General features: G+C 43.2%; 1 protein-coding gene across 1 annotated transcript; it reads right to left on the bottom strand.

The window, feature by feature from the left end:
• Positions 27,930-68,683, bottom strand: RB1CC1 (RB1 inducible coiled-coil 1). Its single transcript, XM_018058514.1, has 24 exons — positions 68,346-68,683; positions 58,717-58,831; positions 57,686-57,806; positions 56,626-56,752; positions 56,299-56,469; positions 53,802-54,004; positions 52,256-52,682; positions 49,006-49,176; positions 46,198-46,382; positions 45,848-46,034; positions 45,685-45,766; positions 45,502-45,563; positions 44,195-44,298; positions 43,674-43,800; positions 41,685-43,585; positions 37,030-37,195; positions 36,375-36,483; positions 36,065-36,293; positions 35,449-35,503; positions 34,537-34,584; positions 33,307-33,365; positions 31,582-31,718; positions 29,634-29,704; positions 27,930-28,902 (listed from the first exon to the last, which is right to left on the bottom strand). Exons 3-24 carry the CDS (start codon positions 57,754-57,756, stop codon positions 28,825-28,827), a joined length of 4,770 nt encoding a protein of 1,589 aa, XP_017914003.1. The 5' UTR covers positions 57,757-57,806; positions 58,717-58,831; positions 68,346-68,683; the 3' UTR covers positions 27,930-28,824.

Genomic DNA, 72,089 nt, shown 5'->3' with positions numbered 1-72,089 from the left:
TTGGTGATGACATCCAACCATCTCATCCTCTGTCCTCCCCTTCTCCTCCCTCCTTATCTCTACACAAAATATCAGGAAAGTAAGACAAAGAATCCATAGCCTGTGATAAATGTGACAGCCAATCTCATTTACCATCACAGAGTCAGAATGGGCAGACAGGTAACACCAGGCTTTTTGTCCGTCTGCTGACTGGCAAGTACTCCATATTTCTTATTATCTTTGGAACAAAAAACAACTTACAGCCTAGCACATAGCACAGCAACAAAATAAAGGAAAGACGTACAGGTCTAGGGATATTGGAAAATCGCTTTCTCTCTGTGATTTCTCTCAGGTCTCTTCTCTCTAAATATCTCACCCATACATACCTTTATTTTTATTATTATTAATTTTTTGTTGCACTCACTCTCTGTTGCTCCACACAAGCCTTCTGTAAGGGCTACTCTTCCTTGCAGTGTGCGGGCTTCTCAATGCTGTGGCTTCCTAGTTGCAGAGCGCAGGTTCTTTGTGTGCGGGCTTCAGTAGCTGTGGCTCCCGGGCTCTGGAGCGCAGGCTCAGTAGCTGCGGCACACAGGCTTTGTTGCTCTGCAGCATGTGGGATCTTCCCGGACCAGAAATCGAACCATGTCCCCTGCATTGCAAGGTGGATTCTTAACCCCTGGACCCCCATGGAAGTCCCCATACATACCTTTAAAATCAAGGCAAGGCCAGAAGAGAATTATCCTGTATATTGGTACCACGTGATTCTCCTGGGTGACATAGGCTTCCTGACTGCCTGCAAATGGTCTCCATCGAAGGAGGCAACAGAGTGGACCTCACAAGATGCTGCTCTGAGGACATACAAACACATGTGACCGTGCTGTCCTAAGTAGCCACCACTCTGAACACATGGGGCTCTTTAAAGACATTACTAAATGACGCCAGAATTATGAAAAGCTTAATTTGTGTGCCTCCTCTCACAAGTGTTTAGTCTGAGGCACCTTTATGTCACTTTTATGATTCTGAATCAGCTAAGTGGCATACTTAAATAAAGTGGGAGGACAAAGACAGTACTTATAATTCTCTAGCAAGGGCATCATCATGAGCTCTGTTCATACTTTTGAGCTGAGATACATAGATACAAAGACACAGAAACCAATTGCGATGCTCTTAGGCGAACCTTAGAAGCATTACAAACTCTGAAAGTGTTTATGTCCTGTGCTGGGTGCACATAAACCATCCAAGTGATTGAGAATAATTCAAACCAAGTAAAAGGTTGGAATTTGAAAGCATTTAATAAACTTTTATAACGTGCAATGTCACACAGAGCAAAATGAATTATAAGACAGCGCTCTGATCTTGAAGGAGAAGCAACATAGTATCTGTTAGACTGGATTGAAGCAATAAACATTAGTCACAGGTCATGCATGGTACCAGCAGGGAGTAGCTGCAGTTAACTCAAGTAAAACTTCCTTGGTGGAACAGTGGATAAGACTCCACCTGCCAATGTGGGAACACAGGTCTGATCCCTGATCTAGGAAGATCCCACATACCTCAGAGCAGCTAAGCCCCACGGGCCGCAACTACTGAGCCTGTTTCTAGGGCCCAGGAGTGACCACTACCGCGCCTACACACTGTAGGCTCAGTCCACACACTGTAGGCTCAGCCCACATGCCCTAGGGCCCATAATCTGCAATTAGAGTAGCCTGCACACTGCAGCAAAGAGCAGCCCCCACGTGCCACAACTAGAGAAACCCCATGCAGCAACAAAGATCCAGTGTGACCAAAAATAAAATAAATAAAAAAAATTTTTTTAACTGTTAAGAGCTTAAATAAAAAGAAGAAGAAGTAGACTATAAGATAGAGTCTAACATGGCATTTCTAGGAAATGGGCTCCCCAGGGAATCTACCTGGATGCATATCCCAGCTCTACACTTCATAGGCGTGTGACTTTTAGGGTACCTCACTCTCCCCAAGCCTCTGGTCCCTCCCTGCATATCAGGAATAACCCACTTACACACTCACCCACCCACAGTTAAGCTCGACTTAATTTTAGTCTCCTTTAAAATAAATACAAATATAGAAATCCCAGGATGGCCAGAGGCCAGCTGCTATGCAATCCTGTAGTTCAGCAAGAACAATTTTCAGTTCTCTGCTGGCGATGTGAACAATGTTTTCATTTCTTTGGATGAGACTAATCTCCTTTTGAGGAAGTGGCCATAGCAGGCTCTTGCCTGCAAATAGTGTCTGCTGGGCTTCCCAGGTGGCTCAGACAGTAAAGAATCTGCCTGCAATGTGGGAAACCCAGGTTCAATCCCTGGGCCTGGAAGATCCCCTGGAGAAGGAAATGGCAACCCACTCCAGTATTCTTGCCTGGGAAATCCCATGGACGGGAAGCCTGGTGGGCTACAGTCAATGGGGTCACAAAAGGTTGGACCCAACTGAGTGACTGACACTTTAGAGAAGGGAGAGATTGGTTCCTCTCCTTAAGATTCCTCAACTAACTCTCAAACCTGTTTGTTAGGAATGCCACTGACATGTGAGGCTGACGGCTGTCTTGGGCACACTGGACCTGGGAGCCCCTCTTCAGACCCCGTGTAAAGCTTCCTCTGTGCGTGTCACTTCTGTGTGGACCAGCTACCACCACCCTCTCAGCCAGTGACAAGCTAAATTCAGTTCAGTCAGTTCAGTTCAGTCGCTCAGTAATGTCCGACTCTTTTCGACCCCATGAATCGCAGCACGCCAGGCCTTCCTGTCCATCACCAACTCCCGGAGTTCACTCAGACTCATGTCCATCGAGTCAGTAATGCCATCCAGCCATCTCATCCTCTGTCGTCCCCTTCTCCTCCTGCCCCCAATCCTTACCAGCATCAGAGTCTTTTCCAATAAGTCAACTCTTCGCATGAGGTGGCCAAAGTATTGGAGTTTCAGCTTTAGCATCAGTCCTTCCAAAGAACACCAAGATCTCCTTCAGAATGGACTGGTTGGATCTCCTTGCAGTCCAAGGGACTCTCAAGAGTCTTCTCCAACACCACAGTTCAAAAGCATCAATTCTTTGGTGCTCAGCTTTCTTCACAGTCCAACTCTCACATCCGTACACGACCACTGGAAAAACCATAGCCTTGAGTTAGACAGACCTTTGTTGGCAAAGTAATGTCTCTGCTTTTGAATATGCTATCTAGGTTGGTCATAACTTTTCTTCCAAGGAGTAAGCGTCTTTTAATTTCATGGCTGCAATCACCAGCTGCAGTGATTTTGGAGCCCAAAAAAATAAAGTCTGACACTGTTTCCACTATTTCCCCATCTATTTCCCATGAAGTGATGGGACCAGACGCCATGATCTTCGTTTTCTGAATGCTGCACTTTAAGCCAACTTTTTCACTCTCCTCTTTCACTTTCATCAAGAGGCTTTTGAGTTCTTCTTCACTTTCTGCCATAAGGGTGGTGTCATCTGCATATCTGAGGTTATTGATATTTCTCCTGGAAATCTTGATTCCAGCTTGTGCTTCTTCCAGCCCAGCGTTTCTCATGATGTACTCTGCATAGAAGTTAAATAAGCAGGCAAGCTAAATTAGTCCCTTCCAATTCTCCTCCTGGGACCTCACGTTGCACTGAAACAGGCGAGCAGTCAGCTGTCTTGCATATATTATCTCTTAAACCATGTCTTCAATTTTTCCAGCCTGAAGACGGGGCATTTACTTTTCACTCCGCTGGTTACTCGGAACGGAGCTCAATACATATTTGGGGGTGGGCTGATTGGAGCAAGTGAGAGAGATCAACAGGATTCCTCCCAGCCTGTTTCTGTGCAGGACGAGGTTAGAATGGGCAGCTTATTCACCATTAGGTGGCAGTGGTGACTTAATTTCTGGACAGATGATTAGACCAGAAAGGCAATAAATTGCCAAAAATGCCTGATTTCACTTTTCATCCCTTTATTGTGTTTTCCTTCAGCCTCCAAGGCCCTCCCCAGCTCTCTGAGCTTTCTCTGCCGCTTTCACAACAGTTTTAGTTGAAGGAGCTCCCTCAGCTAGAATTCTCTGTCTCCATTCTTCCAACTGTGGGGTTTCTCCGAAATCACACCCATCAGGGCTTCCCTGGTGGCTGAGATGGTAAAGAACCTGCCTGCAATGCGGGAGACTGGGTTCTGTCCCTGGGTTGGGAACAACCCCTGGAGAAGGGAATGGCAACCCACTCCAGTATTCTTGCCTGGGAAATCCCGTGGACAGAGGAGCCTGGTGGGCTACAGTCCATAGACTCACAAAGAGTCAAACACAGCTGAGCAACTAACACGTCACACTTTCACATTTATAGAGGCCATAAACTGGAAGAGTTCTCTGAAATCAAGATACAGGGGAGCAATTTTATTTCAACCAAAAGAATTCATATAAATTCTCTTTGTTATTACAAGTCATAAACAAACTCATTGATTGTCATCGTTAGCAATGAAGGAGATTCATTCTTATTACTTGAGCCTCCTGAAGAAAATACTACCCTCTATTTAAATTAAAATGCTTAAAAATGACAAGAACAATGGGGGAAATGACTTTCACTGCCTCAAAGGACTATCAATTTACTTGCTGTTTCTAGTTTTATTTCGCAGCAGAAAGAATACCTATTTACCTTAAAAAAACTAAAAAATATTATTTGTGGTATATAGATAGAAATATTATTTATGGCTTTAAATAAACCATTCATGGGATGGTTTATCTCTTATGAATGGACTCAGTGCCACCAGTTAAATTAATGAATGTTTTCTGAGTGAGGTTGATGGTTGGGCTGAGAACACGGTTAAGGGGAAAATCTCCAGCCCTCCGGGGATGCTGTGCTCGTTAAACCTACTGTAAAAGTTTGTTTAAAGTTCCATCTTCTATCTTCTTAAGCAGTCTTAACTATAAAACCAATCCAAACCCTTTAAGGAAAAAAGGGACCTTATGTATCTGCTAACCTCCATGTAAATCTCACGAGGGTGATTAATATGATTACTTAAACCCAACTGTCCCAAAAGGGGGTTTTTGACAGTTTTATGAGGGAATTAGTTACTCTCTATTTTACGGCCGGTCTTGTCCTCCCAGCTGCTCGGTGTCTTTCTGGGGTGTCTGCGGGCTGGTCCTTCCCTCCCAGCCCGGGGCCAGAAGCTGAGCTGCAAGTCCCCCACAGAGGACATCTTCACCCCAGCCTCGTCTCCTTCACAGGTAAATCCCATGGTCATGCCATGGACATCTCACCTGAGAAGAACGTCCTTCTCTGCTCTGCTTCTCATCTGCAATTCTCTGGGGAGATTAAATATGTATGGAGTGAGGATAGTGTTCCTGTCCCTTGAGCCATGTCATTGCTGAGCAGCCTTATTCCTTCCATCGCCCTGGACAGGTGTTCCTGCATCTCTCGCCCGGAAACCTCAGCACTGAGGGTTGAGACATTCATTCCTCCGATCTGTTCAGACATCACTTTCAGAGTAAAGATTTACACACTTTCAGCTCTGTCCTGAGTGGCAGTAACTTTTTGCCTCTCTGGAGCAATGCAAACATCAGGTGGATAGCCCTAGGAAATTCATACACTACTAACCTGAAGCATTGTTTCAGGTTTTCATAACGATGGCTATGGCAGCCTCTGATAGCTTATGATTTTATACAACTCTATGGATGCTTTTGAACTGTGGTGTTTGAGAAGACTCTTGAGAGTGCCTTGGACTACAAGGAGATCAGACCAGTCAATCCTAAAGGAAATCAACCCTGAATATTCACTGGAGGGACTGTTGCTGAAGCTGAAGCTCCAATTCTTTGGCACCCTGATGTAAAAAGCGGACTCACTGGAAAAGATCCTGATGCTGGGAAAGATTGGACAGGAGGAGAAGGGGGCGACAGAGGATGAGATGGTTTGATGGCATCACCGACTCCATGGACATGAATTTGTGCAAATTTCAGGAGATAGTGAAGGACGGAGGAGACTTGCCTGCTGCAGTCCATGAGGTCACAAAGAGTTGGAAATGACTGAGCCACTAAACAACAAAGTTGATGATTAATAATAGGCTTGAATTTTAGAACACTGGAGGCACACAAATGTTTGAATTCATGCTTTGTATCCAAATCACAATGGAAAAACTCATATGCCATTCAAAGAAATCATCTATTAAATTTTGACTTTCCGAGGAAGTTGCCTGCTAATGAAGAGAATAGATTTTAAGTCATTCACTGCAGGAAGAACTCCGTCAAATATCTATTGCACGAATAAAATCTGAAGAGTTGAAAAAATTACATGTTTGTATTAGATTTTTCATACATTATTCCTCAGCTCAAAGAGATTTGAATTTAGATGTAGGATAAAGAGACTCGCTGCACTCTGCATGTAAATAGTAGCCAAATTCAAAGAAACAAGGTTAATTTCATATGCTGTTTTGGTGCCCTAATTATTAAAGCAATTGCCACCTTTGTAACCGGTACTCATCGATATCAAGCAGACGAGAGAAAACAACATCGTAAATTTGGTTACCCATCATGGAAACACCACACTCACTTTGGCAAGATGGTGATTGTTGTTTTCAGTGGGACCATCCCTGACAATTCTGAGATTGTGCCTAGTCTCACCTTCTGCCACTAGGAAACACGTCCAGGCATATTTTACAGAAGCAGATGGTCAGTAATAATATTCGTTTCCTAAGTGTGTCACTCAAAATCTAAATGTCCTTTCACTTATCTGCGTCCTTATTGTACTATTAGAGGAGTTTAGACTGCTCAGTTAGGAGTAGGGTTAGGGTTTGGGTGTGAAATCACCATCACTGAAGGCACCTCTCAGTCACGGGATATTGTTTCCATCACTAATACCTGAGCTTCTTATTTTTTCTGACATCGGCAGCAATTTGTGTTGAGGCCTCTTTGTACCTCCAGATTAACATACCTCAGAATGTTAATAATGTTAATAAGGCCTTTTTTTGTAAGTTTATCCTCAGGCTTTTAGGAGAAATTAGAATTTATAAAAAAAAAAAACGCCAGTCTTAGAAGAACTGAATATAATCTTGTATGAAAATATCATTCAACTGTGATGTCATCCTTGTACACTAGATGTCTAGCCATTATTTCTACTATCAGTACAACCAAGCCCATGCGCTACAGCTACAGAAGCCCACGCACCCTGGGACTTGTGCTCCAAAACAAGAAAGCACCCCACTCACTGAAACTACAGAAAAGCCCTCGCAGCAACAGAGACCCAGCACAGCCAGAAATAAATAGTGAATAAAAATAATAAATAAAATTACTTTAAAAAATAACTTTAGTCTTAAACATATGGTAATTTAAAAATTGCTCATGAACAACACAGGACATGTAGAAAACAGTTGTTCCTTGGATGCGTTCAGTGTTAGCCTTGCATACACACAGCCTGCTTTGGCCACAGAAGGTAAGCACAGGCATCTGTGATGTTTAAACTCAGGGACCCCTTTCTGGAGGTGTGGCCCATAGCCACAGTGAGCTGGACCATAGGAAAAGTGAAAGAAAGTGAAGTCACTCAGTTGCGTCTGACTCTTTTGAGACCCCATAGACTGTAGCCCACCAGGCTCCTCCATCCATGGAATTCTCCAGGCAAGAATACTGGAGTGGGTTGCCATTTCTTCTCCAGGGGAGCTTCCCAACCCAGGGATCGAATCCAGGTCTCCTGCATTGCAGGCAGACGCTTTACCATCTGAGCCACCAGGGAAGTCCTGGACCATAGGGGCAGGCTGCAAACCACCTCTGCCTTCCAGGCCTCCTTCCTCAGGGAGGTGGCAGCCAGTGAGTGCACCGAGACAAGCTGACTTTGGAAGAAGACACCAAGGACTAAATTTCCAAGGACAGAGCAAACAGGGCAGCCTGGGCGGAGTCACCCAGGACATTTACTACAGTGCCTGACACCCGGGAAAGTCAGTCACAGGGGCTCAGCACACAGGCCTGTAATGGCTGTTCCTGTAAGTTCAGAACATTGGCTGCTTCAAAAAGGATAGTTTCCCAAAACTCCTCAAGGGCTCTGCCCAAACAACTGGTCCTGGACAGATTAATCCAAGTCTGAGAAGGGAATTCCCTGACAGTCCTGTGGTTGGGATGCCATGCTTTCACTCATGGGAAGTGGGTTCGATTCCTGATTGGGAAACTAAGATTCCTCGTGCCATATGATGTGGCCAAAAAAAAAAGAAAAGAAAAGAAAGAAATCCAAGTTTGACAAGATTGACCCAATACTGCTGAATTTATTAAGGTAGTTGATTATACTTTTTTTAATATAAAGAAGGCTGAGCACCAAAGAATTGATGCTTTTGAACTGTGGTGTTGGAGAAGACTCTTGAGAGTCCCTCGGATAGCAAGGAGATCAAACCAGTCAATCCTAAAGAAAAATCTACCCTAAATATATTCATTGGAAGGACTGATGCTGAAGTTCCAATACTTTGGCTACTTGATGCAAAGAGCTGACTCATTGTAAAAGACCCTGACGCTGGGAAAGATTGAGGACAGGAGGAGAAAGGGGTGACAAATGATGAGATGATTGGATGGCATCACCGACTCAATGGACATGAGTTTGAGCAAACTCTGGAAAATAGTAAAGGACAGGGAAGCCTAGTGGGCTGCAGCCCATGAGGTTACAAAGGGTCAGACATGACTGAGTGACTGAATAACAATAGTTACACTTTTTGCTCTCCAAATTCAGGCTCAGAGCCCTGAGAGTTCCCACAAGCATCCGTACGTGATATGACTAGCATGTTCATGAAGTAGGTAGCTCTAAAACACTAAACGGAAACACACAGCATAGAAGGAGGAAACAAGAAAAAAAATGGTAGGTGAAGGGCAGGCTTGGATCCATCTATAACAAAGAATGATCATCAAAGGTTTCAAAGTCACAAACAGAAATAAAACTAAACATTGTGATAGAACAATTTCAATGCTTCTGAAAAGCTGAATTATCTTGGAAGACAAATTAAAATCCACCAAGACGTGGATGGAATTAAACTATTAAGTAGGTAGAATTAAACTATTAAGGCAACTGGTAGAGGCCGTCTATGGGATCGCACAGAGTCGGACACGACTGAAGCGACTTAGCAGCAGCAGCAGCAGAGGAAACAATCTGTAATTTAGGCCACAGAGAACATTTTTGGGCTTCCCAGGTGGCACTAGTGATAAAGTGGTAAACAGCCTGCTTGCCAGTGCAGGCACATAATGAGATGTGGGTTCAATCCCTGACTTGGGAAGCTCCCCTGGAGAAGGGAATGGCTACCCACTCCAGTATTCTTGCCTCAAAAATCCCACGGAGAGAGAAGCCTGGCGGGCTATTGTGCAAAGGGCTGTAAAGAGCTGGACATGAATGAAGCAGCTTAGCACACACACGGACAGTTTTAGTTTCACCCTTCTCATTTGATAGCCTCTTTGCAAAACTTAAAAAATAAAACAGGTTCCAGTTTGTTTAGAAAATTTCTTGGCATCTGTTGTAGTAATTGAGCTCAGTCATGTGATGATCTCAGAAACTTTCTTATTAATTTGTAATTGTTTTAAATTGTATAAAGCAGTAAGCCTTCATCATAGTTGTAGAAATAATATTTCTTTGTGAGCTGTTGGCCATTTTATTTTGGTTATTCCAGTCACTGAAGAGACTTTTTCATTAGCACAGACAAGTTTATCTTTTTCTCTTCCTTTTATAATTTCTTTTTTGTAAGACTAGAAAGTCTCCCCCTTCCGGGTGGTGACAAACATTTAACTGTATCACTGAGCTTGTATTTAAATGGCATTAACATTTTCTATTGGAGAAGGAAATGGCAACCCACTCCAGTATTCTTGCCTGGAGAATCCCGTGGACAGAGGAGCCTGATGGGCTGCTGTCCATAGGGTCACCCAGAGTCGGACACGACTGAAGCAACTGAACATGTATGCATGCCCTGGAGGAGGAAACGGCAACCACTCCAGTGTTCTTGCCTGGAGAATCCCAGGGACAGAGGAGCCCGGTGGGCTGCCGTCTATGGGGTCACACAGAGTCGGACATGACTGAAGTGACTTAGCAGCAGCACATTTTCTATCCTCAGTTGATCTAGATGTTATTTTGGGTGAGAAACTAGGTTGATTTTTTTTTTTCAAGCAAGGTAGCTGTCTCCTCTGACTACATGTATAAAGTGTGTTGGTTTGGCTAAACTGGCCTAGTTCCTCTGATGCTTTAGAAAGATCTGGGATTTCACTTGTCCCTGGGGTGCGTTGCAGGCTTGGGTGATGGGTTTAGCTGAGGGCAGGGAGAGATGCTGGAGGTCTTGTCCAGGGTTAAGGCAGGAGATGCCAGTGAGGGGCATTTTGTGGGCTTCCACCGGTGCTACCAGGCACCCAGACAGTGACCAAGGAGGCCCCTCAATGCGGGGAGGGAGCTGCTTTAAAAACACAAATTAAATCACCCAACTTCTTCTCCTTTCTCCATCATCAAAGATATGGATCTGCCATTCTCTTTCATGCACACACCTCCTAGGCTACACACTATATCATTTAATTTAAGTTTCAAAATTGGACAGGTCATCTGTCCTGAGCCCAGTTTTTCTGGCATATTGTTAACCACGGGCTGCACACGCTTTAAAGTGCCAGCAATAAGAAAGCAGAGCCTTCCCATTTTCTTGCTTTGAGTTCCCCTCTTCAAGCATGTTTCGGAGAAGGCAATGGCACCCCACTCCAGTACTCTTGCCTGGGAAATCCCATGGATGGAGGAGCCTGGTAGGCTACAGTCCATGGGGTCGCTAAGAGTCAGACATGACTGAGCAACTTCCCTTTCACTTTTCACTTTCATGCACTGGAGAAGGAAATGGCAATCCACTCCAGTGTTCTTGCCTGGAGAATCTCAGGGACAGAGGAGCCTGGGACACGACTGAAGCGACTTAGCAGCAGCAGCTTCAAGCATGTTTATCTTGTAAGAAGACAGGGACCAAGAGTTCTGTTGCCTAAAACTGCATCAGACTTCATACCAAAGGCCAACAGGCACATGAAAAGATGTTCTACGTCGCTAATAAATAGCAAAATGTGAATCAAAACTACAATGAAGTATCAGTTTGCTCCAGTCAGAACGGCCATCATCCAGAAGTCTAAAGACAGCAAATGATGCAGAGGGTGTAGGATAAAGGGAACCCTTCTACACTGTAGGTGGGAATGTAAACGCATGGGAAGGTAAACCAACGTAGGTGGTACAACCACAGTGGAGTATGGAGGCTCCTTAAAAACTAAAAATACAGTTACCACAGGAGCCAGCAATCCCACTGCAGGTCATATATCCAGAGATACATGGTCATCCCGTCCCTTTTAAATAAAGCAGTGTGTATATTTTAATTTGGTCATACTTGAACTTCATTTAAATGGAATCATTCATATGTAATCTTTTATATCTGTCATTTTAATTCATTGCTATTTCTATGATATTTCTTTATGTTATGTGTACCAACAGCTCATTCTTTTAAGATGCTACGTAATATTCTACTGTGGGCTTCCTGGGTAATTCAGCTGATAAAGAATCTGCCTGCAATGCAGGAGACCCTGGTTCAATTTCTGGGTCAGGAAGTTCCCCTGGAGAAGGGATAGGCTACCCACTGCAGTATTCTTGAGCTTCCCTGGGGCTCAGACAGTAAAGAATCCACTTGCAATGAGAGAGACCTGGGTTCAGTCTCCAGGTTGAGAAAATCCCCTGGAGGAGGGCATGGCAACCCACTCCAGTAATGATGCCTGGAGAATCCCCTGGGACAGAGGACCCTGGCGGGCACATACCACTGTGTGAATATACCATGATTGATTTATTCATTTCTTATTGAAAAATGGATAAATGTTTAAAAATGTCAAATGGAAAAAACATTTTGATTGTTTCCAGGTTTTATCTATTTACATTATTTTGTGCATCTTTGAATAAACATACACACTCATTATTCTTGGATAAATCCTAAGAGTGAGATTGGGCTTCCCTGGTGGCTCAGACAGTAGTATCAGCCTGCCATTGCAGGAGACCCAGGTTCGATCCCTCAGTTGCGAAGATCCCAGAAGTAGGAAATGGCAACCCACTTCAGTATTCTTGCCTGGGAAATCCCATGGACAGAGGAGCCTGGTGGGCTACAGTCCATGGGGTTTCAGAGATAGACATGACTGAGCAACTAACACACACAAGGGTGAGATTTCCATGCCAGTAAGGAAGAGTGTACTTTCAAAGGATCCTGCCGTGTTTTCAAACCCCTTCCCCACTTCTTCCCCCAACAAGGTTGTTGCTGTTGTTCAGTTGTGACCCCACGGACTGAAGCATACCAGGACTCCTTGTTCTTTACTCCTGGAGCTTGCTCAGACTCTTATCCATTGAGTTGGTGATGCCCTCCAACCATCTTATCCTCTGTCGTCCCCTTCTCCTCCTGCCTTTAATCCTTCCCAGCATCAGGGTCTTTTCCAATGAGTTGGCTCTTCTTTTCAAATCAGGTGGCCAAAGTATTGGAGCTTCAGCTTCAGCATCAGTCCTTCCGGTGAATATTCAGGACTGATTTCCTTTAGGACTGACTGGTTTGATTTCCTTGAAGTCCAAGGGACTCTCAAGAGTCTTCTTCAACACCCTCCACAGTTCAAAAAGCACCAATTCTTCAGCGCTCAGCTTTCTTTATGGTCCAACTCTCACACTGATACATGACTACTGGAAAAAACAGAGATTAGATTAGATGAATATTTGTCCACAAAGTAATGTCTCTGCTTTTTAATGTGCTGTCTAGGTGGGTCATAACTTTTCTTTCAAGGAGCAAGCATCTTTTAATCTCATGGCTGCAGTCACCATTTGCAGTGATTTTGGAGCCCAAGAAAATAAATTATCTCACTGTTTCCATTGTTTCCCCATCTGTTTGCCATGAAGTGATGGGACCGGCTGCCACGATCTTTGTTGTTTGAATGTTGAGTTTTGCTTTCACTTTCATCAAGATCTTTAGTTCCTGCCATAAGAGTGGTATCATCTGTGTATCTGAGGTTATCGATATTTCTCTTGGCAGTCTTGATCCCAGCTTGTGCTTCATCCAGCCCAACATTTCACATGATGCACTCTGCATAGAAATTAAATAAGCAGGGTGACAATATACAGCTTTGACATACTCCTTTCCCAATTTGGAACCAGTTCATTGTTCCATGTCCAGTTCTAACTGTTGCTTCTTGACCTGCACACAAGTTTCTCAGGAGGCAGGTAAGGTGGTCTGGTATTCCCATCTCTTGAAGAATTTTCCACAGTTTATTGTGATCCACACAGTCAAAGGCTTGGCGTAATCAATAAAGCAGAAGTAGATGTTTTTCTGGAGCTCTCTTGCTTTTTTCTACGATCCAACGGATGCTGGCAATTTGATCTCTGGTTCCTCTGCCTTTTCTAAATCCAGCTTGAACATCTGGAAGTTCACGATTCATGTGTTGCTGAAGCCTAGCTTGGAGAATTTTGAGCGTTATTTTGCTAGCGTGTGAGATGAGTGCGATTGTGCAGTAGTTTGAACATTTTTTGGCATTGCTTTTCTTGGGATTGGAATGAAAACTGACCTTTGTGAGTCCTGTGGCCACTGCTGTTTCCCAGATTTGCTGGCATATTGAGTGCAGCACTTTAACAGCATCATCTTTTAGGATTTGAAACAGCTCAGGTGGAATTCCATCACCTCCACTAGCTTTGTTCATAGTGATGCTTACTAAGGCCCACTTGACTTTGGATTCCAGGATGTCTGGCGTTAGTGAGTGATCACACCATCGTGGTTATCTGGGTCATTAAGATTTTTTTTATATAGCTCTTCTGTGTATTCTTGCTACCTCTTCTTAATATCTTCTGCTTCTGTTAGGCTCATACCGTTTCTGTCCTTTACTGTGCCCATCTTTGCATGAAACGTTCCCTTGGTATCTCTAATTTTCTTGAAGAGATCACTAGTCTTCCCCATTCTATTGTTTTCCATCTATTTCTTGCCTTACTGGCAAGATGGTGGAGTAGAAGGTTATGCACTCATCTTCTCCTGTGAGAACTCCAAAATTACAACTTGCTGCTAAACAACCATCAACAGGATAATGTTGGATCCCACCAAAAAAAGATACCTGACATCCAAGGCCAAAGGAGAAGCCCCAGCAAGACAGTAGAAGGGGCAAAATCACATTTAGAATCAAACCCCAGACCCACCAGAGATGCTTGGAAGACTCAAACAAAACCTTGTGCACACCAGGACACAGAGATCACACAGAGACTGAGTCAGACCTGTGTTTGAGTCTCCTGTGGAGGTACAGATCAGCAGTGGCCTGCCGCAGGGGCAGGGGCTCTGGGTGAAGCTATCTGGCCACAGAGCCTGTGACATAAGCCCTCTTGGAGGTTGCCATTAACCCCACCATAGAGCTGCCAAGCAGATGACCCACAAACTGCAGAACAATTATACTAAAGAAATTCTTGCACTGTTAAGAAAGTTCTAGGACCCATAACAAATTTCCCAACCTGGCAAAAGGACTGTGAACTCCAAGAGAATTTGACTTTGGAGACCAATGGGATTTGATTACAGAACTTATATAGGACTGGGGAAACAGACTCTTGAAGGGCACAAATGAAAACTTGTGAGCACCAGGACCCAGGAGAAAGGAGCAGTGACCCCAAAAGAGACTGACCCAAACTTGCCTGTGAATGTCCAGGAGCCTGCAGTGAAGCCGTGGGTTGGAGGTGGCCTGCTGCTGGGTCAGGAGCACCGAGTGTGGCAGTGCATGCAGGGGACCTTTTGAAGGAGGCCACCATTATTTTCATTACCTCCACCGTAGTTTGGTCTCAGATCAAACAACAGGGAGGGAATAGGCTCCACCCATCAACAGAAAATTGGACTAAAGATTTACTGAGCATGGCCCCGCCCATCAAAACAAGACCTGGGTTCCCCCACAGTCAGTCTCTCCCATCAGGAAGCTTCCATAAGCCTCTTATCCTTCTCCATCAGAGGGCAGATAGACTGAAAACCACAATCACAGAAAACTAACCAATCTGATCATATGGACCACAGGCTTGTCTAACTCAGTGAAACTATGAGCCATGCTGTGTAAGGCCACCCAAGACAGACGGGTCATGGTGGAGAGTTCTGAAAAAACATGGAGAAGGGAATGGCAAACCACTTCAGTATTCTTGCCTTGAGAACCCCATGAACAGTATGAAAAGGCAAAAAGATATGACACTGAAAGGTGAACTCCCCCAGCCAGTAGATGCCCAATATGCTACTGGAGAAAAGTGGACAAATAAGTCCAGAAAGAATGAAGAGGTGGAGCCAAAGTGAAAACAGTGCCCAGTTGTGGATGTGACGGGTGATGGAAGTAAAGTCCGATGTTGTAAATAGCAATATTGTATAGGAACCCAGAATGTTAAGTCCATGAATCAAGGTAAACTAGAAGTGGTCAAACAAGAGACGGCAAGAGTGAACATTGACATTTTAGGAATCAGTGAACTAAAATGGACTGGAATGGGTGAATTTAATTCAGATGACCATTATATCTACTACTGTGGGCAAGCATACCTTAAAAGAAATGGAGTAGCCCTCATAGTCAAAAAAGAGTCTGAAATGCAATCTTGGTACAATCTTAAAAATGACAGAATGATCTCTGTTCATTTCCAAGGCAAACCATTCAATATCACAGTAATCCAAGTCTATGCCCCAACCAGTAACACTGAAGAAGCTGAAGTTGAACAGTTCTATGAAGACCTACAAGACCTTCTAGAACTAACACCCCCCTCCAAAGATGTCCTTTTCATTAAAGGGGGCTGGAATGCAAAAGTAGGAAGTCAAGAGATACAGTAACAGGCAACTTTGGCCTTGGAGTACAAAATGAAGCAGGGCAAAGACTAACAGAGTTTTGCCTAGAGAAATGCACTGGTTATAGCAAATACCCTCTTCCAACAACACAAAAGAAGAGTCTACACATGGACATCACCAGATGGTCAATACTGAAATCAGATTGATTATATTCTTTGCAGCCAAAGATGGAGAAGCGGTAACTGCAGTCATGAAATTAAAAGAATGCTTGCTACTTGGAAGAAAAGCTGACAAACCTAGACAGCATATTAAAAAGCAGAGACATTACTTTGTCAACAAAGGTCTGTCTAGTCAAGGCTATGGCTTTTCCACTGGTCATGTATGGACATGAGAGTTGGACCATAAAGGAAGCTGAGCGCTGAAGAATCGATGCTTTTGAACTGTGGTGTTGAAGACTCTTGAGAGTCCCTTGGACTGCAAGGAGATCAAACCAATCAGTCCTGAATATTCATCGGAAGGAGTGATGCTGAAGCTCAGCCGCAATACTTTGGCCACCTGACCCAAAGAACTGACTCACTGGAAAACACCCTGATGCTGGGAAAGACTGAAGGCAGGAGGAGAAGGGGATGACAGAGGATGAGATGGTTGGATGGCATCACCGACTACTATGGACATGAGTTTGAGCAAGCTCCGGGAGTTGGTGATGGACAGGGAAGCCTGGGGTGCTGCAGTCCATGGGGTTGCAACGAGTAGGACACAACTGAGCGACTGAACTGAACTGAACTGATTTCTTTGCATTGATCACTGAAGAAGGTTTTCTATTCCCTGGAACTCTGCATTCAGATGGGTATATCTTTCCTTTTCTCCTTTGCCTTTCACTTCTCTTTTCTCAGCTATTTGTAAGGCCTCCTCAGACAACCATTTTGCCTTTTTGTATTTCTTTTTCTTGGGGATGGTTTTGATCACCGCCTCCTGTACAGTGTTAGGAATCTCCGTCCATAGTTCTTGAGACACTCTATCAGATCTAATCCCTTGAATCTATTTGTCCCTTCCACTGTGTAATCATAAGGGATTTGATTTAGGTCATACCTGAATGGTCCAGTAGTTTTCCCTACTTTCTTCAATTTAAGTCTGAATTTTGCAATAAGGAGTTAATGATCTGAGCCAGGGTATGAGTTCCAATTGTCCCACTTCTTTGTCAACACTTCTTAGTCTTTTGAATTTAAGCCAGTGGAATGGGTGTGCAGTGGCACTTCATTGTGGTTTTGGCTTGCATTTTCCTGATGGTTAATGATTTAAGCACTTTATTAGTCAATTATTGGCCACTGGTTATCCTCTTATGATGATCCCATCTAGTCTTTTGTTAATTTTTACATCAGTTTGTCTTTTTTTTAATTGCTCTGTAGTTCTTTATATAATCTAGATATGAGTCTTTTGTTGGATGTAGGTATTGTAAATACCTTCTTCCAGTCTGTGACTTGCCTTTTACTCTAATTAAGAGTTTTGTTTGTTTGTTTTTTCATGAACAGTAGTTCTTAGTTTCAATGAAATCCAATGTCTATTAATTGGTTTTTTCAGTCCCTCCCCAGAGGAGAAAATAGGATATTTTTCTATGGTGTTTTTCCTAAAAGTTTTATTGTTTTGCCTTTTACATTTAATTTTATGACCCATTTCAAATATTTTTTTTTATGCTTCAAATAGATTTTGTGCATCATCTGCATTCAAGGTCACGATGCATGCAGGATCTTTTGTTAAGAAGACCACTCACAACTGTAAGAAGGAACTTACAGTCACCTGGGGGATGGGATAGTTAGGGAGTTTGGGGTGGATATGTACACACTGTTGTATTTAAAATGAATAACCAATAAAGACTGTACAGCATAGGGAACTCTGCTCAATGTTATGTGGCCGACCGGATGGGAGGGGAATTTGGGAAAGAATGGATGCATGTATATGTGTGGCTGAGTCCCTTTGCTGTGTACCTGAAACTATCACAACATTGTTAATCAGCTATAATCCAATACGAAATAAACAGCTTAAAAAAGAAGACCGTCCTTTCCGCACTGAACAGCAACGGTGCCTTTGTTGTAAATCAGGTGACTGTATACATGTGAGTCTATTTCTGGACTCTGTTTCTTTTCCACTTTATCCTCTGAGCAGAAACCAGGACTGAATTTGTGAGGCCAGAGACAGGCATTTCCCAAGATGCTATTTTTAGAGAAGACACGAATGCTTTTGCTTTGGTAGAATTCTTTGGATTCTTTTCCCCAACTTACTTTCCATCTCTTTATAAGGACAAAGGAGTGAGCTCCAGGCCAGGCACTGGCAGGAATTTTTTATTATGAATTTTATTACGTTTACTTTTTCTAACTGAAAAAAAAACTAACAATATAAAGTTTAATATGTCCCTTAACCCAATATCCAGAAAGCAAAGTGAAATTACATGAATGCCTGTGGAACTTGTATTTTGCATTATTCATAATTCATTTTCTATATTCCTGAAAGTGGTAGATCAGTCGGTAAAGAATTTGCCTGCAATGCAGGAGACCTGGGTTCCATCCCTGGGTTGGGAAGATCCCCTGGAGAAGGAAATGGTAACCCACTCCAGTATTCTAGCCTGGAGAATCCCATGGACAGAGGGGCCTGGAGGGCTACAGTCCATGGGGTTGCAGAGTCAGACATGACACACTAACCCTTTCACTAGAAATGCTGTAAAAATGTCTTGAAACCTCAGAGAGAAAACAGCTAGTGCTATAACCTGGGATTTAAACCTTTCCTGTTTTTTTACGAGTAAAAATATCACTACATCAGTTTATCTTTAATTTTGGCATTTAATATAGTGTTATAGACAGTCGTGCTATCTCTGTTTGCAAATTATCTTTTAATTAGAAAAACACACTTTAAGCTCTTGCTTGTGAATGGCAACATTAGCTACAAGAAATATTTGTATGTATTTTGGTTGTAACATATATATTTTGTGAAATATCTGTAAATATTTGTAAGAAATAAAATTCCATGTACTCTTTGTAAAATGACAACTTAAAAAAAAATTGCATGAGGTAAGTATTGCTCACAATTTCTCTGATGCACCCAGTGGAACTAGTTTATCAAGTTCAATTTTCGACAAGTTCTGGGTCACTTACACTTCATATCTTGTGAAAATGTCTTAAGTCCATCTAAGAATGTGCCAAGTTCCAGAGTAGGTTCAGCAGCATGTGCAGCTTTAATGGTGAAATGAGGGATTTCTTTTTTCCTCCTCTCGCTGCAATTAATTGAGACTCCCTGTAGCAGGAGTTCATGATCTGAGCCACAGTCAGCTCCTGGTCTTGTTTTTGTTGACTGTATAGAACTTCTCCATTTTTTGCTGCAGAGAAGATAATCAAACTGATTTCGGTGTTGACCATCTGGTCATGTCCATGTGTAGAGTCTTCTCTTGTGTTGTTGGAAAAGGGTGTTTGCTATGACCAGTGCATTTTCTTGGCAAAACTCTATTAGTCTTTGCCCTGCTTCATTCCGCATTCCAAGGCCAAATTTGCCTGTTACTCCGGGTGTTTCTTGACTTCCTACTTTTGCATTCCAGTCCCCTATAATGAAAAGGACATCTTTTTTGGGTGTTAGTTCTAAAAGGTCTTGTAGGTCTTCATAGAACCGTTCAACTTCAGCTTCTTCAGCGTTACTGGTTGGGGCATAGACTTGGATTACTGTGATACTGAATGGTTTGCCTTGGAAACGAACAGAGATCATTCTGTCGTTTTTGAGATTGCATCCAAGTACTGCATTTCGGACTCTTTTGTTGAGGTGATGGAATTCCAGTAGAGCTATTTCAAATCCTGAAAGATGATGCTGTGAAAGTGCTGCACTCAATATGCCAGCAAATTTGGAAAACTCAGCAGTGGCCACAGGACTGGAAAAGGTCAGTTTTCATTCCAATCCCAAAGAAAGGCAATGCCAAAGAATGCTCAAACTACCACACAGTTGCACTCATCTCACACGCTAGTAAAGTAATGCTCAAAATTCTCCAAGCCAGGCTTCACCAATACGTGAACCGTGAACTTCCTGATGTTCAAGCTGGTTTTAGAAAAGGCAGAGGAACCAGAGATCAAATTGCCAACATCTGCTGGATCATGGGAAAAGCAAGAGAGTTCCAGAACAACATCTATTTCTGCTTTATTGACTATGCCAAAGCCTTTGACTGTGTGGATCACAATGAACTGTGGAAAATTCTGAAAGAGATGGGAATACCAGACCACCTAACCTGCCTCTTGAGAAATCTGTATGCAGGCCAGGAAGCAACAGTTAGAACTGGACATGGAACAACAGACTGGTTTCAAATAGGAAAAGGAGTACGTCAAGGCTGTATATTGTCACCCTGCTTATTTAACTTCTATGCAGAGTACATCATGAGAAATGCTGGACTGGAAGAAACACAAGCTGGAATCAAGATTGCCGGGAGAAATATCAATAACCTCAGATATGCAGATGACACCACCCTTATGGCAGAAAGTGAAGAGGAACTAAAAAGCCTCTTGATGAAAGTGAAAGAGGAGAGTGAAAAAGTTGGCTCAACATTCAGAAAACGAAGATCATGGCATCCAGTCCCATCACTTCATGGGAAATAGATGGGGAAACAGTGTCAGACTTGATTTTTTGGGGCTCCAAAATCACTGCAGATGGTGAAATTAAAAGACGCTTACTCCTTGGAAGAAAAGTTATGACCAACCTAGATAGCATATGCAAAAGCAGAGACATTACTTTGCCGACTAAGGTCTGTCTAGTCAAGGCTATGGATTTTCCAGTAGTCATGTATGGCTGTGAGAGTTGGACTGTGAAGAAGGCTGAGCGCCGAAGAATTGATGCTTTTGAACTGTGGTGTTGGAGAAGACTCTTGAGAGTCCCTTGGACTGCAAGGAGATTCAACCAGTCCATTCTAAAGGAGATCAACCCGGGGATTTCTTTGGAGGGAATGATGCTAAAGCTGAAACTCCAGTACTTTGGCCACCTCATGCGAAGAGTTGACTCACTGGAGAAGACTTTGATGCTGGGAGGGATTGGAGGCAGGAGAAGGGGACGACCGAGGATGAAATGGCTGGATGGCATCACTGACTCGATGGATGTGACTAAGTGAACTCCGGGAGTTGGTGATGGACAGGGAGGCCTGGCGTGCTGCGATTCATGGGGTCGCAAAGAGTCGGACACGACTGAGCGACTGAACTGAACTGTAGCAGGACACTTCTTCCTGTTACAAGAGGCTCACTAAGCAGGAAACTGACAATCCCTACGCTCGCACATGGTCTGCCTGCACTGCCTCTTATACAGATCAAAATCCAGAATTCAAAATATGGCTTTTACTGAATGTCTATCTCTTTCACGGGATAGTCAAAAAGTCTAACCATTGTAAATCAACGACCATCTGTATACTCTGTCACTACAAATCAGCATGGGTTTTGCTTTATACCAGAACCACACACACTCTCTGCCTTTATTTATGAACATGGAAGAACTGTGACTATGGATTTTTTTTTTTTTTTTTTTTTTTTGCCATACATCCAGGCTTTCAAGATTTTAGTTCCCCAGCCAAGGATTGAACCCACACTCTTGGCAGTGAAAGCATGGAGTCCTAACCACTGGACCACCAGGGACTTCCCTTAGGAAAAAGCTTTGTGAGAAGTTATTTAGAAGACAGAGCAGCACGGACACACCTGTATTAAACAGAAGGAAAGTGATAGTTCAAGTAATAAGAAGGCAGCATTTATGCTTGAAAGTCGAGAAACTTTTTCGACATTTGTTATATCCCCAAGTCTCTGCTCATTGTGGGTGTGCTCAGTAGTGTGTGACTCTGCGACTCATGGACTTTCCCACCAGGCTCCTCTGATCATGGGATTTCCCAGGCAAGAGTACTGCGGTGAGTTGCCATTTCCTTCTCCAGGGGATCTTCCTGACCCAGGGATTGAACACGCATCTCTTGCACTTCCTGCTTGGCAAGCAGATTCTTTACTATTGCACCACATAGGAAGCCCCACTCTATTCACTAGGAATTATCATTTCATTCATGTTGTGAAGTCTCAGCTATTTCAGCTAATACTTTGATCACTGATGACAGTAAACGGCCTCTTAGTTTTTCAAGAAATCAAAACTTTGTAGTTTGAAAGCCTTCTGCTGTTACAAGGAGTGTGCAGCGTCTTGTGTTATAATGGGTCAATGTAGAAATGCTTTGTGGAATATCAAGTACTACAGTTAGAAGGTGACCTCTAATGTTATTACATAATGATACTTATTCATAAGGCATCTCAAAATATTTTTAAATTATGCACAATTGCTTTTAGTTCTAATTGGTAACAAGAAGAGTGATCTGTCTGGTAAGATTTTGAGTGTAAATGGCCACTGTCACAGAAGACAATGGTTCATTGCTTTTCCATGCTCCCATGTATTCCTCCACGCTACAAGCTAAATCTGAGGGATACTCATGAAAACGTTATTATTTTCTAAAAAAGGATCTAATTAAGTGTACAGTGGCATGAAAATAAAGGGGAAAGTATGCACTTTTGCTGACCATGAATTGTCATTGCTAAGTTGTATCTTAACTCTTTGCAACCACATGGGCTGCAGCACGACAGGCTTCCCTGTCCTTCACCATCTCCCACAGTTTGCTCAAACTCATGTCCATTGAGTCAGTAATACCATCCAGTCATCTCATCCTCTGTCACCCTTTTCTCCTGCCTTCAATCTTTCCCAGCATCAGGGTCTTTTCCAATGAGTCGGCTCGTCGCATCAAGTGGCCAAAGTATCACAGCTTCAGTTTCAGAAGAGTCCTTCCAGTGAATATTCAGGGTTGATTTCCTTTAGGATTGACTGGTTTAGATAGATCATGTACAACTTGTTTTAAAAGTGGTACCTATTAATACATAGGTGGTGACATCTCCATACTTCCCAAACAGTGAGAAAGAAGAGAGAAGCCTGGAGCTTAAAATTTTGACTGAAATTGCCGAAAACTCAGGCATCGTATAAGCTTGTGAGATTAGGCTTTCCAGTTCATAAGAGTTCACTTTAAGAACTCATTCTTTAGGAAACCAAACTCATGGAAGATGTCTGGACTGGTTAAGGAGACACCTACTGGCCAAACAGAATTCCAAAGAGATTACAAATGACAGCCAAATTAATTACTCACTATAGCCAGTGCAGGAGTTAGTTGGGGGCATTTCTAAACTAGCCTGAGAAAAAAGCATTACAATATGGGTTTGGAATCAGACCATCAGAGAAGCATCTGTACTATTAGGGTCTACAACACTGCAGAGACCCCTCTGAAGCAACACTTGACATTTGTCAAAGTGAAGAGAATTCGCTCAGTCCGACTCTTCGTGACCGCATGGACAGTAGCCCACCAGGCTCCTCCATCCACGGGATTTTCTAGGCAAGAGTACTGGAGTGGGTTGCCATTTCCTTCTCCAAGGGATCTTCCCAACCCAGCGATTGAACCCAGGTCTCCCGCATTTCAGGCAGACGCTTTACTGGAGTTCCCCAAAGTGCTGACACTTCCTAAATTGCCTTAAACCCTAGTGATGGTGAGGTGGAGGATTCCTGCCTCTAGTACTTCTTAATGCTTGGCTCTGAAGGGAAGGGGCTGTTATTGTTTAGTCACTAAGTTGTGTCCGACTCCTGCAGAACCCCATGGATTGTAGCCCATCAGGCTCCTCTGTCCATGGGATTTCCCAGGCAACAGTACTGGAGTGGGTTGCCATTTCCTCCTCCAGCAAATCTTCCCATCTGTTGAAGTGGGTTGATGGCCCAGCATTTTCAGCATGCATGCACACACACCACACACACACACACACGCACACACACCTTTCACTAAAAGTACGTTAGAGAGGACTGATTGTGTATTTTGTCATATGGAGGTTTGTTTCCGCCAACACTGGAAATGATGTTGCTATGAAGCCTCACCTATTTTAAGGTGAGACGCAAACAAACAGGTGGGGCTCAACCTCCCCGGCATCAGAAGCACCTAAGAAGTCTGTAAACCACACAGCTTCCAGCTGATAGTGTGTCTCACCAGCGATACGCCAGGAACCATTTGAATTTCCATTTTACCCATGAACACTGTAAACTATGCAAAGTGGTCTCACAAATTGGCCAAAGATGGCTGGTTTATATTCTAAGAGGATGGCTAACATAAAAGCTCTCAATTAATGGACATTAGTAACAGTTTAAACTGCTTCCCAGTTATTACTAGTAAGTGTTAAGTAAAAGGGTACATTTATAAAAATTAGATTTTAAAATCACATGCTTTAAAAAAAATCAAGGATATTTACACCTAAATATTAATGGCCAATAGCTACTTCAGTCCTAACTTCAAAGATACATGTGATGCTTTAAAGATTGTATGTATATAAAATACATGCATATAAAAAATATATATCTCCAAGTCACTGAGCCAACTTGAAGCACAGGAGTAGCTACACACACACACACACACACACACACACACACACTTTCCAATGGCTCAGCAGGTAATGAATCTCACACAAACACACCCACACACTTTCCAATGGCTCAGCAGGTAATGAATCTCACACACACACACACATTTCCAATGCTCAGCAGTAAGAATCCACACACACACACACAATTTCCAATGGCTCAGCAGGTAACGAATCACACACACACACACACACACACACACACACTTTCCAATGGCTCAGCAGGTAATGAATCTCACACACACACACACACACACACTTTCCAATGGCTCAGCAGGTAACGAATCACACACACACACACACCACACAACACACCACACACACACACACACACACTTTCCAATGGCTCAGCAGGTAACGAATCACACACACACACACACACACACACACTTTCCAATGGCTCAGCAGGTAATGAATCTCACACACACACACACACACACACACACACACTTTCCAATGGCTCAGCAGGTAATGAATCTCACACACACACAAACACACTTTCCAATGGCTCAGCAGGTAACGGATCTGCTTGCAGTGCAGGAAACACAGGAGACTTGTGTTCGATCCCTGGGTCAGAAAAACCTCCTGGAAAAGGAAATGTCAATCCATTCCAGTATTCTTGCCTGGAAAATCCCACAGACAGAGCAACCTGCTAGGCTACAGTCCAAAGGGTCACAAAGAGTCGGACATGACTGAATGACTAAGCACTATGTATTTATTATTAATTTATGTGTATATATATTTATATATAAACTTTTTTGTAGTACATATATAAGTATATATGTATTATTTTGTATATTACAAAATATTTATATACACTATTTTGAAGTATATACTTTGAATTTATATAGTTATATATGCACTTATTTTATACTTAAGTATACATATTTATATAAATATATATTTATACTTGTTTTTAAAGCATACATGTGGTACTTTAAAGACTGTAATAAAAACATAAATTTTTATATGTCACTGGCCCAACTTGAAGCACAGGAGTAGCTGTGCATGCACATACACACATACAGATATATGTATACATATATATCAAATACATATAAACATACATGGATATTATATGTATCTATGCAGCTACTCCTGTGTTGACTGGCTCAGTGACTCAGGATGACCAAAAGATAGTAGAAGTGATGTGAAGACTTCTAAGCCTCTGACTCTGCTGCCTGCCCCCTGCCACTTTTAGGAATTCTGTGGCCACTGCTCAGAAACAAGGGTACTCTCACAGGACATATAAGGAACCAAAGCACCTGGATGACCTGAGCAACGTCACGGAGCTCCCAACCCAAGGTGAGCTGCCAGATGAGCACACCCACGTGAAGCAAATCAATGCTATCATAAGCCATTGTTCTGAGTGAGCAGTTACCAAATCCTTGACACAGCAACCAGCAGCCAGAGGGGCAGAGCACTTGGCACTGCTGCCTGACGAGGCCGGGAGAACAGGGAAGTGCCTGAGAAGGCTGGAAAAGAAAAAGTGCTACTGGAACAGAAGATGGAAAGATGGCGACTGACGTCTTTTAGCAGCAAGATAACCGGCAAAATTAATGAACACGCTTTTGGCTAGGAAAGCTTTCCAAGAAACGTTTGCAAGTGTCCACTGGTTTCCTTCAGTTGTGCTCGGGAAGAGATGAAATAAGAGAAGCAGTTCCTTTGCAGGAACAGTGCAACAGAGATACAGGCAACTCAGGATCTGTAAGGGGTGGTGGTGGTGGGTTTCACTTTCTCCAGAGCCCCAAAGTCTCAAAGTAAGAACTGGTTTCAGAGCCATTCTAGCTGTACATCGAAGGAGATTTTCAAGAAACTGACAAGATGACCTGCCAAATGGGAGAAAATATTTATAAATCATCTAAATGTAGAATCCAGTATATATGAAGAACTCTTACAATAATAAAAGAAAATGAAAAAAAAAAATGGACAAAGTGCTTCAACTGGTATTTCTTCAACAAAAAAACAGAAATTCCCCACAAGCACATAAAACACCCACTTAGAATGGCTATTTAAAAAGAAGGCATGATAATGTAAATGCTAACCAACTAAAAAGTAATGTACTACACAGGAATGAGAGCAGAAAAGGTTCTTATAAAATAACTAAATCTTCCTTTCATATGAGAAAGTAAACTGACATTATAAAAATGCTTTATCCAGAAATGCCAATTTAGTCATATAGCTTAGCACATAAAAGTGGCCAAACAAGTAAAATTACCTCTACCTGGCAAAGTTGGGAAACAGGACAGGGGTTTAAGGGCTTCCCTAGCGTCTCAGACAGTAAAGAATCAATCTGGAACGCAGGAGATCCAGGTTCAATCCCTAGGTCAGGAGGATCTCCTGGAGAAGGGAATGGCAACCCACTCCAGTATTCGTGGCTGAGAAATCCCACGGACAGAGGACTCGCCTGGCAGGCTACACAGTCCATGGTGTCACAGAGAGTCGGACATGAGTGAGCGACTTTCACTTTTTTCACTTTAAGGGGCATATTTTTTTTTTTTTTGAAAGCATGTGCATGTTTTACACCAAGATGATTTCTAATAAAAATAAAATTTATGTAATTTTTGCTCATTCTGGTCTTAGTATATCCAGGTACCTTTGCAAAAATAAAACTATCCACATAATTCTTATGTGCTTGAAATATACTGGCATGTAAATGTGACTTAAACTTTCATTCTAACAATAAAGCTACATTTCTATTCGAGTTTGAATAGCGATTTTGCAGGTTCTGATTAGACAAAGAAGAAATCTTTATAATAGCTAAAGTTTATTCAGTACTTAGTCTGTTTACCTGAAATTGTTCAAAGCCCTTTACATTGATCATTTTCACCACTTAATTTTCTAAAATAACCCTCTGAGGCAGGTCTTATTATTACACCACTTTATACACAAGAAAACTGGGGTTCAGAGTTTATGCAGCTTGCCCAGATAAAGTCTGACCTGGGACAGAAGCTTGGGCACTCCGATGCCATGGCTGGCCTCATCCACCCCAAGTTAAGAATCCAACCAGGCTTCATTTCTCTTCTTTGTAACTAAGAAAACCATACTTTCTTTTTGTTTGCTTTATGAAGGCATAGGTAACCACTGATAGCATGGATACAGAATAAGATGTAAGAAAAATGATAAGCAACAAAAGTCGACATTAAAGAGCGCCACTCAGGAGAGATCAGGTTCAGCCTGCATTCCACAGCATGACTCTGAAATTTGAAATCAAAAAAGCCCACTGGGCAGACTCACTCAGACCCAAGAACATCTGCTCAGCAGACCCACCCTTACACAGAGCTCTTTGCTGGTGATGCTGTCTGCATGAGGATGCAATGGAAGGACTGAAGAGAAACGTGAAATCATTTGTCCATTTATTCATTAATATGCTGTCAAATTCAGTTTTCTATACACTATGGTGTTTATTCCATTTTCTGTACTATTAGATATACATATTTAAAAAAATATTTAACTTATTTTTATGAAGAAATTAAATACTTTCTGAAAAAAAAAAAAAAAAGCCATTTTATTGTTTTCTGGCAACAAACCTAAAACAAGTCTCAATCCACTCAGGCAGCTCACTTAAATGCCTCTGTTCATGGCATTTATCTGAAGACCGGGTTTACACAGTTCTACTCTACAGAAGGCTGTTTGACCCTGTTACATAGCATACAGTTAAAGAACATTTTTGCAATAAACATGTTTCTCTTTGATATGATACAGAACAAGTTTTTCACACTTCCCAGCAGTCACTCAAATATATTAAAAATGTTTCCATCTTTAAAAGGCACACACATTTACAGGTTCAAATCTTTATTGTTTTAAAATTCTACATGTCTTTTACAATACAACATTTTGTTATTTAAATGACCTCTAAATGGTTAATGTACAATGAATATGCTTTTTCTGAAACTGAACCATGAATTACGACCTCGTCGATGTGATTCTTCTAAACAGAGTACGAAAGTGTTGGGAGGGGCTGTGTGCCACTTGGAGACCACCCCCAGCACACACCTCCTTGGAGAACCCAGGCGACCATCTGCTCATAGTGCTTCTCAAGACTGTGGATATGCCTGATCTTAAAGTCAGTCAATTGAATTAGAGTTCCTTTTTGTTTTGAAACATCAAAGGGCATTTAAAAAAATAAATGAAACAATTTGCTTTAGTAATCTACAGAGGCAAACAAAATCATGATTATCTGCATGCAGGAACACTCCTCTTTAAATAGTTTTGAAGAATGTATACATTTTATAAAGAATGTGTTAAAGAGTGCAAGTCTTCTGATATTAGCTTCACAAAAAGACAAATGCTGGTACAGTAACTAACACGGACTATCTAAGTTCAAGCTAATGTATATGTAACAGGCAATTAGCATGGCTAATCGTAGGCCACAATGCACAGGGTATGCCCTTTGAGAAAATGAACTAGTTTGGTCCCCATTTCTAGAGTTACTTGGGTAGAAAAAAACAAAACCATTTTAATTCAGCTCAGAGTTTTGATGAATTTATTGTTCCTAAAGTGTAGCCAGGTAAAAAGTAACTGATATACACCAACAAAGTGCATTGTCCTGTTGACTTTTATATAAAAAGATGGCCTGCTGTTTTTGGAGTGATGAAAGAGCACTGTTGGACAAACCAGGAAAACGTCACAGAAGGTCTCAATTTCTTCCACAAATTATACTTTCTTATTCCATGACACAGCTTTCACTCTGTAAAACTTTGTCCCCAAAGGAACTTTAAATCTGTTTTGTGCCTAAGACAGAAAGAAAATGGTGATTAAACCAAAGTGCCTAAGTTCCATTCCATCACACTACTCAAAGGTGGATTACTGGGGAGATCTTTATCAAAGGACACCTGCCTCCTTCCCATATGAGTGGAGACTCAGCCACTAATACTGAGTCAAGAGTCAGTGATCACTGATAAAGATACGGTGCCAAGTGAGCTGTATGTCATTACTATGAACATCAAAGAAAAGTCTAGCACCACCCAGCTCGAGTCCTGCTGGTACACGGGGCACAGAGGAGGGTCGGGAAGCTGCTCACTGGAGGTCACTGAGCCCACAGCACTGGCACTGCCAATATCACAGTCAGGCGCATCCTGAGCCAGCAACACTTCACTTGTCTCTCCTCAGTGGCGGGCCACTGAGAGTTAAGACGCATCAGCTCTGCCAGCAGACGGATTCATCACCAGCTCCTTTACTGCACAAGAAGCACCAGCAACTCAACACAGAACAGTAATTTGCTATTTCCAGTAACAGTAGTTTTCCTGGACAGATTGACAGTTTGTTGGTAATCTAGCTCTATTTTCAGAAGGCAAGTAACACAAATATTCATAAAACTGCTGGTGCAAACTCACATTCATGAAATTCAAGGCCTGACTCAAATGAACTAAAAGGCCAGGACTAGCACTGCTCCTGACTTCTACATGACACAGCCAGAAAACCTTCTTTCAACTCCGGGGTCTGCATCCCACCGTGAAGCTTACCTTTTTGGCCTGGCAGTACTCCTTTTCCATCACTTTTCCAAGGACCCAGGGTCTTCGAGATGCACCTGAAGCTACGGAATCAAATCATTAATTTCTTTTTGAAAGTACTATTATAATTACTCATGAAAATCAAACTTCCAGACTAAGGACCTTCTCCCAGGTGAAATCACAGAAATGCAAAATGACTTATAAAACAAAACTGGATTCATTTTACTTTAAGTGCAGATGGTAAGTACATCAGAAGCAAACAATCTGAGTACGAATCAGGAAGAAGTAAACCCAGGTATTCTAAGCAGCTCAGCAGTGCCACCTACTGTAAGCGCAGACACGTGACCTGTTCTGCGGCTGAAAAGCAGCGTAGAGCTGATTTTCTAGGTTCAAAGCAAAGCACTGCATTTTTATTTTTGGCACCACAATGCAATCAGTGCAAAATAAATACCTAAGAATGAAAGAACATCTAAAAGGACTACTTTTGTGAAGGGAAGGAAAAAAATGCGGAAGGACACAGGATGAAAAAACTCATGCCACAAGCTGAGAGATACAAGCTCATTCTCTTAAAATTCATCAGAAGTTGTCATTAAAAAAAGTTGATTCCAAAAGTATTTGACCAATAATTTATCTGTTTCGAGTAAAACCTCTGAAATTCCCAAGAGAAGATAAAACTGATTTTATTCTATAAACATTACTTGGCAAGATGTAAATTAACAGATCTCCTGAATAAACCATCAGAAACAAACACACAGACGCCACCATGTGACACAAAGAACCCCTGGACCACAGGACATGGTGAGTCTATTCTAAGGCCCAGTATAGCACTCCACAGACAAGTCACAGTTTCTGAAAAGAATCATCTAACATAGCAGTCCCCAACCTTTTTTTGGCACCAGGGACTGGTTTAGTGGAAGACAATTTTTCTACAGACAGGGGTGCAGATGGTTTCGGGATGATTCAAGCACATTACATTTATTGTGCACTTTATTTCTATTATTACTGTATCAGCTCCACCTCAGATCATCAGGCATTAGATCCCTGAGTTTGGGGACCTCTGGTCTAACACTAAAGTCTGAGGAGGGACAAGTACCCCTGGTCAAGGGCATAATACCCTGGTCAAAAAACCATAAAAAAAAAAAAGAAAAACTTAAGTTCATGGTTTTCATGGTACAAAACTAGTAAATTAAATTGAAACTGTCTAGTCTCACTTTCTATGGTTACACTCTACATAACCCACCAACAACAGCCACAGAGGCAGTGGCTAAGTTAGAGAACTGACATTTGACCATTCTAAACAGGAAGGGAAGTGAAGTGAAGTGAAAGTCGCTCAGTCGTGTCTGATTCTTTGTGACCCCATGAACTATACAGTCCATGGAATTCTCCAGGCCAAACAGGAACATCAAACCAAATGGATACAGTCTTCCTATTCAGGCAAAGTATTTCAGGGTGTCTATTATGTTCTTTTTGAGTTCTTTTAAAGGCCAATGTACCAGAAAATTGTAATATACTAACTGTAACATGGTATATTTTAACAAAGCTCATTGCTTTGGAAAGAAAATGAAAGTACTGACAAGTTTAATAATGAAAAACAAGGCAGAAACACAGAATGATATGTTGCACAGAAGAGACATTTTATAATTGAAAAGAATTTATTTTCGCCAAAACAAGGAAAGTGCCCTTATAAACCAACGAGCACGTTATATTCAAGCTTACATAGGGATGAGCATTTTAACAGTACAATCCTGCTGTCGCCAGGGCATGAGATAACTGACCCGACTGCGTTAGCTGCACTCAGGCTGAACTGTCAACAGAACCCAGAAAAAAAATCTGGATAATGCAGACCAAATAAAAACAAACAAACAAAAAAGCAGATGGGAGCAGAGCTCACTCTTGCCTGTGTAACTCTGACACAGTTAGACAAGCACACACTGGGTTTATGTCTCAGTGTGACACTTACCGCCCTCTCCCGGCCTGAGGTCCAGGGCGGGCAGGGACTCCGCGTGCAGGAAGTACAGGGTGGGGCTCACCGTGAAGAGCACGTAGTTGTCGTGGCGCTCGTCCAAGATGATGAGCACCAGGTCGCCCACCTGGAAACTGAGCAGAGGGAGTAGCTTCAGTCGCCTAAGAAGCCACCATCTCCCCCTCAACGCTCTGCTCGCGGACTCTGCAGGGCCCAACCAGTTCAGCTATCAATGCAACAGCAGATGTCTCAGCTACATGACTGCTCGCGCAGCTGCTCATGCGAGTGCTGGACATACACATATGTTCAAAGGGTAACACCAGCAACTGTCAGAGACCAACATAAACACACACACACACACACACACACACATGTTCAAAGGGTAACACCAGCAACTGTCAGAGACCAACACACACACACACACACACACACACACACAGCTTGGGTGAGGAGGAAAAAAAATACCCAAGTTCACCTAGTTACAGGAAGAAGGTACGCATCCAAACCTAGCACACAAATAGAGGGAGCAAACGCGTAGTCACGATAAGGAGGGAAGCGCTAACTTGTCCAACAGTGCTGCTCCAGGCTCTGAGGAGAGTCCCCTCAGTCTGGAAGGAGAGGCAGTAAGGAGACCAGGTGTGATGGCCTGGTGTTTCAGATGGCGTCTGTCTGTCTCCTCAGGGTCCTTCAGAACTGTCTTCGCAAAACCAGTTCGAAGTTAATCTGGATCTCAGACAATAGTGGTCCTGAACCTGATAAATCATTAACATCTCTAGGGAAACTCTACAAAGATAACGGTCTCTCCTTCATTAACTGTTTATCTCACAATTAACTGCCTGCCTAAAAGAATAGGACCAGACATGTTCTGGACAAGCATCAGAAGACAACACCTCAAAAGGGAAGGTGGGCTTCTTGGAGATGGTGTTTTTGTTTTAAGCTCATCTCTCTCATTTTTGAAAGATTTTAAGTTGATTTGACTTGACATACAGCTGGTAGGGAAAGACAGATACACCCAGCCCTTTCAAATCATTCAGTTTAATATCAGTAACCCAGACATTTGGTTGATAGATCTATTACAGACAAAACAGGAAGTCTTGTTTATTTTTTAAGTCAGTGCTGATAAGCAGTGCATTATTGATGTGTAGCATATCAATAAAACAAAGTCTGAGAAATAAACAGAAGAAACACTGCAACTTAAAAAATCAAGAGTCTCCAATCTAAAATGAAAAAGATGAAGGTGGTAAAAGGGATTTAAAAGAGGTGGCAGCAGCTGAAGAGGCTTCAGGAATGCAATGTAAGTGACAATTAAAGCTAGGACAGGAAGGACTTCCAATACAATCCCAATGTCCTCAAATCCCAATGCAGGAGACACAGGAGACCCAGGTTCGATCCCTGGGTGGGGATGATCCCCTGGAGAAGGAATCCAATATTCTTGTCTTGGGAAAGCCCATGGACAGAGGAGCCTGGTGGACTACAGTCCAAAGGGTCAAGAAGAGTTGGACACGACTGGGCACAACAACATCCCCAAAATAGTACAGAAAAACCTTGCTTTTCAATTAAAAAAAAATTAATTACGAATGAATGTATAACACTCTGCTGACTGAAACTGAGGTTGAAGGGCTACAGTCACTGAAACATATTTTCATGAACAATTCACTACTATTCAATCTGGCAATTTTTTTTCACAGAAAAAAAGTCATAAAAGACAAACATAATACTTACTCTCTAATGGCTATCTTCTCAGAATGCCTCGAGGACACGGAAGACATGCTCTGAGACATCTGGAACAGAACAGTTTGAAGCTTACATGAGTCAAGTGCTCTCTCCGAGCACTCTCCAGGTCTGACTGCAAACACTTCTTCCACTATGATGTGCAGTCACGTCTGCGTCCCAGCTTTCAGGGCCCAAGCTCCCATGCTTCATTAATGTAATGCCTTTCCTTTAACAGTTACTCTCAGTGTACACATTTACCTACACTTCTATTTATGCTATTCTTAATCAAATTTGGCTGGATTAAAAACTGGATATAGAATTATTTTATCAATAAACAGATACTTAACCCTAACAAATATCAGAAGGAAGAAGCTGATGATTTCAGTAAGAGTTTACAGTCCATGATTCTGAGTGAGCAGCAGCCCAGGAAGGGCAGCTGACCATCCTCCCCTGCAAGCATCCAGGTGGGAGAGGGCAGGGCTAACCGGTCTCAGTCAGGGTTCAGCCCACTTCTCACACTGTGTTACTTGATACAGGGGATGTGGGTCCCAAAGTCTGGGGGCCAGAAAGGATGGCAGGGATACCTAACCCTCCCAAGCAGAGTGGCCCAACTTTAGTCACACAAACCAAGGACAGATAAATGACTTTCCGTCTTAAACACCGAACAGCAGCTACAGTGTCCTATGCACTGCCTACTGCTCTGGGAGCGCAGTGGACACAGTGATGATGCCCTCGAAGCAGAGTGTCCTCCCCCAGGGACTCAGCCCAGAGCACATGGGGGGCCGCTGCGGCAGCAACTTCTCCACGTCTTCCTGAAAGGACGTGCTTCACTTACACAAACAGCAAACAGCCTTAAAGCTGCTGAGGTCATAAGCTCAGGACTGACAGTTTGGCAGTTGTGGAAATAACGTGGAAGTTTTACTGCTCGAGTTAAGACAGGCACGTGCAAGAAACTGGATGCCTCCTTACAAGACACTTTACTTTAAAGTAACTCCACTCTAATCAGTGCCTTAAGGTTTTCAACAGGCCTCAAACTGCTCCCACTTCCTCATAAATCGTAATCATTAGAGTATGAAAAATGAAGCAACTGTTTTATTAAAGCACGAAGACTGACTTGTAAAACTGATTAGTCAACGAAACCTACCAGGCATGAATTAATCAAACCACACAACTTTCTGATCTTCATAATGAAATGTGACACAGTTTAAATGTTAAGATCAACTGGGCAAGAAACCTTACCAGCCTCTGATTTAACCGCTTGTTCTCTTCTTCTTTCAACTGTAGTGTCTGCAGAGAAGAGAAAGAGACCATGGTTTATGCTCATAAATACTCAAATCCAAACACAATGGACTAACGCTGATCTCTAGTATAAAAAGATCTTGGGGACATTCTTTTCTAGGCAATCTCTCCAATTGTTTTATTTACTGGCATAAAAGACAATTGGAATAATTTTTAGGTATACTTCCGTAAGTCAGGTGTTCTCAAAGTTTAATCTGCATTAGAAGCCCTCGAGCACTTGCAAGTATATACTAACTATGGAGATCTGTCCCCAGAGGCTGTGTTAGGAGGTGTGGCCCAGGAGGGGGACCCACAGTCACTACACACAGGCAAGCAGACGTGATGACCCTTCACTAACAAGAGCACAGGGCAGACCCGAGCAGCGAGAGCACGTGTCTGTAGTTCAGACTCCGAATCCTCAGCAGTTATCTTGTGGAGAGCAAAAGAAACTTAAAAATCTTCAAAGCCTAAGCAATGAAAAGTGCTCTATGAACAAAGAAAGCCAAGTCTGCAACTAAGAAACCCCTACTGCCATTTTTTTCTCTTCACCTCAATCAATCCCTATTAAAAAAACCTAACTTTTCTTCATTATTCACATATTCTATTTTTGCCCCATTTTGGAAAATACTTAATACTTCATTTTTGAAAATTAGTATGCAGAATTCACACTTAAACTTTGTTGCTGAATCCTGAACTGTTACCAGCCACTAGGATCACAGATGACAGAGCTTCTCAAAAATAACCACAAAATAACCATTAAAAAGATCTAATATATAAACACAACAAAGCCTGTTCTCGTGTAAGGTCGTTTCACTGCGATCCAGAGTGAAGGCCTTTACCAACTATGCTTCAACACGGACAAAACGCACTTACTCGTTCCAACAGCATTATCCGCTGTCTTTCTTCAGAGAGCACATGGACGTTTTCTCTAAGAGAAAATGACTTACTTTAGCCATATTGACAAATAAAACTGTAACATGCTTAGAATGCACAATGAGGTGGTCTGAGACACGTGTACTGTGCTAACGCTAATCCACACCCCCCTCACCTCACCTGACTACTCCTCCCTGTACCCACAGCCCTGGGGGAACCACACTCCTCCTCTCACTTCCACCTGTATGACTTTCATTTCAGATTTTACCTGTAAGTGACCACTCCATCCACCTCAGCCTCAGCTCCATGAACACACCTGAGCCTCTGGTAACCCCTGCTCCCCAAGGCCATGGGCTCAACCCCAGAACCCCTGCAGACACCAGTCCGGCAGCCATTCCTGGCTACCCGTGGACACTGCAGGGACACCAAGGCACCCAGTGAAACACGCCCATATGGGCTGCCACAAATAACCAGTGATGTTAACCCAGGCTGTGCTATAAACAATCCACCAGGTCCAGCTCTCGGGTCCGCAGGCTACGGTCACCACCAGGGCTACCCAGCCCTCCCACGCTCACTGCTGGCTGGCCATTCCTGAAGAGGAGGATGGAGCACTCACTGGACAGACATCGTGCTGGTCTCCATGGCTGAGTCTGGCCTCCCCTCACCAAGGGTGTCCAGGGCCTCTACCGGGGCCTCAGGCGCACAGGCCCCGTACAACTCGGGGGCTGCGGCCACACCCGGGGAGGGCACGAAGGCACCGCCCCGCAGCCGGCTGACCTCCTCCTCCAGTCGCTTCTTCTCCTCCAGCAGACGTGCGCGGTCCTCAGACAGGGACTCGATCAAATCTGCAGCCAGGGGTGGGACAGAGTTACCCACGGCGCGCGGCGGTCAGAGCCAGAGACGCCGCACTCCTGAGGCCCACTCACCTTTGTCCCGCTCCTGCTGCTGCATTGTGCTCTTGAGCTTATCACTGAGATCATTGATTATGTTTTCTTTCCTCATTTTCTCTCTTGTTAAAACAGTGTTAAAATTGGTCTGGAACAACAGAACGAGACCCACTCACATGATCTGCACGCACAGCAGTGACAGACAAAAAACACACTACATCTATTTCTGGTGGTACCTCTCAACATGGAGAAGAAAAGTATCATTCACAAGGTAACATTTACTTTTAAATAAAAATGCCAGCTCATCACATGGATAAGAATTAACAGCACACAATTTAGAAGAAAATTTCACAGCATAGAGAAAAGAAACTCAAATGTTACCTTTGTAGTAGTATAAACACTTTCATTTGCAAAAATTAATGTGATGTGAAGACGAATGATTTTGACAAGATCACGGAGGAAGCTAGGAAGTCAGGAACAGAATTTAAATTTCTTCATTTCTAAACTAGGACTGTTTTCTTTTTGAAATACTCATGTGAAATAATGACCATTAAAGAGAGCATGCTTTTAAATATGAAGAAGATATTCAGCAAATACCACCAGGATCAATGTAGGAAAAGTCACACTTAAGACAGCAAAAACCTCAGCTATACAGACACACTTATTAACCCTCTGAGTCCGGGAATCCACACACCTGCTGCTCAGCAATCAAAGATGTTCGAACATTCTGCATCTCCTCATTCTTCCTCTTCTCCTGCTCTTCAAGTTGTTCTAGAAACTTAGCTTTTTCTTCCTGGAGCTTTTCTTGAAGTTCAGCAACTAGGCTTGAAGAATCTTCTCTGGCAGATTCCATGGCATGACTTTAAAAATTAAATACAGTATTACATTTTCCCCCAGGTATTACAGATATAATCACAAGTATATCAAGTATCATAATCAGATGACATCAGAAATGCTAAACATCTTCCTTTAACCTAACAGTAGTTTACTGGTGTTAAAAGATCTTTCTATGTCAACTCTCGCTTTTTATCCACCAGCAAAAGAGAAACAAGTGCCAGGGAAAAGCCTAATACAGACCGCATACTCCCAGCAGTGGGGCTGAGTGGTTATATCCGATATTCAGGATAATCAGTTTCTACAGCAAAAGGCAACATTGTCAATGTAAAACTCAATATACTTCAAGAGCTCAGCTTCAAATTCTAGTTTTACCTTCCCTATAACTGCCAGACACAGGACTGAGAGTTGAATAAAAATACACCTGCAGAACACATCTGTTGAGAAGCTTTCATTTTTTAAACAGGCTTTGGTTCATTTGTTAGCTAATGAGTAGGTAACCCTAAATTAAAGCAAAACTTAAATGCGTACACAGCAAACTGACATATGCCTGAATTCAGATTCACTTCTCCCAGGACTTGCTCACCTCCAAGGGGTGCTGAGGGGCTGAGAGGCGAGGTCAGCGAGAAAGCACAAGCCCAGGCTGCTGGTTATTTTGTCTGCTTTCAACCTCACAATCCTCTACATCAGAATGCTTGTCAAGAAGTAGACAATCTCATCCAAGGTGTTAAAATATCCCCCGCTCAGGAGAAAGACTGTAAACATTCCCACACTATACTAGCAACAAAGTCAGTGGAGGGTTTTAAAAGTACATTTATTTACTCAATTTAAAAGGACACTTCAATGTTTTTCAAAGTTTCTCCTTCAGGGCTGGGGAGGGGGTGGATTAAAAATCACAGGCAGCATCATTTCAAGGTTACTGAGGAACCAGAATGAAGCCAGGGACTTTGCTCACTACGATAATGGACTTAGGATAAAATAAGCCGTACGCAGGGCTTACGTGTGAGCAACTCTTCATACTGTCTGCCTAATGCCTTTGACTGTGCGGATCACAATAAACTGTGGTAAATTCTGAAAGAGATGGGAATACCAGACCACCTAACCTGCCTCTTGAGAAATCTGTATGCAGGCCAGGAAGCAACAGTTAGAACTGGACATGGAACAACAGACTGGTTCCAAATAAGGAAAGGAGTACATCAAGGCTGTATATTGTCGCCCTGCTTATTTAACTTCTATGCAGAGTACATCATGAGAAATGCTGGGCTGGAAGAAACACAAGCTGGAATCAAGATTGCCAGGAGAAATATCAATAACCTTAGATATGCAGATGACACCACCCTTATGGCAGAAAGTGAAGAGGAGCTAAAAAGCCTCTTGATGAAAGTGAGAGGAGAGTGAAAAAGTTGGCTTAAAGCTCAACATTCAGAAAACGAAGATCATGGCATCCGGTCCCATCACTTCATGGGAAATAGACGGGGAAACAGTGGAAACAGTGTCAGACTTTATTTTTTTGGGCTCCAAAATCACTGCAGATGGTGACTGCAGCCATGAAATTAAAAGACGCTTACTCCTTGGAAGAAAAGTTATGACCAACCTAGATAGCATATTCAAAAGCAGGGACATTACTTTGCCGACTAAGATCCATCTAGTCAAGGCTATGGTTTCTCCTGTGGTCATGTATGGATGTAAGAGTTGGACTGTGAAGAAGGCTGAGTGCCGAAGAATTGATGCTTTTGAACTGTGGTGTTGGAGAAGACTCTTGAGAGTCCCTTGGACTGCAAGGAGGTCCAACCAGTCCATTCTGAAGATCAACCCTGGGATTTCTTTGGAGGGAATGATGCTAAAGCTGAAACTCCAGTACTTTGGCCACCTCATGCGAAGAGTTGACTCATTGGAAAAGACTTTGATGCTGGGAGGGATTGGGGGCAGTAGGAGAAGGGGACGACCGAGGATGAGATGGCTGGATGGCATCACGGACTCGATGGACATGAGTCTGAGTGAACTCCGGGAGATGGTGATGGACAGGGAGGCCTGGCGTGCTGCGATTCATGGGGTCGCAAAGAGTCGGACACGACTGAGCGACTGAACTGAACTGAACTGAATGTCTACTTTGTGCAGGTTTAAGTGACACACCTTGAAGAAGAACCCCTACAGTTACAGGGTAAGCCAACTACTGTGGGGAAAACAAAAAGCCAAGTTCCAGGCAAGTAGGTAGGGCAGAGGGAAGAGAATGAGGTTAGAAGCGAGGGGGTGGCAGGTCACAAAAGTCTAACTGGACTACTGTAATATACAAGATGAAGAAGCAATAAGGTCCTGTTGTACAGGAAACTCTATTCAATATCCTGGGATATGCCTTAATGGAGAAGAATATACATGTTTAACTGCATCACTATGCCACACAGCAGAAATTAGGATAACAATGTACATCAACTATTAAAATGTTAACTGTGTCCAACTCTTTGTGAGTCCATGGACTGCAGCCTGCCAGGCTCCTCTGTCCATGGAATTCTCCAGGCAAGAATACTGGAGTGGGTAGCCAATCCCTTCTCCAGAGGATCTTCCCGACACTGCAGGCAGATTCTTTACGTTCTGAGCCATGGGGCTTCAGATTATACTTGCGTCAATGAAATACATTTTTTTAAGTTAAAAACAAAGTAAGTCCCTGGCAATCCAGTGGTTAAAACTCCAGGCTTCCAAAGCAGGGAGCATAGGTTTGATCCTTGATCAGGGAACTAAGGTCTCACATGTGCTGGAATGACCAAAAATACATTAATTTTTAAAATTAAAGAAAAAAAAAGGAATTAGCAACTACTTGAGCTATCAGGGCAAGACACAGTGGGTGAGCTATCAGGGGCGTGAGCCACAGCTTGTCAGTACAACAAGATTTCTAGGTGTACAGCACTTCAGGCACAAGGGACGGTCTGTCCAAGGTGAGGGTGAGGATTTCTGAGACCCAGAGGCAGGACAGAGCACATCTGAGTTGCTGCTCCAGCTTCTCCACTGAATACCTGTGCAGCCCCTGCTGTGGGAGCATTACCCCCTACCCTACCCCCCCACCCCACCCCCACCACTGCCAACCTGTGCAGCTGCTCTGCCAAAACGGACACTGAATGGAGCTTTGGCAAGTCCTACGGGAGAACCACGGTTGAGGCCCTTCGGATTCTGAAGCAGGGAACCTGGCTTTAGGCTTGTACCTCGTCTGTGGAGACTGACCCCTGCCATGGTCTCCTCAGTTACCATAAAGTGGACACAGCCTCACTCCTGGAGCTAGGACACTCAGGTGACACAGCGGACACAGGGTGGGGTCCACACAAGTCCCGACAGCACTGGGCAGGTACGCAGGGACTTCCGTTCCCCCATGGCAGCCACAGCGAGCCTGCAGGAAGGATGCTGCAGGAGGGCCCAGTGTCCAGAGGATTCTCAGAGGACTCCAAAGCATGATGAGAAGGGGCAGGATGAAAGGGGGTGCAATGTTTGGGCAGTACCCCGCGAGGACCACAATCTCTGACCGAACACTGCGCACCATACCCATCACTGGCCCCTGGAGGACCCTGGTGCCGCCGGCCTCCCTGGCCTTCTGCAATGACTGCCTCGACCTCTGCATCCCCCAGGCTCTGAGGACACTCAGAGGTCCAATTCCTCTAAGAGCCTCCAATCCCTCCAGAAACCATAAAGAGCTTCTGTTTTCAAAACAGACTTGGAGGTTCAACTGTGCGCCAGATTATGAACAGTATACAGCAGATAGTCAATCACAAGAGACTGGGTAAAAGTGATAAGCAGCTGGAGGTTAAATTACATGAAGCACATACAGCTATACAGATACTCTCTTGGAAGAATTAATGATAGAACCAACTAATGATGCTCTAGAAATTGTTTATTAGGCCACAAACCCCCTCAATAAATTTTAATCAGTAAAAATACCAAAGTCCATTTTCTCTGATCAAAGGCAGTAACATCAGACAACAACAATAATAAAAAGGCAAAAAACCCCACCACTGTATAAAACCCAGAATTTAACATTATCTTTTGAAACACAGAGGAAATAACTGAGATTGTAATATCAGAAAATAACAACCAGGAAGCTACAGTCGCAACCTGGACGTTACTAACTGCTGCTCTTTTATACATACATACATGATTTTAAAAGAATGAAAATCAGTAACTTTCAAATGAAGAATTCAGGGAACAAACTACAATAAACCGAAAGGAAATTTATATGTTAAAAAAAGGGGAAAAAGATCCTGAAAACATTTGAAATTTCCAAAACTTATTTGTCTTGAAATGCAAAATACGAATCCATTTTTAGAGGTCATCCCAGTGGATTTACAGTCTGTTATTTCTTTCAAATGTTTTTAAGTAACACGGACTACTTTAAAAAGGACATTTTTACTTCACAAATATCTCAATGGTTACTTTTACCTAAGGTAAATGAGGAAATTAAGGTACTGTGATTACACACACAATTTGAATCACCAGACTTTAGTTTTATGATTACAGACTGAAGTTCTTTCTTACCTTTTTGCTAATTGACTCTCAAGATGTTTAACTTTCTCTAACAACTCTTTCTCAACAGCTTCTCTTTCCAAGTGCATTTCTTTTCTGGCAGTCTCAACAGCAGCTTCTTTTTCACAATTAAGCCTCTGAACTAACTGTTCTCGGTCCCGTTCCTGTCTCATGACAAATTCCTCTTTGTCTTTCTCTAGCTTCTGGATAATAGCTTTGTACATAACCTCTTGCTGGGAGATTTTCTCATCTTTTTGTTTTTCAAGAGCACTCAATTCTGAGTCCAATTTACTCTGCAGTTCAGCTAATTCTTCTTTCAGGCCTTTTTCTATTTCAAATGCTTGCTGATACAACGATGTCATTTTGTTTAAATCAGTTGTAAGCCTATTAGATTCTTCTTCGTGTCTACTAATTAACTCAGAAATGCACTGATCTTTTTCAACTGTCATTAAAGTTCTCAGCTCTGCCAAGCCCACCTGATAATTTTCATTATTGTCGTGAATCTTTTGGTTTAGTTTACTGATTTCTGCTCTCAACTGTTCGGTCTCTTTTTCGAAGAGAGACTGCAAGGTCTTCTTCTCCTGGGTTCTGCTTTCTTCCAGCAACATTTTTATCTCATCAGTTTCTGCTTCCTTCAGGGCCAGCTCCACCTCTAACTTACATCTCATGTCCGACAAATCCGAAACCTTGAGCTTTAACTCCTGGAGCTGCTGCTCCTTCTCCTGGATGACTGCGGCATGAGAATCTTGGATCTGCTCGATCCTCTGCTGGTTTTCCATTTCTAGTTTCTCCAAGCAGAGCCTGTGCTCGCTCATGGCCTTCTCCAACTCCTGTGTGTGACGGACCTGTAGTGTGTCCTCCAGCTCTTTCAGATGACTCTGCTCCAGGCGCTGGAGCTCTGCCCGCAGTAGCTGGAGCTTCTCGTCATTCTCCACGTGGAGCTTCCTCAAGTCCTCCAGCGCAGTCTCGCGCGACTGCCGCAGTGCCTCCACCTCACAGTGCTGGCTATGCACTGCGCGCTCCATCTCGAGCAGCTTCTGGTCCTTCTCTTTCTGCAGGCAGATGACGGCTTCCTTCTCGTGCTTGACCAGAGCGAACTCGTTATCCTTGTTCTGCAGCACCTCCTCCAGGCACGCCAGGTCCCCCCGCAGCTTGGTGATCTTGCTCTTGTTCTCTTCACTCTCCTTCACCAGGGTAGAGAGCCTGCCCTCGTACTCGCTTTTTAAAGACTCTAGTTCTTTTTGATGTTTCTCATGTAGTGTTACTTCCAAAGAGAGCTTTACTTTGTCGATAACGCTTCTTATTTCTACTGCTGTACACTGCAAGGAATTGGCAAAGTCGCACTGTTCCTTCTGCACGAACGTCCGGAAGTGGCAGAAGTCCTCCTTCAGGGTCTGAATGCTAAGGTGCGAGTCGTGGGCGGATGCGCGGCACCTCCCCAGCTGGGCACTGAGGGACGTGCGGTTGCCCGGGTCCTCCTGACCGGGGGTCCTGGTGTCCTGCATCCGCCTGCTGTCAATGGCGTTGATGACAGAGGAGTAGAGGGACTCCACCATCATCTCCGGGCTCTGCGGGTCGCTGATGGGGTTTGGAGACGATAGCTGCTCCTCTATGACAAATTCGTTCACCGCAGACATAAAGTCCGACTCAGGACTTTCTGCTAGTGAATCCAAGTCTAAGGAGGCCTGGTGGAGAGTATGCTCTATATTTGGATGGGGGATAGTCTCAAAGTCGAACGTGTGGGCATCAATGCTGTCTGGTGACAGCTCCTCTAAGGGGCAGACCGCAGGACACAGGGGATCCTGCACGGCGAGTGGAGGCGGTGTCCTGGGTGAGGTAGCGGTTGTGATTCCTGTCGCGCTTTCCAGCCGGGGCGAGGAAGCCGACTGTGGGGACGTCTGACTCGCAGAGGCCTGGAAGAGAGAGGGACAGGCTGACCAAGCTGCAACACCACAGGCATGCATGCTAATGGGGCGAACCACTGTAAAGAACTGGATTTGCCTTTTGTTCACTCAGCAGGTCTGTAATGGTCTGTGACATTTCATCCAAACTTTGTGCTGCTTTTACCAAATTATGCAGAGCGAGTACATGCTGGTGGAGAGGTTCAAAGTCACAAAGTAAGGGAACCCTGAAACAAAGCACAACCAAATTAGACTTCTAATTTCTTAATGAGAAAGGGGTAACTACAACCAAATACTGTAATCTGTGGCCAAAATGATTCTCTATCACTCAATACTAAACAAGTTTAAGAAGACTAACACATACCATGCAACAACACAGATTACTATCAGAAAAAACTAATTTCATGTAAGGCATTAATTTACTTCTACTTTATCGTCTTCATTTTCTGATCTTTATTTTCTAATCATCTTTATATTCCCCGCAAGCTTCCCAAACCAGCCATGGAAGAACCAGCCCATCATGAAATCCTCCTCTGTTCTGGAGTCCCCTGTGAGCACTGGTGCTCTTCCCACCACTCAGGACAGCGAGAACATCCCAAAGTGGGAACTACAGGCATTTACCTGAGGAATGGCTGAACTTCAGAAGGACAAAATGATTGCAGAAACTGTAAATCTTTTAATGAAATATCTGGAAGTTCACAGTCAAACTTTCGAGGCTTCTGTGTCTATATAAAAAAAATTAACAAAAAATATATAGGATAATTTTGTATATGATTTCTTACTATATATTGACTATACTTACTGTATTTCTTGTTATAAATACTGTATTTCTTACTATATAATTCAATACAATAAGTAATTTAAAATGCTTCAAACGATCTACTCATCCCATAGAAACAGAATAAGATAATCAACTACAAATGAAGGACTGCTCCATGAGAAGACCATTTCCCTAGTCTGAAACAACAGGGATGCCAGGCTTGCTCCCTCTCTTCTCTGCTCTCAGCATCTTTTCACAGGAACACTGCTGTTCCCACCTACATTAAAGGAACCCATCTGTCTCGCTACCACACAGGCCTCAGCACAGTCCTGAGGCCCACTCTGGCCCTCCATCTACTTTTGTCACCACTGGTGTGTGGTGCTGTTTTAAGGCAGCAAAGACTTTCTTTCTAACATAAAACTTCCTTCCATACTCTTTACTCCAACTTTTCATTACATTTTCCTAAGTATGAAATCTTAGTCAATTGCAGCTTCTTAAAAAAAAAAAAAATCACCTACCATTCTTTTTATTATTGCTGAGAAATGCAGCTTTTAAGACAAGGCCATGGCCTGAGTCATGACTTATGTAGGGGTCCCCAGTAAAGGCGTGTGTGTAGGAAACCCTGCCTGTTTGCAGACACACAAAAACACGTCTACAGCCCTAAGGAATCCTGTAGCACGAAACACGCATGGTGGTGAAACAGTGTGTGTGAAGAGAAAATGTGTGTGAGGAGAAAACAGACAGAGAGCATTTCCAAAACTTACTTGACCATGGAATTGTTTTTTGTTTTGTTTTTCATGTAATAAAACTAGTGGTCCCATTCCGGTTTAGAAACACAGGGACCTTATATTTCATGGCTTCGATGAAGATGACCTGATTGGGGATTGTCCAACATGAATGAACGAAAGGGAAGGTGGGAGGAGAGCGAGAAGGAGAGGAGGAGGGAGACACACCCAGTAAGAAGAGACACCATTCCCACCCATCTCAACAGTGACCTATGACATCACCGTTCCGAGCAGAGAAGACTCCTGACCAAATACTATGAATTCATCTTAGAGTCAAAAACACTGTTATTTTGATTAAAAAGTTGTTTCTGATAAATATCTCCACTTCTGAAATAAAGGTCTGAATACACAGGACTTAGTCATGTTAGAAAATAAATACGTACACAAAAGGATGGGGGCCAGGAGTCCAATCCCCTGAACAGACGATTTCTTAGAAAAGACTTCCCTGTATAAACAGATTAACATGCAGTTACTCTACAACTCCGGCTGCATAATGTACTTATAACTACAAAATAAAACCAGCACTTTTTCTTAAAAAATGTAAGTTATTAATAAAGAACACTTACTAAATAATTTCCCAAAGGATTCCCTTTTTGACTTCTCAGCCTCATATAATTGCTTTCCGTCCTTGACTAAAGCACCGGCCCACTGAGGAAAGGAGAGCACATGTTAACATCAGCATCAACTCACTGAGGCCCAGACACAGTAAACACAGCTCAGCCTGCATACCTCCCTGTAGTGTTTTATGAACATTTTTCTCCTGACAACCTCAACAACAGCTAAGCAGTACATCTGAGGAACTGTGCTCAGAGCTTCTACGATCTTGACTCTTTCTAAGAGCTCGATAACCAGGCGGAGCAAAGCCTGCAACTTCTCTCCATCCTGATCAGCGTGGAGCATCACAAAGCAACACCACCTGCAGAATGAAATCGAGATGCACAGACTCTGAAAAACCATCCGTGCCATGGTCATCAACCGATGAAGTACGTCAGTATGGTAATAAAATCACACCATCACTTGGGAGAAATACAAAGCATCAACTCCCAACATCCCAAACCAGCTGCCTGAGAACGACTTACTTGAGTCTGACATGAAGGTTATTTGCGAGCTCCTGTTTGGCAGTGGTGCACTTCTGTTTAATGTCCAACAGCTTTCTATGGTTTTGCAACATAATCATCAACTGATTTGCATGACTCAGGCACAAATCAGGTAGCACAGATGCATCCTTCAAGTTTTCAGCTCTCATCTGATTAGCTAAAAATCCCTTTGAGAGAAAACATTTTAAAGGATATTAACTTTCATTAAAAACATGAACATTCATTTAAGAGGAAAAGCTTCATATTAGACACAAACTGTTCTCCTCTCAAATAAGATTTTAAAATCTCCTACTTTTCTGAATGTAGTAGATAGGTCCATAGCAAAAGATTCAGTTTTTAAGAAATTTATGCTTATCTAATTCTGTTCAATTTTCATGCTTTAAAAAAAAGAGAGAGATCCAGGAAGATAAAGCAACCTGTCCAAGGACACAGCAGGCAGATGAGAACCAGAACCTGTGACTGTAAACCCCTGCTAGGCCGTCAGAGCTCAAGGAAGTCACACAGGGCCACTGACTTTACAAGATTTAATCTAATCAGTGATACTCAACAGTATACACTTCTCCTAATAAAGTAACAATCGATTGACATCACTCATTGAAAAACCATTCCCCACTCCAGTAATCCTGGGCTGTTGTACCTTATTCCACTGACCTGTGTGCATGTCTTCAGAACAATGATTTCCACAGTACTATTTTGTAGGAAAAATAATGACTAGACTCTTTTCTTAGCTATCCTTATTTATTTTCACAAGGGAGCCTTGCATCTTTTTGTTAGGTAAGGACTGTGCTTAGGCTGTAGATTGATTCAGACACACATGCCAAATCCAACAGCAATCAAAAAAAATAAGTCTAAAGACATCTTGAAGAGACATCTTGATGAGTCAGTGTAGTGACAGCTTTCCTCTTGCTCTATTTACTGAACAGTTAACATGCTAAGGAAGTTTTGGGGTGTGCACATCCATGTTACTGTCACACCTGCCGCTGTACACAATCGCATTTGTAGGACTCAAGCTAGGACAGCACACATAGCTTCTTTCTGTAGTTCTCTCTCTTTACTGTTTCATGTTTTTCTAAACATCATGAATGTAAATTTAGGTCTGAATGATTTGTTAAAGTCAAGATGGTTCAATTCTGAAAATAAGACAATTTTAGTAATAATAATGTTATACTTTATTTTTCTTCCAATATGTTACATGACGCTTTTTCTGTAATTTAGTTAAAAAAAAAAAAGTACTGCTTTAATCTCCTTTGATAAAATCTTAAGAGGTTTTCAATACTTTTTACTGAATCCAAGGAAAATACTGCATCAATCCACAATCCATGGAGTGCAAGCTCAACGCAGGAGAAATACAAAGAAAGCCACAACTCGCCACGTCACAAACTGCTAAAAACCAAACCAAAGGCAAATGGCTACAAGTGAATCACTAACAGCCTAGAATCCCCTATCAAGAGAAAATATCCTTGAGAAACAAAGGATTTTCCAATGACAAAACCTGAACTTACGACAAGCTGGAAATACTAAAGAATACTTTACTGTAGATAAGTAGTATAAGTTGCTCAGTCATGTCTGACTCTTTGAGACCCCATGGACTGCAGCCTGTCAAGCTCCGTGGGGATTCTTCAGGCCAGAATACTGCAGTGGGTAGCCTTTCCCTTCTCCAGGGGATCCTCCCAACTCAGGGATCTAACCCAGGTCTCCCACATTACGGATGGATTCTGTACCTTCTGAGGCACCAAGGAAGCCCATTTTTAATGTATGATAGACTTTAATACATCAAAGATAAATGTATCAGTTAAAGGGAAGACTGCTAATACATTAAAGAGACAATATATTATGACCACAATGAAAGTATTCCAAGAATCCAAGGATGGTCCAAGATTAGAAATGGAATGTACCTTCCTTAACCTTACAAGGCTTTCTAATAAAACAAGGGGAAAAAAAAAAACCAACCTACTACAAACATTGTAATGGTGAAATGTCAACCATCTCCCACAGATCAGGAATTAACCAAGGATGGCCAGTATAACATCTATCAATACTCAGCACTGCACTGGGTGGGGACTCAGTCAGTGCAAACACAAGATGAAATCAGTTAAGGGGGCTGGATCCAAAATTAAGGGAAAGGAAAAGAGAATCTGGTAGTTACAAGATGAATTCAGTCCATAAACTATAAAAACATTATAAATATTTCAAACATGTTTAAAAATTACAGAACATCACCACATGGGGAAAACATCCAGGTCAGTCACTCTCCACAATCCCACCACCTTCTCATGGTTATAAATCTAATCTTGTATCAGAGTTCTTGGAAGTGAAAGTAGCTCAGTCGTGTCCAACTCTTTGTGACGCCATGGACTGTATAGTCCATGGAATTCTCCAGGCCAGAATACTGGAGTGAATAGCCTTTCCCTTCTCCAGGGGATCTTCCCAACACAGGGATCAGTCTCCCACATTGCAGGCAGATTCTGTACCTGATTTCTTGGAACACAGCATTGAACTAGACCTCCTAAGGCTCCCCATTTTCCTAAGGCGGGAGCAGGAGGTGCTCAGGGATCACGGACAGGGGCTGTCGGCGTGTGCAGGGTTCCCCTACCGCCCAGTGCAGCCTCAGCTCAAACCTCTGAACGTGAGGAACCGGCCTCCTCCTGTCCTACCAGAACCAGTAATACCACAGTTAACAGTACTCACGGGTGACATGGAAACACAGGGCACAGCAAACGAACAATGTATATAAAAGACTAGTCTAGAAACCACAAATCCCCTTTCCTGAGAGAGGTCTGCAGTAAGCACCTGAGCGAGTTCTTTCTGCTCATTGACCAGTCGGCCGCAGCTGGCAATCATCTGGTCCAGGGCGTACAGCCGGTCCTCCAGGCCCTTGATGGCTTTCATGTTCTGATTATCAAGATTGGCAATAGTCTGACGGCATTCTGCCATAAAGGGTCGAATGATCCGGGGATCAAGCTGAGTGACATGGAAATACGTATGAATGAAATTTTCAGTCAAGAGCTTAAAATACATTTCACACTATTGTGACCTACAACTTCAAAAAAAAAAAAGTGATAGTAAAGATTATACAAAAGTAGAAACATGAGAAATCAAGATTATATTTCCATAAGGTCAAGAACAGGGTAATTACAATGTTACAAAAACACAATTATTACTGATTATATTGGGATACTTAAGAAGTAATCTAGTTCCAGGCATACACCTTTCAACTCAAGCCCAATTCATTCAATTCTCAATAGCCCACCAAAAATGCTATTTTCAAGCTCTTATGAAATAGGGCAAAATTAGTAACAAAAACATATTCTTTGGTCATTACCTGTCTAATCAATCCAACCTCCCCCATAAAACATATCAACATCTTCAAACCTCCCTCCCGTGGGCAATATCTTTACTTTCAGGTTGTACTCCTCCAGCAATCTGTTTCATCACCTACACTTTCTTGCTGTGTAATCTCTCCTATTGCTGGACTTTAATTCTCCACGTTTCCTGGAATTTACGTAATTCAAGGAACCCAAACATTTCTCTCCACCTGCTCCTCTCCCCTTGGAAGAACACTGCACACTGGTGTCTTCCGTGCAGATGGCCCTGCACTGGCTGCTCTCAGGGCTCACACGTGGCCCATCGGAGACCACCTCCTCCGGTTTCAGTGTCCCCTCCGCTGGACCCTGCTCCTCTTCCGCCTCCTCCATAAACAGGCGATCCCGGAGGGTTCTGTGCAGTGGCCCATTTCTACTGCTTCTCACAGGGTTTCAGCAGTGACTGTAACCAGAATAAGGTAACTCCCAACCTTTTCCAACCCTTTATCTTCCCACCAGTGTCCAGTCCATGTTTCTGCCTGTCTGCTACCATCTCCACGTGGACATCAGCCACGATCACGGACTCATTAGAGCTGTCCTCTGCTCACATTCCTAAACAGCTTCCTTCTGCCCAGAGACACAGAACTGCAGACGAATGAATCTTGAGTTTCTCCAGCTAGGTCTCTGTTCATGCTGACTGCCCTACCAGCTACTGAGCCCATCTCTGCTCACTATGAGCAGTCCCGTCAAACACATCTTCCCTGAACACTAGCAGCTGAGCGACAACCAATTATTTATTTTTGGTACAGTGTTCAGCATGCTGACAACACAAGTAAGCAATTAAACATGAACTATTCTACAGCTACTGAGAATTCAGTGTAGTCATAAGCAGCTGCACTTCTAAGATCATGAAGACGTCAACAGCCATTATTTAACATGGGAGGCACCTGCCTTGTATGACAGCTAACTGAAATGTGTGCATATGTGAACATTTTCTATTTTCATGGTGAGTCCAGTGCACACATTTCCAAAGTACTGACTAGCTATAAATTATTAGGGTGACAAAAGGCTATAGAAGATGACTAAAACGGATTTCATCTTGGGCAAAATCATGACACACAAAACAGCAGTGACTTAAGGAAGAAAAAACTCCGGACCATATGCTGCTGGTTATGATTATCCTGTATTTCATAACTCACTGAGAGAGCAACACAACAACACAACTATACAGACGAATATGGAAGAGTGTCTTGAGACTCACTCAATTCTGTAGATGTAAATGAATGTGAATTTTCATCAAGCCAGACAAGGATTATTGTTTCTTCTCTCTTGTCATATAAAGTGAATAAAACTTGACTCTTTGCTAGATTTCATTCAAACATACAAACACACAGCTCTCTGTAAGCCCTTTAAAAAGAGGTTCCCGTGGCCTAGAGGCCTGTTCTCTGACTGATGTAAAACTATAAAAAATGACACTTCACTCACTCTATCACAAGCACATGACTGATTTTCCACAAACATGAAAGGAATTTTCAGGGTACTAAAACATCAATAGTTTGAATAGAACATAGCTTTCATTCACTTCTGGCAGTAATCTTTGCACAATATATTCCACACTTCTCTACCCAGGCAAATGTCTTAACTGAAGCTTTCTTTGACAACAAATAATGAATGGCCAAAATGAAAGCCATGCCCACAGGATGTCATCAAGGACGCGGGTACTGAGAGAATGACGACTCAGACTGCACTCCACCTTCAGCAAGAAGAGAAGGCTGCTGTTTCCAGGCACCCAGATCAGTGTGGCCTTTCTCCCAACAGCCAACCACAGACCAAGCCTCTGTCCAACTGACTGAGAAGTTCACCTTCACACACTGTTTCACCTGGTCCACCTCATTGACACACGTGCCCCACCAACTTCCTCTCAGGCAACCAAGATTTTCTACCACTTACTGATGAGGTCTGAAGAACTTGATTCCAGATTTATTCCCCAAATTTAAAAGCTTTTAAAAGCTTTTATAAGTGTACTTGGGGAGAGCATAACCCTAAGCAAAAGTCACTATGATTACAAAATACAACTAAAAAAACAATGTCTAAGTTCTGACTTTTATCTCAGGTGAATCTAAAATTACTTCTTTTAAACATCAGAGGCCAGTTGCCAGGGTAGCGTGGGGGCCCGATTAGAAAGAGGCCCACAGAGTTTTCTGGGAGGGAGAAAGGTTCAGTGTTGTCCTCCTTTGGAAGCTGGTTCCTAACCACTCAAGACTTGTGTATTTCACTGAATGTAAATCATTTTCAGAGTAAAACAATTTAACTGTTAAAGATGTAAGCAAAATTATATCTTCAGCATAGCTGCAGAGACAAATTACAGGAGCTATTAAAAAAGTCCAAGTGATACTACAGGACCATGAAGAAAAAAATTCTAAGTACTACCACCACCACCAAAACCATCCCCAGTGGAATGGACACTTCAAGCCTCAGCCCTGCATAGAGATTTTACCTATTATTACCTCTAGTAATCTTCCCAAATTTGCTGTCAGTTTCCTAAATATGGCTACATTACCCGTTAAATGATTTGGTTTGTCCAAGGTCCTTCCTACACATGGTTATGAAGTTTCACTCCGACGCTCAAGGCACCCTTTCTCCCATTACTGTACAGGAAATACTTAGTGTAGGCAATGTAACTTCAATTGGCGAAAACAACACAGTGACACAAGAAAGATCAGATTAAGACTCCTCACCCTGCTCATGGAATCAAAGCACTTCCTGACCAAGGATTCGACGTCATTAGGCCTGTCCTGCACGTTGATCCAGTCTAACAGAGAAACATTAAAGAAAGGCAGGTCCCCCTCTTTAGCCTCTACTGCAGCTGCGTCCCGCTGGGCAGGGCTTGGACAAGGCTCCCTCACATCTTTTCCACTTTCAGCATCTGCGGCGTCTGGGGCTATGTGCTCCACAGACATGTGAAATGAGGTTAACGAGGGTTTGCTCGTTGCTGCAGGCGTATCAGGAGAGAGCACCAGTTCAGTGGAGGTCTTCGTCTCAGCCTTTTCTGAGCCTTCACGTTCAGGCAAGGAATCTGCTCTCCCCAGACATTCCCTGTAACTGTGTCTGGTGAGGCACTCCAACAGCGGAATCTTGGCCATGACTGAAACCGCAGTTCCTAAACTTAAAGTACAAAAAACCTGTCAGTAAATCATGGGACTGCTCGAGTTAGAGGTTAGCATTTTGAAAGGAAGAGGTTATCTCTGCATAGAAATCTCACCCCCTCTCTCTTAGACTACATGCATCTGAGCAGTCCACAAGGTGTCCGTTAAAGAAAGCAGAGATGAGAGTACCTTTATACACTGAGACCCTCTAAAGTAAAGGTACCAAGTCCACACTATACATACGGACACTCAGTTTTTAACTAAACTTAAGGTATAAAAAATTCCAACTTATAGAAAAGATTTACCATAGCAGTCTCTTAAAGTTTAATGTTTTGTCTCTAAGCTAATCAAACATTTTAGATATAATGAAAGTAGAGGATAAAATTAACAGTTTTATTAGAGATTAAGGTTAACTCTTGGGTTTATCACACCCTGAAAATAGACAGACAGGCAGATAGATATATGTTGTCAAAAAACATGAAGGAAAGATGAAATCTTGACGATTTAACTTCTATAAAAATATATATATAATTACTTATGCTCCTACATTAACATTAACATGAATACCTGAAAGCATACAACAAAGGGCTACATTTGTGCAGAATTATTGCCGTATTTTTTTCATTCACTATAGCCCTTTTAAAAAAGAACCAATGGGTATCAGATGCTTACATGCAAAGAACCAAAAAAGAAAAGAATCTAAATGAGAACTAGAACACAATGGCTCTTTTCCATCTTAGCAAGCCTACATCATATGGCAATATTTTTTAAAAAAATTTTCCTTTGACTAACTTTGAAAACTTTTCATTTGCATTTTGCCTCACTTTATTGGTAGCAAGGCAAGAAACAAAGATTCTTGGGTTTCTAAATAATTTCAAAGAATAGAGTCTTTTACATAAAGAAAATACAAGAAAACAAAATGTGGTAAATCCATATAATATGCGGAGGATAAAACTAACCATAGTTTTACAAATGTTACACTCCATAAAAGTCATTATAAAAGTCTCAAAAAAAATAAACCTCAATTATAATAAATATGTGGCCTACCAGACATGAAGTGACCGTTACTGAAAGTACTGATAAACTGCAAAGGAATTTTAAACAAATATCTTATTATCCATTTTAATGGCAAACATACTGAGTAAGTTTTAATTTGATGTCTTCTACGGATTGCAGATAATTTGAATAAATACTTTCAAATTTGAAAAGCAGCTTTTGGTAGGAATTTGAGCAATCTTCCAGATTGGCCATAATTGCAGCCCAGCCTTGGTGCTGAAGATGTTCATCATGGACCAGACCTTCACAGAAAGAGCAGAGTTTCTTGGCAACTTCATACATTTCCTATGTTGGAAAAGAAGAAACAAATGGTAAGAGAAGGTAATGCCTATGCACACGTCTGCACACGTGTACTTAAGTACATGCATGAATGTGCTCTGAACTCATGTCAAAGGAAGCACTGTTCAGGACTGTTCCGGGTTATGGCTCCTGCCTGCTGCCATGGTAATAAGGAGGAACTCACACCTGGGAGAGGATAAGGGGCTGGAGGTCCCCGCAGAGTCAGGCAACAACAACCATCAAAAGTAAAACTGTGATTCACAAAAGGGAATACTATGTGGCAGTTACTACAAACCTGCAACTACACAACTGAGTCTCAGGAACATTGCACTGACTCAGGTCAGGCACAAAAGGAGTTAAGACACTGATCAACTTCACAGAAGGGAAAAATGGGGACTGAAAGCAAAGGAGGGCCATGGCTGATGCCATATTTTTAAATCTGTGTTCACTTTGTGAAAATACAATGACAATGAATATCTAATTGTGATACATGCATTTTCAAATATGTATGTTAATAAACAAAACTCTATTATTAATTTTACTAATAGTAAAGACAAAAGTCCAAGGTCACACAAGTAACTGGGAAATGTGACTCTGGAGATGGCACTCTGGATGGTTAGAAGACAGAGCCTGGTGGTCCAGGGGTGAGGAATATAGGCTCTCACTATTGGGAGCCCAGGTTCCATCCCTGGGTGACCAACTAAGATCCCACAAACCCCATGGAATGGCCCAAGGCACAAGTCTCTAATTGCTGATGCGGTAGACAGTCTGAGCCACAGGTCACTGTCTTGGTTTCGTACAGCAGCTTTTGGGAGGAATGCTACAACCTGAGGTACTTTCTTCCCTCTGCTTCCCATTCTTCTTTCTCCTTATTTCCTTACCTATACGTGGACAGTGATCTTTCTAAGCAAAACAAATAAAATCCCCCAAACTCTCCTCATTCCCCAGAAGCAAAAATGCTTCATCACAGCAATTAACTAATTAAGCTAGTGAACACTGTGATTAGAATATGATCATGAACATCAAGAATATCTTTCCATTTGTTTATAATGTTTTATGTTCTAGAACTGTATACGCTTTTGTTGATGCTATTGAGAATGCAATATATTTCCCATTTCTATTCTAAAGGAGAACCAATAAGGGAAATATGAATAATGTCTACACATTTTTATCACATATTCCAATCAACTTTACAATTCCTGCTGATGGATTTTTATTAAATTCTCTCAAATTTACCAAATATGCAATCATACCACCTAAAATGGATGTTTTTAAATGGCATGCAACTGTATAATCTATCTTTATTAGTTTATTTGTAGACCAATAACCAGAAAACATATCTAAAGAACTTTAGCAAATAAATTCAGTTGACAGATTTGCCTTTTTAAAAATAATGCTGCCTTCTAAAAATCATTTCCAGACCCTTTAATGTTTACTAAACATATTTCAGAAAGATGAGAGATGAGGTTCTCTTTTTTATGTTGCATCTCATGTGAAGAATGAGCCAGTTTCACAAATGCATGTACTACATTAAAACAGACTGCTAAAAAATATATTTTAGAAAGCAAGTATTCATATTTATTAGTAGTTTATTATTTTACTAGTTTATCTTCATAAAAGGTAAATACTTTTTGGTTGATTATAAGATATTTTTTATGTCTGAAAGGAAAATGTGTCCCCCTGCTGACAGCTTACAGCTAGTATTATAGCAAAGTACTAGCAAGTCAAAAACAAACACAAAAACAAAACCAAAATGACTGGGAAACAACCCATAGGGTTTGCAAGCAGCAATACAAGTATGTATCAGGAAGAAACGGGGTACTCCTCCAGGACCTGACCATGGTTACAAGAAAGAACCACACTCTAAGAGCTCCTTAAGCTCTCTGCCTGTGTCTGTCTGCCTGAACACAGGAACTTCACTGATCCAAGCAATGTTCTGAAGTTATCATCTGCATATCATCCTCTAGGAGAGATGGTAAACAAATGTTTCAGACAGTTGTTCTGCGCTAAGGTTCTGTAACTGCAGAATGACTAACAAAGTGTGCAACTGAAATTATAAATCAGACAGTTATCACAAAATTATCTTTTCAAAAAGTTTGCTATTTTTCATGTTTTGGGCATTCTTCTTCTATAATTTAGACTGCTATGCTATTTAGATTTGAATGCTTTTAGAAGTAATCAGTTTTTTAGATCATTTGCTGTTGCCTAATTGTCCACAAAAACATTACCGATCATTATTTTGTTAAATATACCAGTTTTAAATTTTAAACTGTACTAAGTCTAAATAATATTACAATTACCACTGCAAGTTGTGTCCTTGAAGCAACAGTGTGAAAAACAGCAGGCATCATAAGGGACTCTTCGACTTTTATTTCCATGTCATTTTCTGTTGAAAAGGTAGTTTTAGGAATAGCAGGTAGACGCTCAGACAAGATCATTTCCTTGTTAAAAAGAAAAATTGGATTTGTGTCCTAGAGAAGTAAAAAACAAAAACAAAGAAGAACTGAAGTAAACTGTTACAGACACAAAATATGCACACTGCCCTCTACAGGAGTCAGACCCCAGTTCCCAGCCGCCGGAGAGCGGAAAGCTGGAGCCCGCCCTCGTGCAGGAGGTCAGGCACCTACCGTCCCAGCGCTGTAGGTGCACACCCTGCGGTCGGCAGCCATGCACTCGCCCCCGTTGACCACCAGCACCTGGTGCTGAATGGCGATCTTGTACTTGCTGTGGATCGCATGCTTCAGGTCAGCCACACTTCAGAGAGGGAGGGGGGCAAAATCAGTTATTTACATTTGCCTGAGGACGGCCTTTCTCATTATCAAAGTCACTCTGTGCAAAAATATCTGACAAATGAACTTCAATCAAAAAGTTTCCCCCCAAACAGTAGTAAAATATATAAGCTTATTGTTCCCGCAACTGGATTCCACAATCAACAAGCCAATCATAAATAACTACAAGGTCAGTAAACCACCCATGTGCCACATCTAACACTGAGCCTATGAAGTGCAGCCAGCAGAAATATTTATTTCTGTGATCTTTACATAAGTAGCAACGCTGCTTATATTAGAATTTGTTAAAATCCTCATGTGCTGTGGAGATTTTAACATACATCCCATTACATAAAACACATTAAGTGGATACCATGTGAAAATTGCCCCCATTTTCTCATCTTTCAAAAAACCATTCAACTACAAGTCAAATCATATTTTATAAAAAAACAGAACTCTCAGAAAGTAATTTCATCCATTAAAAAAGATAAGGTTTATCCCAAATTTTACTCTAACAAAACAAACACTACTGGCTTCATTCATTAAAACAAGAAAAACAATGATGAAAACCACAGGACTGGCATATGCTGGTCTACACAGCTAGCACCAATACTCTCAGCAGTGCACTGTGAAACTCAGAACAATCAGCTATGAGAACTTACTTCTATTAGACTGCTTTGGTTTGAAGCCAGTTTTGTTTGCTGTGAAAATATGGTCACACAAACAACAAAGCACAACTTAACAAATTTAATGTTAACATTTTAGAGAAAGATGACAGTTGTACACGTAAACAATGATTTAAGACTTTCCATATTGCCACTCTTATTTAACAAAGGAACAGTATTCTCAAAATCAAATCTTTAACTTTCTACAGGTACAAAATGCAAAACTGATGAAAATCAAGAAGAACACAGCTCACGTTTGCACTGTAAGTTCAGTGTCAAATGTCAGGGTTGTTCCAGTGTTCACCAGAAATACATACAACTTCATGATGGTTTCCTGGATTCTGTAAGCTTACACCTCACACTCTGATACAGTTACTGAAAGAAACAGACAAGAGAAGTTGTCAATTTACAAACACACGTATAATTGTGGTTATGTTCCCATAAGACAGAGCAGTTATAATACACAAGCCACAAAAAAATAATAGGATTTGATGTCTAACATGGCTAACTGGACAATTCAGTAAGGCTGGTGCTTAAAAAATAATAATGAACAGTAATGAGGCTAATGAGAAGTATAACTTCTATCATGAAAAAAAATAATTGATTTCAGGAAGAAAGAGGCGAGGAGTTAGAACAGTTTGGTGTATATTTCACACTGTTCTCATGTACCACACAACATTAAGAATAAAAATTAAAAATGTGGTCAAACATTTTTCTAACTCCAAAAGTTCTCCCAACTTCTTCCTTGGAACAACAACAACAAAAAAAAATAGTTTTAAACTTACTAACAGCAAATAAGAGCCACCACTTGCAACAGGAGGGAAAGACTTGGTTAATCCAAGTTCCACCTCCATGCTGAGCTAGAAACACTCCACACAAGAAACTCTGGCCCTAAGAGCTCATCACTTTGTGGAACAGCACAAAGTGCATAGGATATCTGAATATTGAAAACAACTCTGCCATTACCCAGTTATCCAAGTCAAAATCCTACATATTAATAAAGCTTCCTCATCTATGAATAAAGGGGCAGATGTCAAGAACTAGTATTTTATTTTTTAACGACCAGAGGTAAAAACCCCCAAGATCAATGTAAGTGATAAAAGATGACAAAAACTAAATTTTCAGAAACGAGTAGCTATCTTTCTTTATGCTCTTTCTACATGAGCTTAGAGTAGAATTATGAGGGAAGAAGGGAAAAGAAAGGAAGCAAGGCTTTAAAATTAACGTTTCCAAAATAAACGCATTAGATCAAAACTCCGTTATAAAAGCAGGAACTGTGACTCACCAGCAGGCACTGTTAGAAGGACTACCACTGTTCTTAAGAAGCAGATTACAAGTGGCTTATGTTTGCTTTGCTTGATATTGGCAACTGAATGGCATTACTGGTTAAACTCAGTGAACTAGAAAAGAAAAATTTCTGGATTATTATAGAGAAAAATAATTCAACAATAACAACAGCATGCTCTTCCAAAAGAGTGATCTCTACTCTTCTTCACTTAACCACAAGCACATGACCTTATCCTAGACCATCCCATTAAAAAGACATCAAAGTCCCCAGAGAGCTCCCCAACACTGTCAAAGCCTAGAGTCCCTTTTGTCTTTAATACACAATGGTCCCCATTACTTGTATATTTAATACTCACGGTTTCTTCTGTAAAACAGGAATAAAAGGGTACCATAGCCGCGAGCCTCAAAGCCAGCCCCTTGGACACGGGCAGGGCCTGGGATCTGTTGGAACCACTGAAACTCGGCCAGGGTAACAAGAGGTCATTTACACGATAGCACCTCCTCAACATAACCTCCACCTTGCCAGCTGACCGCTCCCGCCCACCAGCTTCACAGGACACGCTGTCATATGGAGAGGCCCACGTGGCAAGAAACAGAAGCCAGAGCCAGCAAGAAGCCTCCATTCAAGAACCTGCAAGGAGCTGGTTCTTGACAAGCATGGCAATTCCTGCTGAACCTCAGACAAGACCCCTCCTGCCAGAGACCATCACCGAAGCTACTGAGACAGAGCACCCAGCACATGTGGAATAATACATCTGTGTGTTTCCAACAGCTAGGACTGTGGTACTTCTCACATACAGTACCAGCATCACAGGGGCATTGAGGGAACACAGTGAGTAGAGACCATCAGATCTCTGGGCAGATAGGAAGCACCCTGGCTGGGTGACTCCTCCTCCTCCTCCTGGGCCTCCTCCCCAGTGTCTGGCTGGGACCCCACCACTTCCTGTGACACCACTGCTGATGACCAAACCTGCCAGCATGCCTCCCTAGACCCGAGTTCTCTATATAACCCCGCCCCCATCTGCTCCACCACCTAAAACCTCTCTTTACTAATGGAACCAACAAACCCCCTCTCTCACATGCTGTCTTACAGACCATCCTGTCTTCCTCACAGGTAGGTAAACAGCAGTAACAATCCAGTTAGTAGTAGTCTCATTGTCTACACACCACCGACTTTGACTCCTGAGGCTCCTGTGTTCATCAAGCCCTCACTTGTCTCTGGTTTCCACAAGTCTCTCAACCTGCTCCCTGCATCCTCGAACCCTCACCTCCCTCAGCATCCTCCCACTGTCCTCAGGGAGGATGGGGGGGGGGGTGTTGTGTGTGTAAGATAGTTTCACTCCTGAACACCAACCACCATCAGGATGACCTTCATAGCAGCAGCCACCATTCATAAGTATGTACTATGCTCTAGGTCACTGTTCTAATAAATGCTTCACTAAATGAAATGTTTCATTTGATCCTCACAAGAATTCTTTAAGCTGAGCTTCCCTGGCGGCTCAGATGGTAAAGAATCTGCCTGCTAATGCAGGAGACCCAGGTTCCATCCCTGTGCCAGGAAGATTCCCCTGAAGACAGGGTATGGTAGCCCACTCCAGTATTCTTGCCTGGAGAATCCCATGGACAGACGAGCCTGATGGGCTACAGTCCATGGGGTCGCAAAGAATCAGACGTGATTGAGCAACTAATACACACAGACAGACAGAATCCTTTAAGAGGGATACTATCATCATTCTCACCTTACAGATAAGGAAACTAAGAAATCAGGGCTTCAGTAATATCACAGGATCCAAGTCCAGACAGTCCAGTAAAACGGCAGACACTGTATGGCTTCTTCCTCTCCTCCCCTCCCCAGATTTCACTCCCAAATGCCACCCGGCTTAACTCTCTTAACAAAATGAGCTACTTCAAGTCTCTGAGGCTCTTCCCCAGCCTAGACCCTCCTTCCTCTGCCCACTGTGATCATCACCCACCATGATCTACTGCAACCCACCCCCCCCCGCAACACATACACACACACACACATTCTCTTTCATGAAGTTAATCACACCATCCTGCCATTCACTGTGCTGACTTTATATCCATGTGTGCTTCTCTGCTGCAGCTACTGGGATGTTTCTCCACACAGTTCTCACCTCTCCTGAATAACAAGCTTCTTTAAAGCAAGCATCCTGCATTCCTGGACACCAGCTCTAAAATACTTTCTCAAGAAAATGAATGAATAATCCCACACTAGCAAAGAATTATTCTATATGCCTGTGAGGACTGCGTAGAAGTCACATGAGTAACACTGACCACAGGATTTCTCAGCTCGTTCCCAAAAGTAAATCCCTAAGGTTTTCAACGTTGTCATCTCCACCAAGGATAAGTAAGGCTCCACTTCACCTACACTCACCCCACTACCGATTACGGGGCACACAGTTACTCTCCAAATGCACCCAATGGCTCTACACTAACACTAAGAGACGTGTTCCTGTCCCACTGCAGATCAGAACCAAATCTTTTAATGAATGAAGGCCGAGAAGCCAACAGATTGAAGTGATAGACAGCTGACCGTCAGGAGCTCCCAAGTGGCAGAGCCGGTCCTGGGTGAATAAAGTCAGTGCAGACCCCTGCCTGCCCTGGAGGGCTTGTGGTGTGAGAGAAAAACTGAACAATCACAAAAACTCTACGTGAGGATTTCATACAAGAGCACCATCCAGTATATCTTGACTCATCAATTACTTGTCCACTAATAACTGTCTCTCCACACTATTACAGGTACTTCATAAACAGCATTATTGACACTCAAAATGCACTCCACATATGGGTGTGCAGTGGTTTCAATCAAACCCAGACTTGGATGGATGAAGCTCCACAAGACCACTCTGCCCCCTGGGATCCCAGCCACAAGTCTGGTGGTGCCCGGGACCACCCCCACTTCAGACCAGTGGACTACAAGTTCAGGCGTCACCTAAGCTCAGAGTTCAGAAAGTGCTGTACTTTGGACTACTGTTTCATTATAGTGAAAGGATACACATTAAAGGTAAAAGCAGACAAAGGAAGATTTGCATGGCAGGGAGTCTGGCGTGCTCCAGGTGCAGGGCTCTAGGGGTCCTCTCCGGGGTCAGGAGGGACAATCTTGCCTCCTCCTGGTGGGGACGTGTGGCCCACCCACGTTTTACTGTGTTTTAAATGTGTTTAAAATGTTCATTAAATCCATACCTATAGATAAGTGACGTATTTATCATCATTCAGCTACAGAATGTACCATGTGATTCCGTTTGTGGGTTTTAGTTTATTAACTAATACTGAAGGATGTATATGAAGACACAAGCATTAAAAAGTCTGGAAGAATGTAATCCATTCTTTTTTAAAAGGCTATCTCTGGATGCTAGACTTTGGTCTCTTTAAAAATCCCAATTGGGGGTTAAAAATACTTGTTTCCATTTTTGAAAAGGAAAAAAAGAACATCACACAGTTACAAAGAAATAAAGGACCTGAAAACCCACCATCTCGGCTGGTCCAGCTAAGGGATGGACAAGACTCCTCACCTGCTGGTCCTAGGCTGGCTGGCCCCCATCAGGCTCCCAGGGAGAACTACCCCCTCACTCCACACACTTCCCTAGATATGCACAGAAGAGGGAGGAGAGCACTGTGAAAAGAACGTGGATCCTGTGTCAGAAGACCTATACTCAAGTCCTGCCCCTACTACTGACTGTGTGACTGATGGACCTCAACTAACCTAAATTATTCTGATACAACAAAGCAGGAGACTTCCCAAGTCACAGGGCTGTGAGAACACAGAGAATGTATACATGCAGAGAAGGGCTATGCCAACCAGAGGGAAGACGACCGCCACTGAGGGTTATGAACCCTCCCAGACCTCTGACCTCAGCTCAGGACTGGTGCTCAATCACTGCAAGTATCTCCAACCAGAAACCACACTGTCTCTCAAACTCAGCAGGTCTACACTTCAATTCGGTGCTTTCCCTTTAAAACTGTTCCCTAACTTCCTCTGTGAACAAAACTATCACTCTGTTGCTATCCAAGACATCAGTTATTTCTGTCTGCATCCTATCCCTTTTTTCCTATATAATCCAACCCCTGATTTTCCAATGACATAATCCTTATTTTAGAGCCTGGAAACTCTCCTCTACCCTGCTCCAGCCCTTCCTGAACACGCCCACCACTTACAAGCCAGACGCTCCGCCCCCTGGAGCCTCACTGTGGCCACTGCAGGCCACAAACCTGTCATCTGTTTCTTCACAGCCACTGCCCTGCTGACCTCAGGACAGGACCCACTTGGTACACAGTCTCCTTGAACTCCATCGTCTGCCCGCCCCTTTAACGAGAACCCACCAACTCTGGCCTAAGCTAGATGAGCACTGAAATGGCGAGTCACCTGTACTTGAATGCCGACTCTCCCACGGAGACTCAGATGACCTCTGCACATTAAGAACTGAAATACCTCTGCAGAGGGACAGCAATAATGCATCTCAGATTACTGCACGGTGCAAGGCATATAATAACAACTCTAAAAATGGTGACAACCATAACTTTACCAACATTTTAGAACTTCATAATCAACCTGTTTGCCTTTCCACAAGTATCTCCAGCTATTTCCCTACATGAAACCCATCCTCTCACTTTACAGTCTTCCCATACTTGCCATTTCTGCTCATTTGAAAGTTACTCATTCAAGTGTGGTCAGAAAGCCCTTCTGGGTCCATCAGCCCTTTTGGAAGTCGCCCGTGGTCACAGATGGCCTTCGGCCTTCCCTCTCTGACTCTGAACTTACAGAGCTCTCTCAAGCTGTCAAGTCACATGAAGTATCTCATGTGGGAAGAACAATCTCACATCGTGAAAGGACATCTGTTCCTCCTGGGTCCTTCTGGGATACAGTAAGCTATAAATGAGGGGGTATTTTTAAAAACACTGATTCCAATGCATTTATTCCCAGAGCTACAGGTGTTACAACTGTACTTTAATGCTTGTAAAAACAAGAAAGCATCTCCCATATTCACACAAGTGTCTATCATTTATCACTGGATATCTGCAATTTCTTCTTTGAGGCAGTACCACCACAACAATCAGGTTTGTCACTCTAGCTTACTGTCAACCTGTCTGATCCATTCAAAACTTACAATCAGCTTCCTTACACGGGGAGACAAAGGGAAAGCCCCAGACAACAACTGACCTCCCAAACAGCACACTGCTGGTCATTATTCACCTTATGTTTACTGAACACCCGACAAAGCCAGATTTTGGCTCAGATGGTAAAAAAGAATCTGCGTGCAAGGCAGAAGACTCAGGTTTGATCCCTGGTTGGCAAGATTCCCCTGGAGAAAAGAACGGCTACCCACTCCAGTATTCTTACTTGGAGAATCCCATGGACAGAGGAGCCTGGCGGGTTAAAGTCCATGAGGTCGCAAAGAGTTGGACATAACTAAGCAACTAATACTTCTATGCCAGGTGCTGGGAGTCCAAAGACCCTCAAGTTACTCTCAGGTCTAGCATGAAATGTGGATGATGCTGGACAAGGTAGACCAAAAGCTTCAGAAAAAGAATAAGGAGTAGGAAAACTTCTGTCTGATTTGCAATTTTGCAAACTGTAATTCAGCAACTGAACCTGAGGGCCACGGGTGCTGCATCAATGAAACTAGTGGTGTTCACCACAAATGGGAGTGTCCAGGTCACCCAGGGACTGCAAACTGGGCTTCCAATCTCCAGATCAGATTCATTCCCACCTGATCCTCCTCTTTCTCTGCCAAGAAAAGAAAAAAGAAGGAAAGAAGAGTAGATCAGCCATCTTCCTCACACTCCCCAGAGAGCCTTTCCAGAAAGGTCCAGGGTGTCTGTAACCAACCTGATGGGAGGACAGCAGGACAGGAATGGAGCGAGAGGGAGAGCCCTGGCAGTGTGGATAAAGCTGGGCCTTTGGGGTCTTCCTCCAGATATAGGAAGTACATGTAGACAAAGTAGTTTCTCAAAAATGAGATAACAGCATGCATACATGCAATCTGTTTGAGGTGAATATCGCAATAACATGGGAATCTCTCCATATCAGTACATATAAACGTATTCCACACTGTGGTGTCCTGACATTCATAAAAGCTATGTAAAACACATGATTTTAAATACAGTCTGAAATATGTGTACCAATAGAGATTATTATTACTTTATCCTTAACGCAATTTAAAAATTTGCATGTTCTACGGCTGATTCCTGTTGATGTTTGACAGAAAACAAAATTCTGTAAAGCAACTATCCTTCAGTTTAAAAATAAATAAGATTTTTTAAAAAGTTGCATGTCATTTGATAGATTCTCAGAATAACTGTTAAAAGATGCTACATCAGGGTTGCACATGGTAGTTTTTTAACAATCGCAAATATGAGCTTCCCAGGTGTCTCAGTGGTAAAGAATCTGCCTGCCAATGGAGGAGACCCAGGTTCGATCCCGGTGTCGGCAAGATCTCCTGGAGGAGGGCATAACTACCCAATCCACTATTCTTGCCTGGAGAATTACATGGACAGAAGATACTGGTGGGCTACAGTCCACGGGGTTGCAAGAGTCGGTCACGACTTAGTGATGAAACAAGGTATGACACTGTCCTTAAATGTAAATGTGAATTCTGCTTGTTTAAAGTCTAACGTCTCACACGATAGTATCTACAACAAGATTTTCTAATCTTTCATAGCATGTAAATACACAGCAATATCAAAAAAGGATGTGCACAGCTGGAATTTGCAGTGTAATGGTTAAAAACACAGTCATGGAAATATTAACTGCACTGATTGACTAATATTTCAGTATTCTGATGATTACTAGCCAATTATGTACAGCATATAAAAGAAAAATATGACCTAGATAGTCCTGAACCAGCCACAATTATGTCCATCTCTAAGCACAATTACAAGCCAATAAAGTGAGAATTTAGGGACTTCCCTGGTGGTCCAGTAGTTAAGAATCCACACTTCCACTGCAGGGAACGAGGGTTCCATCCCTCCTCTTCCAGTAACTAAGACCCCACAGGCTGCATGGCAGGACCAAAAAAAACCATTAAAATAAAAAATTTTTAAAGGAGAATTCAACAGCAAAATTGGAGGAAAATCCCATAACCCTCAGGGCAGCCACTAAATAGCTGGAAGAAGGGGTGTATGGAGGTACTCAAGCACTGTGCCTGCAAAGAGTCACTTAAGAGAACAGCAGCTTCCCTGAGGGATGGAGTAAGGCCACCCTCCCAGGGCCCTGCACAAGAGGCCCAGGTTCCAGGTTTCTCAGGTCCACAATAAGGGAAGAATCACAGCACTGTAATCATGACATGTATAGCAAGTATGGAATCTTCAACCCAGCACTCCACAATCTGCTCCTCCAGCACTGTGTCTATTTCAGCGCATCTCAACATAGTGTGAACTTGCAACTGATCTTCCTTAAAATTACCAGTGTGTCACTGCCGCTTTCTACAACCTCATACAAAGCTTACATATAAAGTTCCCCTTGTTCACTGCTCATTGCTAGAGTTAAAACTGGCTCTTGCTGGGGTTTAACATTTCATGAAAAAATGAATGACTCTCAATCCAAACTGCTTCCCAGATTCACCAGGTTTCCTGAACAAACCACTGTGCCTCCGAACATGGTAGATTACAGGATGTTACTCTCCTCTCTCTAAGTATCTGTTGAGCCTCCAGGACACCACCTCTTCCTACTGCTCTCCCCTCACTCCTGTCTGCTCAGTTTTTAGTGATCTTTTTCCCTGTATATGCCAAGAACCTCAGAGGTACTGCAGTTTCCTTCTATTCCGAGATGGTCAGAAGTAGTCAGCTTCCTCACTTCTCTTGGGTCTTTCCTTCAGATTTCAGACAACGCTTAAATAGTTGACTGTATACAGGACTTCAATCTCCCTTCTCTTATTGGGCAAAAACAACATGGTACACATTCCTGAATTCCCTGTAGAGCCTGGCTCCATGGTCTACCTTGGTAAGGAAGTAACAAACCATCTGAGGGAGGGAGTGAGTGTGGAAGGGGGATGCTAGACTTTCACTGGAGGTGCCTGAGCCAGTGTTTTCTGAATACAAAAAGCTTACTGGGATTACCAAACAGTACTATCTGGATGAGAACATTTTACTACCCACTGCTTTTTTTTTTGAAAAGTTACACACATCTGCAAAGTAAAGCATTTGCTGAATGCAGGAGAATTTAAAGACAGTCTCAAAATTAGAGGCCCAATAAGAGCTCCTCTCAAGCTTCTGACTGAAATGAACAAGCTTACATAATAAACATTTAGGTTCAAAAGTGTGGGGTTTTTTGTTTGTTTTTCCTCCCCCAAATACAAAGGTCTTGTGCCCTCTGCCCCTTCAATGAGTTATATTTGTTGGAAGTAAACCTGTCCTCTATTCTGACCATGTCTGTGTTCAGCAAGGGCCAGAAAAATGTGGTCCTCCTCTCCTATCATGCAACATCTCCACACAAGAATCAGGCCAGAAACAATCCTAACTGTGACAAACATAAAGCATTTCAAACAGACGAAATTAAATTACTCTTTTTAAAACCGTGTCTGAGTCCATATCTGATTTCCATTAACAGGCATTTACCAACACAACCGTTTATCAACATAAAGCACCCTGTTTTAGAAAACTCTAGGTTTTAGACACAATGTTAAACACAAATGTTGAGAAAATATGTTCATTCAGACCATATTCTGTTGTTACAACATTAAAAACAGAAAGGAGAAAACCATCTTCAGATCCTCAGCAGGGCCTGCTGGCAGATCCAATCAGCCGCCTCCCTCGACGGCCCCTTGCGTCTTTCCACAGAAACACCGGACCTGGAAGAACCCTCTGTGTATCAAACATGGAAACGCTCCAACGAGACTCCTCATCACACAGGCTGTCTACCTCAAATTGAGTACCCCTCCTAAGCTGCTAACCTCCCCACCCTGCGAAGAACCACACACACACAAGCACCACCCACACAAGACAACCGAGAAACTGTACAATACGGCGGCTAGCAAAACAGGTAGGTCCTCCTGCGGCCAGCATCGGGCCTCCCCTATCTGGCTTGAGGTCTCTCAGCCTCCGTATCCACCGCGAGCACCTCGGCCCGCCCCGGCCCGCAGGCCCCGCGCTGTGACCACATGGCAGGAGCACGGTGCGGGGACTCAGTTACCAAACAACCCCCGGCGCCGCGGCGCATCCGGCGGGAAGCCCGCGGAGATGCACCCTCCCAACCCCGGCCGGGCCGCCCGGCTCCGGCCGGGGAAGTTGTGAAATCCGCACACACGCCCCGGCCCGCACCCACCCGCGGGCCGGCGGAGGCTGAGTCATTCCCAGGAGTAACTTTATCCGGACGCTGCTCTCAGGGAGCCTCTGGCTCCGGGGTCCGGACAGAGCCGCGTCTGCGACCCTCGCCCCGGCTGGCTCGCCGTCTGACACCTCGGAGCCCGGCCCGGCGGCGGAGGAGCGGCGGCGGGTAAGGTGCGTCCCGGGCCCCGGCGCTCCCGACGCCGGCTGGGAGCACCGGGAGGTCGGGGGGCACTGGGAGGTCGGGGGGCACCGAAGAGTCCGGGCCGCACAGGCCCAGCGCAGCCGCCCGCCTCCGCCTCCCGCCCGGGGACCCGCGCCAGAAGGGCCCGACGCCGCGCTTACCGGGCAGCGCCTCCTCCTCCGCCGGCGGCAGCAGCAGGGCCCGCGGCCCCCGGCACCATCTTCCGCCGCCGCCTCGTCCTCGGCGGCGGCTACCAACCGCCCATCCGCGCCGCCAACCGACACAACCGCTGGCGCCGCCGAGGCAGCCACCTCCGGGCACGGGGACGGGCAGGCCCCTCGGCTCTGTGTCAGGGGCCGGGGAAGGGCGAGCCGCGGCCGGTCAGAGCCGAGGGGCCGGGCGACGGAACCCGAGGCAGCGCCGGGCTCGGTAGGGCCGCGGACACGGCCGCCACGGGTTTGTTATTGTCGACTCCGGCCCTTCCTGCGCGGGGCACGCCGGGAAGCGGGCGGGGGAGGGGCGGGCGCACTCAGCGCACCTCAGCGCAGGCCCGGAAGTCGTAGGGCTGCCGGAAGTCGACGTGCTTCCGGATAGGGCTGGTTCCAACTGCTCCGCCACCTGTGGCTGCAGATGCCTGGGCTGGTGACTTGGGAGTCCTCTCGTGACCCCGGAGACTCCGCCGGGCAGTCTGGGACGGTGCTGGCTGCCGTCCGAATGCGAGTGCCCCAAGGTGAACCTGACCTTCTCCACTACAGCGAATAGCCCTGCGCCCGCCTACCCGCCTAATCCTGAGTTAGCCTGGGCGGAAGAGCTCGACCTGTCGAGGAGGTGGAGGGCAGCCGACCGACCGGGACCTCGTTTGGGACCGGACCAGGGCCTGTGAGGGGACTGGGCGCCGGGAGAGCTGTCCCAGGCCGGGTCCCATAGTGCGGGCGGCGCACGCTCACCAGGAACGGGGAAGAAGGGAGCTAAGGCTGGGTCGGGTGGAAGAGGGCGAAAGCGCCGCGACCGCCTCTTTCAGCTCGACCCTGAATTCTCTAGCAGTCCCCGGGAGCTCTTGATTATGTGAAGGTGACCAATCATGGGCAATGGCTTGAAGCCGCAGCGTTTTAAGTATTAAAAGTCTGGTGATCAGAAGTTACAGGTGGAACAGTATATATAATCCTTTCAGAATTTCTGTTAAATCGAGGAATGTCTGTAAGTTAACAGCTTGCAGGTGGTAGGGCTGAGTCATTAGAGGGCTTTAGAGTTGTGTTTGCGTAAAAATGGGTATTAACACCCTTTTCAAGGGCTGCTAAGCCGAACACACGCTACTGGGAAGCAGTCTTTGAACCTTTATTTGTCAAGTTGGGAACTGATAAACACTAAACGGCTGGTTAGCGTTACGGATTTTCAGTTTCCGTCTCACTGACCCGGTATCCGAAAGGCTAAGAAGGACCTACAACGTACTACTTTATTTATTTTTTGTTTGTTTTAACACTCCTACCGATCCCACTAGGACTTCCCTGGTGGCTCAGACGGTAAAGCATCTGTCTACAATGTGGGAGACCAGGATTCGATCCCTGGGTTGGGAAGATCCCCTGGAGAAGGAAATGGCAATCCACTCCAAGACTATTGCTGGAAAATCCCATGGATAGAGGAGCCTGGTAGGCTACAGTCCATGGGGTCGCAAAGAGTCGGACACGACTGAGCGACTTCACAGATCCCACAGAGGCAAGTCATTTTACTTTTTTTTGGAAGTGGAGTCTTATTACACCACACCAACGATGTACAGCAGGGAACTGAAAATTAAGAGGCTAAATTGTTATGCCTTGGGGGAAGGTGTGAGCTCGAAAAACTGAAGGAGCTGATTCTATCAGACAGCATAGTAATAGGTACAAAGAGAGTAAGCGGTAAGAAGAAATTCAGCCAGAAAATTGGTAAGCAAAGCACAGTCTTAGGCCTTTAAAGAATATATTGGTGCTTGACCTTCCTCTTAGACATCGATGACATTCATCATTACAAATTAAATACACCTTAGTGTGTAAAATCATGACTGGAATATGCTGTGACAGATCTAGTGAATAAAATGTTTTAAATGTTTCTTGTCTGACTTCTTTCTTTGGGGTCGGAAGGAGAATAAAACTAATTCAGTCCTCATCTTCCCCTTTTCCAGAGTGTAAATAGTAGAAATGTATATGCCCAGTAGTCTTTCCTAGTGATAAGTGAAAATGTATGAAGATTAGTTTTTTGACATATGCACGTATCTAGAGAAAGACCCTGATGCTGGGAAAGATAGAGGGCAGGAGGAGAAGGGGGTGACAGAGGATGAGATGGTTGGAGGGCATCACTGACTCAATGGATATCAGTTTGAGCAAACTCTGGTAGATAGTGAAGGACAGGGAAGCCTGGCATGCTACAGTCCCTGGGGTCACAAAGAGTTGGACATGACTTAGCAACTGAACAACAACAGAGAAAACACTACTGCAGTTTCCTGATACTTCATGTGTCTATAATAATCCTCAGCAAGTTATATTTCCCTAAAAGCCAAGGATATTGACAACCCTCTGCACTCTCCCTTAATAAGTGAAAACAAGAACAAACAAAAAATCCAAGGACCAGCCCCCCAAGTTACTGTATTAAATGGACAATGCTGAGACTTAATTTGAACTTTCTAAACCACTGCTCCTTTACATTTTTAAATCTTTTTCTCTCCCTGCTGCCCTCTGTAGTGTCTCCCTTTGCTCTTAAATCTGTTATTTAGGCCTCTTCCAAATTCCCAAAAGTAATTATAATACAGATGCAAATGATGAAAACATGAGGTGCTGGAAGAGCAGAGAAAAAACAATCTTGTCCTCATCACATTATTTCATTAATAAACATTTTAGGTCCTTGTGTAGATTTCCCATGTGGGCAAAAGAAAGTGTTTCTTTTTAGGAATCCTTAAGAGGCTGCTATTAAAACACCCTAAGTACTTCAGGTCAGTCCCATTGTTAAAGCTTTTTTTCCCACCAGGTCTCAGCTTGAGTGTCACCTTCTCAGGGAGTCCTTCCCTGACATGCCCAGAGTTCACCTAGATCCTTCTGTTGGGTTGGCCAAAAGTTCGTTCAGGTTTTTCCATGACATCTTACAGAAAAACCCAAACAAACTTTTTGGCCAACCCAGTACCTTTCAGTATCTGTCTGACCTGCCAAAATGGAAATCCTTCTCTGATAAAGCTATTTGCCCAGTGCCTGCTGGACACTCATATTTGTTAACAGCACCCAAAACATTTTTCAGTTTATTGCTCAGCTTACCTCCCAACTCATCTTTTGTTATTTACTTTATCTAAGACCATTCTGATCCTGTCTCTTACCTGCCTGTGACCTTCACTGATTTTGTTTTGTGTGTTAGATACAACTTCTAAGCCTATGAATCTCCTAGGTAGCAGCACACCTGTAGGTTATCTTCTGGCACTTCTCACCTTTACATTTGCCTGGTATGAGTTTCATCATCCAGGATCGTTCTTCTGATCTTGTTCGTCTTTCAAAGTCATCCTTCAAAACAGATCTGGGACCTCAGCCAGCTTCCAGCTTCTAGATAGTGACTACTCTCCCTTCCACCACCTCTGCTTCATGTTACACAAGTAAACTTTCATCTCCCCATCTAAATCTAAAACCCTTAAGGAACTATGAATGACTCATTTCTAAACTCTTAGAACTTTATAGAGAGCTTGGCACTTAGTAAAATATTGAAAGTAATGAATTATGCAAATATTCAAGTTGAAGGTTGACTAGGTAAGGTACTGTGGAAAACTTCTTCCCTCTGTCCTTAAATATCTAAAAAACTTGGATGGGGGACCATTCAAAAATCACTCTAGTGACAAGTTTATGACATCTAACCAAAAATGCATCAGAATATCGGGAAGATCACAGTACACAGCTTAA

The sequence above is a fragment of the Capra hircus genome, chromosome 14 (assembly GCF_001704415.2).
Source record: "Capra hircus breed San Clemente chromosome 14, ASM170441v1, whole genome shotgun sequence".
NCBI lineage: Eukaryota > Metazoa > Chordata > Mammalia > Artiodactyla > Bovidae > Capra > Capra hircus.
The sequence above is the reverse complement of the archived record's forward strand: the minus strand, read 5'-3'. Positions and strand labels throughout refer to the sequence as shown.

Bases quoted from the DNA above. Each gene is read 5' to 3' on its own strand.
- RB1CC1 (XM_018058514.1), bottom strand. From the start codon at position 57,756: ATGAAGTTGTATGTATTTCTGGTGAACACTGGAACAACCCTGACATTT. The intron at 56,753-57,685 runs GTGAGCTGTGTT...CCCTCTCTGAAG, and splicing joins ACTGAACTTACAGTGCAAAC to TGTGGCTGACCTGAAGCATG. The intron at 46,035-46,197 runs GTAAGTCGTTCT...TTCATTCTGCAG, and splicing joins AACCTTCATGTCAGACTCAA to GTGGTGTTGCTTTGTGATGC.